The sequence below is a fragment of the Ascaphus truei genome, chromosome 8 (genome assembly GCF_040206685.1).
Source record: "Ascaphus truei isolate aAscTru1 chromosome 8, aAscTru1.hap1, whole genome shotgun sequence".
NCBI lineage: Eukaryota > Metazoa > Chordata > Amphibia > Anura > Ascaphidae > Ascaphus > Ascaphus truei.
Genome location: NC_134490.1, coordinates 71,124,411 through 71,196,499, shown reverse-complemented (window position 1 = coordinate 71,196,499; position 72,089 = coordinate 71,124,411). Strand labels below are relative to the sequence as shown.

At 43.4% G+C, this 72,089-nt stretch overlaps 2 protein-coding genes across 9 annotated transcripts in view; one reads left to right on the top strand and one right to left on the bottom strand.

Moving 5' to 3' along the window:
* Positions 1 to 9,107, top strand: part of CFAP46 (cilia and flagella associated protein 46) — a 134,115-nt gene extending 125,008 nt beyond the window's left edge. For 5 of the 8 annotated variants that reach the window (XM_075612559.1, XM_075612558.1, XM_075612554.1 and 2 more), the window contains 5 exons: positions 3,274 to 3,321; positions 5,821 to 5,902; positions 6,394 to 6,530; positions 6,749 to 6,829; positions 8,922 to 9,107. In XM_075612559.1, the coding sequence (XP_075468674.1) occupies positions 3,274 to 3,321; positions 5,821 to 5,902; positions 6,394 to 6,530; positions 6,749 to 6,829; positions 8,922 to 9,055 (482 nt within the window). In that variant the 3' untranslated portion in view covers positions 9,056 to 9,107. The remainder of the gene's footprint in view (positions 1 to 3,273; positions 3,322 to 5,820; positions 5,903 to 6,393; positions 6,531 to 6,748; positions 6,830 to 8,921) is intronic. The other 3 variants (XM_075612560.1, XM_075612557.1, XM_075612556.1) reach the window with 1 other exon arrangement.
* An 8,950-nt stretch (positions 9,108 to 18,057) lies between these two features.
* On the bottom strand, positions 18,058 to 46,209 carry LOC142501939 (vertebrate ancient opsin-like). The gene is made up of 5 exons (XM_075612552.1): positions 45,492 to 46,209; positions 44,240 to 44,450; positions 39,535 to 39,652; positions 27,762 to 28,001; positions 18,058 to 19,456 (listed from the first exon to the last, which is right to left on the bottom strand). Exons 1-5 carry the CDS (start codon positions 45,835 to 45,837, stop codon positions 19,217 to 19,219), a joined length of 1,155 nt encoding a protein of 384 aa, XP_075468667.1. The 5' UTR covers positions 45,838 to 46,209; the 3' UTR covers positions 18,058 to 19,216.
* Between the last annotated feature and the right edge of the window lie 25,880 nt (positions 46,210 to 72,089).

The following is a 72,089-nucleotide window of genomic DNA, read 5'->3' as shown; positions in this document are numbered from 1 at the left end:
ACAAATATTTACACAATAGTTAGAAAACTTGGGGCCAGCAAGCAGAGCACATTTCCACAGGCTCAGTACCACATGATTGGCATAAAGCAGACGTGGTGCATATATTTAGAAAGAGAGGTTAATGTACAAAATAAAGGAAATTGGTCTTGGTAAAAAATATTTGCACCTGGATTGAAAACTGGATGAAGGTTAGACAACAGAGTTGTCATAAATTGAACCTTTTCAGGTTGGGCTAAAGTTGTAATTGGAGTACCTCAAGTTTCCATATTGGGACTACTGCTTTTTAACTTGTTTATTAATGACCTTGAGGTTGGCATAGAGAAAGGTCTCCATCTTTGCTGGTGACATTAAAATGTGTAAGGTTGTAAAATCTGAGCAGGATGTAATTTTTCTGCAGAAGGACTTGGGTAGACTGGACATTTATGCAGGTAAATGGCAGATGAGGTTTAATACAGATAAATGTAACGTTACGCATTTGTGAAACAAGAATAAACAGTTAACTTACAAATTAAATGGGGCAAAATTAGGTCAATCCTTGATAGAGAAGGATTTAGGAGTGCTTGTAGACAGCAGGCTTGGCAATAGTGCCCAATGTCAAGCATTAGCTGCAAAGGCAAACAGGATCTTATCTTGAATTAAACGGGGTATGAATCGAAGGGAAGAAAACATAATGATGCCACTATATAGAGCATTAGTAAGACCCCACCTTGGATATGGAGTACAGTTTTGGGCACCACTCCATTGAAAAGACATTATGGAGCTAGAAAAAGTGCAGAGCCACCAAATTAATAAAGGGGATGTAAGATCTAATTTATAAGGCGGGGCATGCTAAATTAGATTTATTTACATCAGAACAGAGGCATCTAAGAGGGGATATGATAACTATACACAAAATACCCCAGACAAAGCTCCCACATAAGCGAAATGCATAGGGTGTCATGACGCAGTGACATCATCCAGGAAGTTGAAGATAGGCAGGCAGTGTCATGGGAGATTTCCCCATATCTTCTCCCACACAGTGTCTTTTAGAACTGGACTCCAGACTTGGCACTGGAACTGACACTGGCATAGAACAGCACATAGCCTGAGACATAGTCTACAACAGGGGCCTCCCTACCCACTTTTTATACCCCATGGCACAGCATGGCTACATTTAGGGAGGAACATTGGCAGGCGCTTCCAATATGACCCAGCCCATGATTGGTGGGTTTAACTGCAACATTAGAATAACATAAAAAGAGTTATTTGGAAAGGTCACAGATAACTTTTCAACATTTCTCCTCAACACAAAATTAACCCCTAGCCACTGAAGCGCTGGGACCAGGCCTTAAGGTCGTCTGTTTGCTCAGCGTGCGGACGCCTCCGCGCGGTCTGCAGTATCATGGTCGCAGCCTAAGTGTTTAGATGCAGTACAGAGGTCTCCGCAATTAGTAGCTATTATAGCCAGATATTTGCGATCATATCTCCGCTGCAGTTCTTACTCAATATCCGCAATTCTGTGGTTACCTTTATGATTGCTCTAACATTAGCCACCAGTGCTCCCATTTAGTGAATCGCTCCAGCCAATTAATGGCTTCAGTTACTCGATTATCATATAAGAAAGGGTCTTGCCTCCAGTAGTACAGTAACTCAGAGCAAGACTTCAGTTGCCCCTCCACTATCATTGTTCAGGGTACTCTTTTAGACACCCTATTGCCTGCTCGTCCTGTCTTGTTTTTAGACTGAGCACTAGTGATTGTCAACACGTTTATGTTATTTTATAATTTTCCGCTGTATTTACCTTCATTTTAATAATTTACAATAAATGTAAAGTTTCACTTAGCCCATGGTGTGCTCCATCAGTGCAATCTTTGTTTGTATAAAGTGTTATGACATTGGCTTGAACACCTCCCGGATCGGTATACCTATTGGCTGCTGGTAGTTGCTCTGATTGGTCGGTTTCCGCACATTACCTGTGGTTTGGGTGGGGACAGGGCACCGGTGCGGTCTATAAGCAGTCAATTAGGATCCTATTTAGGAGGAGGACGTTGAACACCTAGTTACTCTTTGATAAAGTGCCTTTCGGCAGGAAACAATACACACAATAATAAGTAATTGGCTAAGTTGCCGACCTATCCGTACACCTTGATTGATCTGCAAAGATTCAGCTCGGGGGTTGACTAAATGGCCGTCAGTGCAGCAGAAGAGGACTAAAGATACAAAGTTCTGTGGGGAAGATCATGTGATCAGGCAGTCACTGGATACAATTGGTGCACTGCTAGAGTGAGGGCAGGGCTCAAAAAGGGATGTGCCAGACGCTTCCAGAAGAGGAAGGGGATGTGAATTTGTAAATGGTTGCTATAGAAACAAAAAAATGCTTGTTACATTATAATACATAAAAAAGAAACAGAGTTCCGTTTATTCAGTGTTTCTAAATCAGGATTACTAAATCACAGCCTGTTGACTGATAAAGTGTATAAACTTGCTTGAAGAGAAGGACTTGTCAATGCATCATAGAGTATAATATCCGGCTCACAATTGAGGGGGGAGGGGAGGGGGTGTATAAACATAAAGTCCTAATGGTAGATAATGCAGTCAGCAACTGTAGACAAACAGTGCTGGCTGGTTCTCCTCCAACGTGGACCCCCACCCTAGAGCTGCACGTATATATGTAATAATATCCAACAGCCTTACTCCCACTGTCTGACGACCATAACATGGAAGAAGGTGAGATTACCCACAGTAAAATGCTGTCCATTCGGTGTGCGTGCCTCACACTGAAGATGTAATACAGGGAATTCAATGAGGTAAAAAAGCGCAGCACAGCAGCAAAAATAGAAGGGCTACAATACGTATACTGGATAAAAAACAATTTAATGAAAAAAGTAACAGCAGAGCACAGTAGAGGTAAGCAGAGGTTTCGCGTATTTTTCGGCGCTTCGTCAAAGAGTGTAATATTCCATTGAAGTTGAGGATTATATGGCTTTCACCCGCCGACCACATGTTTGTCTTCCGACTCCAATCTAGCTGATACCACATACGCCGCGGTACCTGGCGTCACGTCACTTCCGGTTGAGGGTGAAAGCCATATAATCCTCAACTTCAATAGAATATTACACTCTTTGATGAAGCGCCGAAAAATGTGCGAAAAGGATGTTTTACTGGTAAACATTTTTTATCCACCAATATAATATCGTTTTTTGCCTTTTTAAATGCAATTGAATAGTATTTTGATTTCTTATTGCTGATGTGATCAATAATAGTGAAGATGACATATGTTATCTTAATTTACAGGAACACATCAGAAAAACAGTAGGAAGGCAGCTGTTTACAGCGGAGACAGTAAGCAGGATTTAAGAAATAGATACAGTATTGCGTGTATGGGAATTACAACTATCTTTAGTTTAACGCGTTAGAGATTATTCCATATAGACCGCAGCAGGCAAATGCCTGTAATCTTTTTGACTGAAAATCCCCATAGAGTTCAACTGGAATTTTCATCCAAAAAAAAAGTCTTGAGTGTCCGTTTAGACATATATAGAATAAGGCCCTCGGACCTTAATTTAGTTATACTGTAGCAGCAAGAATGAATGGTTTACATGTTAGCAATTTAATGGTATGTGCTTTTCTTAATGAACAAATATTTACACAACAGTTTGAAAGCTTGGGGCCAGCAAGCAGAGCACATTTCCACAGGCTCAGTACCACAAGATTGGCATAAAGCAGACGTGGTGCCTATATTTACAAAGAGAGCTAGATCACAACTGGGGAATTACAGACCTGTAAGCCTGACATCAATAGTGGGGAAGCTACAGTTCTTGAAGGTTTATTACAGGATAATTAGGAATACCTAATGCCTATCAAAATTATTAGTAATATTGAGCATGGATGTATGATGGATAGGTTGTGCCAAACTAACCTCATTATTTTTTTTTACAAGACTTGTAAGGATGTAGGCCAGGGTAATGCTGATGTGATGTACTTCGATTTTAAAAAGGCTTTTGATACAGTGCCACACAAGAGGTTAATGTACAAAATAAAGGAAATTGGTCTTGGTAAAAAATATTTGCACCTGGATTGAAAACTGGATGAAGGTTAGACAACAGAGTTGTCATAAATGGAACCTTTTCAGGTTGGGCTAAGGTTGTAAGTGGAGCACCTCAAGTTTCCATACTGGGACTACTGCTTTTTAACTTGTTTATTAATGACCTTGAGGTTGGCATAGAGAAAGGTCCCCATCTTTGCTGGTGACACTAAAATGTGTAAGGTAGTAAAATCTGAGCAGGATGTCATTTTTCTGCAGAAGTACTTGGGTAGACTGGACATTTATGCAGGTAAATGGCAGATGAGGTTTAATACAGATAAATGTAAGGTTACGCATTTGTGAAACAAGAATAAACATTTAACTTACAAATTAAATGGGGCAAAATTAGGTCAATCCGTGATAGAGAAGGATTTAGGAGTGCTTGTAGACAGCAGGCTTGGCAATAGTGCCCAATGTGAAGCATTAGCTGCAAAGGCAAACAAGATCTTATCTTGCATTAAACGGGGTATGAATCGAAGGGAAGAAAGCAGTGCTCCCATTTAGTGGATCGCTCCAGCCAATTAATGGCTTCAGTTACTCGATTATCATATAAGAAGGGGTCTTGCCTCCAGTAGTACAGTAACTCAGAGCAAGACTTCAGTTGCCCCTCCACTATCATTGTTCAGGGTACTCTTTTAGACACCCTATTGCCTGCTCGTCCTGTCTTGGTTTTTAGACTGAGCACTAGTGATTGTCAACACGTTTATGTTATTTTATAATTTTCCGCTGTATTTACCTTCATTTTAATAATTTACAATAAATGTTAAGTTTCACTTAGCCCATGGTGTGCTCCATCAGTGCAATCTTTGTTTGTATAAAGTGTTATGACATTGGCTTGAACACCTCCCGGATCGGTATACCTATTGGCTGCTGGTAGTTGCTCTGATTGGTCGGTTCCCGCACATTACCTGTGGTTTGGGCGGGGACAGGGCACCGGTGCGGTCTATAAGCAGTCAATTAGGATCCTATTTAGGAGGAGGACGTTGAACACCTAGTTACTCTTTGATAAAGTGCCTTTCGGCAGGAAACGCATCAGAGAACTACCTTCTGTTGTTTGTACTTAGGCGTTATGCCAAATCAATAGCTTATTTTAACCTGCCTCCATCCTGGATTTTTTGCGGTGCTCAACCCGATTCTCTCCTTTTTTTCAATCTTCATTAGAGACCGCTGTGAGTCCCAGTGACTAAGGCAGTATCATTTTCATTGCGCAGGCAGCACCCTAACATAGGGGCCTTTTCTTTCTTCCCTTGTTCTTTCACAAGGTTTAGTTCATATTGAACCCAGCCCCAGCACCCAGTTCTTCTTAGTGATTTCCCTCTCTCCCTTCCCTTTGAACTTACACATGCACCACCCCTTTTTTTGCCACCCACTTGTGACACATGAGAAAATAATTACACCTTTATTACTCTAGTCTAAATCATAAGTCCTGCTGAACAGCGTACTCTCCACTGTCGTAATGTTAAGAGTTTATCATTGAATATGTGTCTGATGAAATGATGTATGCCCACTGAGTATCAACTGAATGGACTATTTGGTATCTTCCGGGACTGGAAGGTGTTTTATAGAAAGCAGTGTTTTGTTAATGTGGCTGTAAATCTTCTAAAAAAATGTGTTTTGTTTGGTATGTGGAAAACGAACTAACAAAATAACTGAGATTAATAAATTAGGCAATAAGGTTTAAAATTGCACATGCTATAGTTCTAATCCAAGCCATGCATGAAATGAATAAAATAAAATCATGTCATATTTGTTTTCAGAGTGCCAGCTGATGATTCTTTTAGATCTGGTTCAGACAAATCGTAGTTTTTTAAGACAAACAAGGGTTGATGTACAAAAGAGGTAAGAGCAAAGAGAACAGGAAACTTGGGAATAATGTGGAGTTCATTTTACATTTAATAAAACTATACCAAAAAGGATCACTACACTTCATACAAATATATGATCACATATTTCCTGGAAAAATAACATTCAGTGTTATATCAAATGTATAACGCTTGAAGAAACTTGTGGGGTTTCAAAAGCTTTATACACTATAATTTGATCTAATATTGATAATTTAAAGGGTATCACAAGCTTTAATTAATCTATATCTCTTGGGAGGGGACAGGGGAAGGGGGGAGGTTAGCCAGGACAGTGTTCCAGACCTAGTGTGAGAAGGAACACTATACATTTAAATTCAGTACTTATCCAGTGGCAAAGTGTTTTACTGTATGCACCCAAAGTTATGCTTCATCCTTCAGAAACTCATTTTCAATTATACTTACACAGAACTACTTTTGTATCTCATAATAATGCTTTGTGGGGACCAATTGCATTTATTTTTCCTTTAGTGAAGCATGCTTGGCACTTGAAAGGCCAGTGGAAACAGCCCTCCTGTTAAGTGTTACAGGTGTTCGTTCTATAATGCTTAATCAGTGGCATACAACTCTGGAACAGAATGCCAAGAGACTCAACTTCTTGGCAGAAAGTAAGTAGATCTTCTGTAATACCAGCAGCTTTTTTTGCTATGACTGGCTAGCTCGAAAAACAACAAGGTTAAATCATTGTTTGAGGTGGCTCTCCTATTTCTCTTGATACCTTCATATTCTGTGCATGCAAACACCTCTATAATGCAGTGAATGAGCAATTCATTAAATACAATTGTATATTCTTTTAGTGACTAGGCGTACTTTTCTTAATGTGTAGATTTATTAGAACTTGGGAAGACAACTGGACAAACAATACATATTCAGCGAAAGATTGAAGCTGAACATATGTCCTCGAAGGGTAAGCATTATTATGTTTTCATGCTGCTTGTCTTCCACCACAGTTTTTGTAGCTTTACTCCGATGTTTAACAATTGAATCAGTTACAAATAAATATGACATTTGAATACCCATGTCACTGTTGTAGTATACATCAGGGGTGGGCAAATCCAGTCCTCAAGGCCCTCCAACAGGTCAAGTTTTCAGGATATCTCTGCTTCAATACAGGTAGCTTAATCAGTGGCTCAGTCAATGAGTCTTGAGGACTGGCGTTGGCCACCAGTGTCATAGATTAATTGATTTAACCCCTTTAATGATGGAGGTGACTGCAATACATCACAAGCTTGTCAAGTGGCGAGAGCAGATTACATTATCCAATAATTACGTTTTATCCAGCCTGCTATAATAATATATTATATATTATAGGCTAAAGCAGTAAAAATTCAGGGCATTATTGAAAACCCTGCCCTCTGATTGGATAATGCCCGGAATTTTAACCAATCAGTAATGCCCTGAATTTCAGCAGCTTGCAAAATGCAGTTTTCAATCTGTTTATTTCCAGCCAATCATCTTTCAGAACAGCTGAGACAGGGCAGGTGAATGCTTTGAATTAAGTAAAAACTCTGAGAAAGGGCAGGGGATTGGTCAAAAAGTATCAGCCACGGTTTGACTCCTCCCCCTCCCGAGCTGACTGAGATTTTCTGAGCAGATTCAGTTGAATTGGGGGAGGAGAGAGACTGCAAATAAGTAAGTGTGTGTGTGTGTGTGTGTGTGTGTGTGTGTGTGTGTGTGTGTGTGTGTGTGTGTGTGTGTGTGTGTGTGTGTGTGTGTGTGTGTGTGCGCTGCACAGCTGCTGTGTTGTGTGTAGAGCTGGGGGGAAGAGTGCAAAGTTTAGTAAGTGGCTGCATTTTTGATTGTTGCTGCAGTGTGTGTGTGTTGTACTGTATGTGTAGCAGCAGTTTGTGTGTGTGTGTGTGTGTGTGTGTGTGTGTGTGTATAGAGCTACTGTGTGTTTGTGTGTGTATAGAGCTCCAGTGTGTGTGTGTGTGTGTGTGTGTGTGTGTCAGTAGCAGTGTTTATGGGTGTAGCATGTGTGTGTAGCAGCAGAGTTTGTGTGTGTGTAGAGCTGCTGTGTGTGTAGAGGTGCTGTGTAGTGAGTGTAGAGGAGGTGCTGTGTTGTGTGTATAGAGCTCCAGTGTGTGTGTAGAGGCACTGTGTTGTGTGTGGTGTGCTGTTTTGTGTGTGTGTAGCAGCAGTTTGTGTGTGAGCTGCTGTTGTGTGTGTGTGTGTGCGTACACAGAGGGGGCGGCAGTGTGTGGATATAGATATCTGCAGTGTAAGCGTATATAGAAGTGGTTTCATGTATTTACCATTTTATTTTAATAAAAAAATCTATTTAACTATACAAAAGTGTCTATTATTTATTAAATAAGCCTACATTTAGCCTATAATAGTAATAATCCCCTCAGAACAGGGCATTACTGGCCAATAATGCCCTGGCTGGGTTAAAGTCCCTTGGCTTCGCCTCGGGCCTTCAACTTTTCCAACTAGCGCATTATTGGCCAGTAATGCCCTGTCCTTCAGGGATTATTACTTAAATCAATTGCTGATTCAGATCTCCCAGTTTCATTTTACTGCCTTGATCACAAGATGGCAAATAACTAAATATCACGTACTGTATACTGTAGCTCTCTCCGTTCCTTCTACAATATTTATGATTTCTATGATTTAAAAAGGACAATAAAAAAAGCTGCTATATAATGATTATTTCGTAATATCCTCTTATTAATGCAACTGAAAACAAATTATGTATGTTAAGGTGATGTTTTTAATGTACTAGTTATGCAATATTCAGGTTTATAAATTAGAATCATGTAAATTTGGCAAACGTTCTAAACAAACTAGTGTTTCGTTAAGAAATGTCTGTAAAACATAAAACGAAATCATGATGTAAAGTCAGACTGAACTAGTCATTTAAGGCAACATCTGACTTCTGCAGTGGAATACCAGGTAGTAATTAGAACAAAGTAGCATCATGGTTTAAGACAAATAGGTTTGCTAAGCTTTTCGAGTTTTACATTTTGTTTGTGAGATGGTGCTCTTGTGTTTTGCAGTGGGAGACCCCAATCACTCTGAGGACGCACATGAAGAAGTGTTTGTGAGCCCTTGCCATTCGAAGGTTTCTGCATGCAATCCATCATTTTTCAACTATGTACTATATGGTTTGCCTAACATGATTGTTATGTGACATGTTTTCTCATAATTGGCAATGACCAAATAAATCTTTAGTTATTATTCAACACTTGAGTCCCCATTCACATTACTCTTACAGTTTGTATTTTTAACTTTATAGTGAATCTTTTCATGTATTCTCAAAGGATCACTACACACAATTTATTTTATTAATACGAGCGTGTAAATTGAGCATGTAAGATCTGTACTTTTATTTTCAGGGTTTCAAGATGTGTTCCTAATAATGCAACAGTACCATTTATGGAATACTAATTGAAATAGAATGGAATGTTCTCAAGCCAAGTGTCTGCTGTGGCTGTTTAACCATAAGAAAAGTTGAAGTCACATACAGTATCACATTAATTTTAAAGAAACCCCATTTGTGTGTGGAGTGTAAATGTATTTGTCTGCTTTATCTCTGCTGAGGTAGTTAAAACCTGAAATATTTTATTTCCTATATGAATACCCACAATATATTAAAATAACTTTCACATTATCGGAAGTGAATAAATTATATTAAACATAACTCCTTTTAATTTCATATTGGACAATTGCCAAATGATTTGCTAATCCAGATTATTTTCTGCACAATTACATTAAAATCAACAAAAAGTTTGTAAAACACTATGTAAAACGTTGAGATGTTACTGCAAATTTGCAATTTATTTTGCATATACAAATATTTTTTCAGGACTAATGTTAGAAAATAATTGTTTTCTAACTGTTCTTTGTCTTGTGTTGTGTTTCTTTGTTTTAACACCGAGCCTGCAATAAATAGGGCATTTTCATTGTGTGAAATATAAATGGAGTAGAAACTAGAGAGAGCGATGGAAATAGGCAAAGGAGAAGGAAGAGTATGTTCTGTCCCAGGCTTACTGTGGCTAATAAGTTGAGACATTCAGTTTACTCAATTCCTTCTACATACAAAATGGAATCGTCTTTATTTCTGAAGTATGTATTATAAGAACAAACAAATAAAATGGGTTACAATGTTTTAGGGGGATAGATAAAAATAGGGAATAGGTAAGAAACAAAGCTCTCTCCCAAGGAGAGCAGTAGGGAGCACCTTAGCAGAGGCAGCAATCTCCAAAAGGAAGGAACTAAAACAAAGTACTAGAATGAAACACTTTAGACTGTACCAAGTGATAGGGAGCAAGGAATGGGCCAAACCTGACGGGTAGAGTGAGGGGGGTTGCTAAGGCAACAGACAGCAAACAGGAAGGGAACTGAACAGGAGACAGAACAGTATGAGTGTCTAGACGTACTGTAGTAGGATAGATGACGTTTCCCTCAATTGGCACAATGCAGTTTAATGAATAACCCCCAAAGTAGGCCAGACAGAGGATTACCAAACACTGTACCCCACAGAGAACCATTGTTTTGCCTTTGGGTCCCCTGTTTGTCACCAAAATACAAAACAATTGAAGAATAAGGATTTTTTTACGTAAGCGTATATATATCATTGCATTATTAATTTGGTGAAACTTTTTTCTGTGTCACTATCACTGTCACGATCTCTGATTCACTCTTTTTTTTTTCCCTTTTAGTCACACTGGGCTATATTTACTAAGCAGTGGTCAGTAAATTATGGACAAAATGGAGACAATGATCCCTGCCTAATTGTTCTCAGTACTGGTATACATAGAATAATGGGTCACTATAAAACATAATCTTTACTCGTGTATACACAATAAAATAAAGTCCCAAGATAGGTAACAATGGAAATACCTATCTGACAAGAACACGACTGGACATACACACATTAAACACACTCAATTAAAAAGAAAGCAGCTACTATATATCAATGGGGGTGACAGACATATTAAACACACACTATGAGGTGTCTAAAGCAAAAGAATATTGCAAGATGGACCCAATAGTGAAAGTGTAAAGAGTGGTCTGTGAAGGACCCAGTGTATCATCACCATATGTAGACTAAAAACAAAATAAGAGGGAGTAACGGTGTAACAGACAATTGGAATACCAAACAGTATGAGGAACCATATGGAAGGTCCTATAAAGTGACTGTAGCGATGGCCGCTGTAACAAAGTGTCAAGTGGTGTCAGTGTAACAAAAATATGTGAGTATCAATTAAAAAGTGAATCTGTGTAAAAAGTAGTGATCGTCCTAAGTGAAGGTAGTCACGGTAACTATAAAAATGGCCGCCGTAGTAGAGCTGTGACTCCGTAATAGGTGTGGAAAAAATAACTCAAAGCATGTATAAAGTTGGATTAGTAGGTGAGTGCTCTGAAAATATTTTAATTCTACTCAAGCCTGTATAATATTTAGCAAAGAGAGTAAACTCAATCCACGTAGGGGCCTATTCACAAAACAGTGATAAGTGGTGTAATGGTCGATCAATGCCATTATTGCGCGATACTGTCTGCTTTGCAATTCACTAAACAGTGATAACAGTGCAGTATCGTGCTATAATAATTGTTAATCCAAATACAAACGATATCTCCTAATACTGAAGTACCTCGTTAGTTTGCACTATTGCAACTGAATGAACAGTTGGGAGCGTGTGGCTAAGTTGCACCAGTTGCCAGTTGCCTGGAGTAGTCATCATTCATTGGTCAAAATACTGTCTGCGTTTAGATAGCTAGGCAACTAACAATAGCATTGTGAGGTCACGTGAGCTCATCAGGACATCATAATGCACTGAAGGTTGATGAGCTATAAATGCTGAAGCCAGGAGGAGTTATTATTGATCATCAGCATGGACCAAAGGAGGAGGAGAAGGGGTTAATAAGCATGGAGACTGCAGATGGGATTCTCAGGAACAAACCAGGGAGGGGGGGAAGCTGACAGGGCCAGCAGGGGGAGGAGGTATGTGCAGAAGGAATCAGAAGTTGGATGCAGACAGTGGGGGGTGGGGTATTGGGGCAGAGCGTGATGGAGAGAGAGAAAGATACATGGTAAATTTAGCAAGATTTATATATTTTATTAATGTTATTATAAATGTTTTTTTCCTCTGGCCAGCACAATAACTATGTAATATTACATTTAGTGCCACATAGAATGCTAACATATTTAAAATACAGGCAACTGACAACAGCATTCTCCTTAAAAGCCGCAATTTCTCTCATAAACAAATAGGTTTCTTTTTGGAGTCAGCCATCTTCCTCCACACACAGTTCACCCCCACCCCCTTCACACACAGCCCCCATTCAAATACCCATGCATATTCCAGCCCCCTACACACACTCCTTTACACCATGTACACCGTGTAAAGACATTAAGCACTGTGCATCTATGAGGATCTAATAGAATCAAATACAGGATATTTGGTAGCTTGTGAAGGGATTAGCTCCAAATTAGAGGTCCATTTGAGAGCATAACTGACTACGATAGCTGATAAGACTTAACCTTTATTGGTCTAATAAAATAAGTCAAACTAATTCAAATAATTCCGTATTCAGAGGCGAGAGTGGTGCGAGTTTCTCAGTTTTATTGTTTTATTCTAAACCACACTGATTGGCTATCACTGGAACCCAAGTTCTTGCCCTCATCTGATACTCTGTTCCCATTGGTACAGTAAGTATTAAGTCCAGTGTTGCTTCCTTGAGAGTGGGCTCTCTCCCCTAATACTTGAGATGAGGAATTCAGGATGTCCCGGCTTCTGGCTGAACCTGCAAAGGACACATGCCAGCCCACACCCGTCAGATTAAAGTCTCCCATAATGATTACCTCTCCTTTAATTGCCATTTTAGTGATGTCTTCTATTAACACCCTATCCAATTCCTCTTTTTTTGTCCTGGAGGTCTATAGCCCACCCCAGTACGAATGACAACCTTTTCAGCAGTTTCTAGGGTTACCTCAATTGCCTGCCTTTTCTACAGAATGGAATTGATTTTCAACCGAGGAGAAATATATTAAGATTTCCTTTCAAGAGAATATGCATGTACTCTCCTTTCATCTGGAGTTTTCTACATTTAAATGTACAATTTCATATTACAAAAATCCAACTGTTAATTGGACTCAGGAGCCATTCTTGATGACTGTAATAATAATGTAAGTTAAAGTAAAATAATAACCCATGCACTATAACTGTCAGATTTAATTGTAAAACATGTTCTTTCAATTTGGTTTCATACCTCATAAAGTTAGTGTGTCCCAAAAAATTGAAAAGCTTTCTGCCTAATTATTAACTTTTAAAAGTCCTTTAAGAATGAAATATATATTTTTAAATTTACATTTATGGATTCGCACTAATGTGAAAATAAAGTATACAGTTAAATGGGTAATTATTTAATCATATGCTTTAATCTGAGCCCGAGAGGCCCATACTTCCGAAGTGATAATATTCGATAGGACGCCTTCCTGCGCCAGATGGTATCTGATAGAATAACACCGCTATATGGTGTGGTGGGTTTGGGATCTGAGCTTGCAGGGATAGTGTGTGTTTGTAGCATCTGGAATGGTATAGATTTGTGATGCACTTTAATAAAGTGACACAATTGCAGTATAAAAAGTTTAATAATAATGTTAAATCTGAAATGTTTTCCTATTCATAGAAATTTTTTTTTTACCACTTCTAACAGTGGTTTTGCAGTGTCATCTTTAACCCACTATTGTATCATTCTCTAATATCAATTAGTAATCAGTAGGAAGTGAAAACTCATGATGAACACAGTATGCATTGTACTGTGTTAATTACAAGCATACCCTGCATTAACATACGTAATGGGTCCAGAGCATGTATGTAAAGCGAAAATGTACTTAAAGTGAAGCACTACCTTTTCCCCACTTATCGATGCATGTACTGTACTGCAATCATCATATACGTTCATAACTGATGTAAATAACGCATTTGTAACAGACTCTATAGTCTCCCCGCTTGCGCACAGCTTCGGTAAAGGTAGGGAGCCGGTATTGCTGTTCAGGACATGCTGACAGGCGCATGCGTGAGCTGCCGTTTGCCTATTGGGTGATATGTCCTTACTCGCGCGTGTACTTAAAGTGAGTGTCCTTAAACCGGGGTATGCCTTTACTGTATCTTTTGGGCAGAGCTTTCAGTCCTTAAAATGGAATATAATGTCTGTTCCTGATCCCTTCATGTTGGGTACATATCTCTTAACAGGAAAGAAAACTGCCTCTTCAAAGGAGCAAGTGAAAAAATTGTGACAGGTACCAGTACAAGCTTTCAAAGGTTCTGAATTAAACATTCATTTCCAAAAAGGGACTTTTTTTTAAATAATGTAGTACGTTGAGGAGATATAAATATATAGCTTTTGAGTTTAAAATCTTCTTGGAAATAAAAGTAGAATCCATTCTTTACTGCCATAGATATCACCCAACATACCAAATACTTTAAAATATTATACTGTAATATGATTGCTTTTTGGTAGGCTAATACATGTAATACACAAATGCACGTCCTAAGGTGTGCCCAATATAGTTTATACAAACGTCTAGACTCTAGATATCTATCATACATCCTGATTGCTTAATGATAACTTTTTACACTGATGTACATTGCAGATACGTTTATAATTATGATTAACTTATAAGGATACTCATTTGGCATATAAAATGTAGAATATAGAAGTGAAGTTCTCACAGGAGTTCTATTCAACCATGGCAACATAGGAAAATTGTATGCGAAATATTTCACTAATCATGAAAAATTAATATATGAAAAAACTCAAAGTGCATTTTTAGGTTTCAAATATGTTCTACTGGTCCAGACACTTTATTTGCTTTCATGTATACCCACAAGGATTAAAATACATGTATGGTGTTCCTTGTGTTATTAAAAGGCAGCTTATATTGTGCAATCGAAAAAATTAATGGTTTTCTAGGTGCGTTCACTATTTCTTGGTTTAAAAATAAATTTTCAAAAGAAAAATATACAAACAATGTCTTAATTTGTAGAAGTAAAATCATAGCAATTGTGAGTAATCTCAAAATATATTCAAGAAAATATACATTTTTTGCAGAGGGTTTAAATCCCGGCTTCACTAAGCTGCGATGCTGGATATCACCCCGATCCAACGGTAATTGTTATTCAAGTCATTGCCAGTTTAATCCAGATCAGGGTGTAATACCCTGCATCATGGCTTAATGAAAACCGCCTATGGCCGCGCTTATAGTGCCAGTAGCGAAAGTAATACTTTAACTTTCAGCTACGTCGCTGGTGACACGGTGATTGATTGGTTCAGAGGCTGTCACATGTGGCGACAGCCTCTGAAAAATCAAATTTAACTCGCTACCAATTTTCCAGATGCTCCATCGCGCTAACTATATGCGCTGGCGACGGAGGCAATTGTTGTTTTCGGTCGCCGTCGCGGGTACTATAAGTGCAGCCTAAGGCTCAGATTCACAGAGCTCCGGTATTGACTTTGCGAGGCATTCATTTAAGTTAAACACATTGTTATGCGCTAACGATATCTTCAAAGCTCACTAATGTGAGTGCTGTTTTCAGCCGTAATGGGCCCTTACATTAGTATAACGGACGCTCATGGTAATGATATGGAAAGAGGGATTTAACAATGCGTTACTTAGGTCAGGGGTGCTCAACTCCAGTCCTCAAGCCCCCCCTCAGCAGTAATTATAGGTTTGTCACAGTAGATTATTACATTGCAGAATTATTTGATAATCTAAGAAATATTCTTTGGAATTAGTGATGGCGTGATGACCTCATTAACTGCAAAGTTACAAAATCGTGTTTAGCAAAGAAGATGCACATTACAAAGTGCTTGAGACAGAGCAGGAATATATGGTCCAAATGCTGACATAAAATGTTTCCTGATAAAGGACAGTCACTAGGGGGGCTGAAAAAAGTAATTTGTAAAACAATGTATCGTTCAGGAGTGGGAGCAGCTGGTTCAACGCATTATTGATGATGCAATCAGACAGCGGCATTCTCGTCTTCGTGCGTTTCACCAAGAGGAGGACATTTTGAACACGCACTTTAAACCATACTTTGAACTCAAACTTTATAGTAATCTTAGTGTTTCAGATTTAGATTACAAAAGTTTAACACATTTACGAGCTATAAAGGAAAAACTTTTGTTTCTCATTTAAGGAACATGAACCTACTGCTGCATAACTGGTACTTGTTGTCAATCAATTTAGTTATCTGTGCTTCTTATATAGTGTTAATCTACACAACAGACCTACAATTGTGCAAATTCTCACGGGGATTGAGTGAGAAATATATGATATGATGGTACATGAAAGTGGTCCTTTTTTTCCTGAACACAATGCACAGTACATACAGTATGTGTGTTAGGCCCAGAACCTCCAACCTCTGCTGCTTAGGGCAGCTGATCTGACAGAGCCAGATCAGCACCTGGACAGTTCCATGGCCTCAGTGTGCTCTTGGTGCTGCTTCACACAGCTGTTCTGGATCAGGCCCCTGGCTTGCTATTTAAACCTGTGCCAGATCAAAGTGTCTTTGAGTCGAGTCGGGTCCTGAGTTATACATCTGACCTGCCTATTGCCCTATGGACCTGAATTCCACACGCCCTGGCCCTGGTTTGTCTGCTGCCTGCCTTGTCCCCGACCTGCTTGATTACGCTTGCTCTCTGTCTGTCTTGGCCACAGCCTGCTTGAGTACGCTTAGGCTGAGTCCATAGAGACTGCAGCCGTGTGGAGGCGCACGGAAGCTGAGGGAAAGTGGGTGCTTTCCCTGGCCTTAGAGCGCACGTCGTCCGGGGGCGTGTCTTTGGGCGGGCCAGTGACGTCACGGAGCTGGTTCGTCCTCATTGGGCGAACCGCTCACGTGACCGGCCCTGCGCTCCCCTCAGTACCAAAACTTAATTTGAAATGTCGCCTGTGGAAATGTGTGAAAGCGCCCCCTAAAGCTGCCCTCATAAAGGGTGCTGGGGGTAAGTCCGCTGCCTCAGCGCGGGTCAGCGGCTAAGCTCTGACGATGCCCGCGGCCTAACTCTCTGCCTGCCTTGGACCCAGCCTGCTTGACTACGCTTGCTTTCTACCTGCCCTGACCCCAGCCTGCCTAACTAACTGCCTGCCTACTCCAGTCATTGGGATTTTCCCTCTGCCTTGAGCCCATCAACACTGCTTTCTAACAACATGCCAAAATATGCCAATTCCAATACATCTCACCACGTTCAAAAACTGTAACAAATTCACAACGAATTTGTGAAATATATCGGCAAAAGTATAAAATATAAAAGTTTTATCCTTGGCAAAAAAAAAACCTTGGTGAAGTAACCTTACATCTTTGGTTCTGACCCCTAAATCTTCTCCAGACACTATCTCATTATTCCATCAATTCCACGTCTTTAGCAGACGCGTACTGGAGTAATAATGTTTATTGCTAAATCACTTTCAAGCTTTATAATATCAATAAGGGTAAAATATACAGTGCTGTGTAAGAAAGCATACATATATAATTTATACCAGTGATTCCCAACAGGTGGTTCGGGAACACCTCTGGGTTCGTGAGGTGTCTACAAGGAGTTTGCCAAAAAAAAAGTAATGGTGGATCCCATGCATTTTTGGGTGTTCTTGAGCCCATGTGGGGACGGCACACTTAGTAAGTTCCAAAACGACACCTTAGCATATGTGGTATAGCTTTCAATTACAGTAGGAGCTTACCAAAGTCATTCCCTACAATGCTTTGCATTCAGAGTTGCAAGGCAGTGTGGGGCGTGACTTTGGAAGCTCCTGCAGTAATCGACAGCTGCACCACCCATGCTGTCTGCACACACTGCAGTTTGGGGCCTTAAGTGTGTGTTCCCTCCATGAGCTTAGGACACTACACAGCCTGGGATCGGTCACACCTGTTCTGTAGCGATAGTCCGATTAGTAGGTAATGAGATTCGTTATTTAGGGTTTCACAGAACAAATATTTTTTAGCAGGGGTGCACAATGTAAAAAAGGTTGGGTACCACTTATCTACACTAATATAGCACAATAAAATACATTCTATCATCAATGACATTTGAAGGTCACTTTACAGAGGCTCTGGTGGATCTGCATTCTCGGTACAAGACAAATTAAAAAATGTATTCATGCAATGGTAATATTTTAAAATATATGTTTATTCCAAATATAGGACAATTATCTTGGTACAGAAAGTTGGAAAAGTTCAGAATGCCAGAGAAGGCTGTTAGCGCTTCACAAACAGTGGGGGTTATACATCAAACTGTGATAGTGCTAATTGGGACACCATTGCACAGAACCTCCCATTGACTTCAGTAGGAATTTCCGTGAGATAGTACCCCAATCGGAACAATTGCAGTTTATTGTATAACCCCCATTGTTGGTATGTGCCTCTAAGGGGGATAATACACTCCAAAGTTGCTGACTGTGGTATATTGAATTACCCCCAAAACCTCTTACCAATTGCACAATATAGTGTATACGTACTGAATGTAGTATTATTTGTGTAGGAATAGTATATGAAATAAATATAATATGCTAATGATGTTAGATCATTAAATAAATAAATTAGAAGTCCATAACTGCAGTTTAAGGTGTGAAAAGGAACAATTGACCCTCTAGCACAGTTCTTTATTAACTCCTTAGTATCTATCAAAACCACTATGTTTTTTTTTTGTTTTTTAAAGGACGCACATTATGAATGATTGAATGATATTTTACTGGCCTATGAAACCAAACATGAAATGTAATACACATTTTATCTCATGCCAACTAAAACTACAGTATGGTTATTTATTTTAACAGTTCGAAGGGCTCAATATTCTTCTGTTGTGTGAACTTTAACATGTAGAAACTGGCTTTTCCCCCTATGTTTGGAAATGAGCCAAAATCTTTTGATCCACAACAATGAAGATGGTTAAAAAGGTATTGCATAAAATAAAGCCTTGTGAGTTCAAGGTACAGTTATGCACTTACTGAGGTAACTATTTCCCATATACGGTTGTCTTTATTGGTGCACAAATAACACAACGGAAACATGGCATGGTGAGATATACAAAAATATATAGCAGCAGGTGTTTGTTATTTCCAGATAATGCATAGCCTAACTTTTATATAAAACACGTTTCTGTTAAGTATTTGTACAATAGCTTCTAGCATTTTACAATGCGAATGACAAATAAGCAAAGCTTAATATCGATGTAGAGGAAAATTACGGGTTTATACCGAGTTAGCTTTCATCACTTAATTACAGTGCTTTACATCCGTTTGCTGTGTGCCAATTAGGATACTGTTTCCTCAAGAACAAAATGAAATGGTGGCTTACATTGGGCAAACTTTGTTGTCAGATATTGGCAGCCGAACAAAAGAATTGCAACTGCTCTGTTCCTCTTCACTCCTCCGATTGTTAGTGTTTGAAGTGGTTATGTGTCCTGCTATAGCGAGCATTTCACCTCCGTGATCGTCCCGGTTTAGCGCCGCCCTCTCTGATGTTGGGTTGATGTTAGACTCCTTACCCTCTTTCTCATTGCAGTGAAACATCTGCAGCAAACACCTCCTGAACTGCATTGAAAAATAAAGACAACAAGTTTCACATTTACATGTTTACAAATCAGTTAAACAATTCACTGTTGGAGGCGCATGCGCGAGGCTGAGGTGGATGGCAGCATAAACTGAATGCTCCGTCCCCCACCTCTTAAAAAGCAATAAAAAAGCTAAAGTCAGGAAAAGATATACAATCACAGTGGCAACCCCAGTGATGGCCCCGACGAACCCCAAAAAGAAAAAGGAGGGGGATCTAAGAAAATATCTGGGCCGACCTGCCTCAAGGAGCGCCGTGGCAGAAATGGCGTCGGAATCGGCAGCAGGCTCCGAATCAGAACGGGAGGATGACCCCCATAGAGAGCCAGCACAACTGCCGGTACGCCGGTGTGATTTTGACTGGCTCTATCAAGATATGAAGGCACTAATCCACCTGGAAATGCAGAATCTGAAAAAGGAGGTGCATGGCCTGTGAGAGCGAACAGGTGACAAAATGGTGACCACAGCGAAACAATTAAAAAAGACTGACATACGAGCAGCATACATGCAGGCACAAATAAATGAGCTTACGGACCGGCAGGAGGACGCGGAAAACAGGGATCGCCGCAACAATATCAGAGTCCGCGGCATCCCTGAGGCCGTCACAGACTTAGAGGGATTTATGACCAGGTGGCTCGAATCGCTGCTCCCGGAGCTGCCCGCAGCTGAACTGAAGATGGACCGGTGCCACAGGGCCCTCAGAAGCCGCCACGCAGCAACAGAGCAGCCGCGCCATGTGATCGCTAGGCTGCACCATTTTAAAACGAGAGATGCGGTTTTCAATAAAACGAAGGCAGAGGGCTCCTGTCGGTTCGAAGGAACGTCTATGCAACTGTTCCAGGACCTCTCTCCGGTGACCCTTGCCAGACGGCGCAAGCTACAACTGATTACCAAGGTGCTACGGGACAGAGAAATCCGCTATAGATGGACCTTCCCGTTTGGCCTACTGGTAATAAAAAACGGGAAAGCAATCTCTATGAAAGAAATAGAAGAAGGCGAGGATTTCCTGAACAAACTAGGGGTGAAAGAAGGCCTGCGAGATGCCCCAGGAACAGCCAGCCAGAGGAACCAGAGTGGAGGACAGCGGGCCCATCCGAACCCAACCGGTACCCGGAGGATCCAGATGGGATCTGATCTGTTCCCTACTCCAGTGCACACGCACGGATAATAAAGTTGTTGAGGTAAAGTTTGCTCAGTTCTGGACTTTGCGATTGACCTGCCCATGACAATCCCCCCCGCACCAAAATCCCCCGCAGCCCCAGGTTCCGAGTTCCCACTTTGAACCCAAGCATGAGCCGCATATCAAAGGTCCACTCGATAAACCTGAAAAGGCAGTGTCAGACCAAAACAAAAATCACCAACATGTAGTTCCTACCTGAAGAAGCAGTGGCGGCCGGCGGTGAAACGCAGGATGGCCAAGATGGCGATGCAGCTCCAGTCAGACCGCATGGCTTCTTCCTGGAAGCAGAGTCTACCTTGGCGGGAGAACTGGTAAGGAGATGTCCTCCTCCGCGGGCTTAACACAGGAAAATGGCGGCCGCCGGAAGGACGTCACAGGAAGCCAAGCGGCCGCCATCTTGTAGGAGAAAAGCTGCGCCAGCATGAAACGTCATCCGGCGGCGACGAGAAGAGCCGAGATCCCACAAGAGGTGGGAAACAAACCTGGAGGCACCCGGACATGAGCCGAAAGCCCGAGCGGCAGGCAGGGGAGACACTGGAGGTCCTGGCCGAATCTCACAGACCGGGACCTGTTTAGACATACCACACTATATTTATTTTTCCTTTGCATATATTTATGGTGACACCTGCGCTCCCCACAAGCTTCTCTTCAACATTGAAGAAAGGAGAAAACTGGAACTTCTCCAAAGAGGGTTGAGCAGCAAAGTTTGCCATTATTATCATATTTGAGCACACATATATATCACATATCTTTATTAATTGATTTATTTATTTATTTTCACCTTCATTAGTAGCGCCTCACAATTTCTGTTTTGCACTTGACAATGCTCTCCGGTCTGCAAAACCCCCTCGATGAAGGTGCGTGAGTCGGGGTGGATTGCATCTTTAATCTCCCGGATCAAACGACGAGGGACATGGGCAGTAAGCATACCCATACGGGGCGCAAGCACCTCTGTGCCTACCCAGTCTCGCCGCTCATAGTCCAGGAGATCCCCGACTCTGGTCACTTGCGCCAGGATTAGCCGGCGGCAAATAGAGGGTGAATCCAACATCCGAGCCCCCACTGCCGGATTATACAGCAGGGGCTCGGAGAGGAAATCAACCCCCACCGCCTGTTCATTCCTGGTCACGGAGACCAGTTTCCAGGCCTTTAATATGTCCCGGTAGTATGCCGGCAGCTCCGAGAGGTTTCTTCCTAAACCCTCGGGCCTGATGATAAACAGTTGCCGGTCATACCTCATACTGCGCAGCTGGCGAAAAAAACTGGTCGCCAGCTGGCACCACTGCGGAGACGGATCCGTGAATAGGTATCTCTGCAGGTATTGGAGGCGGAAAGTGTGTAACTGGGAGCGGACACACACCACTCCCTGTCCACCCTCCTCCAAAGGAAGGCACGCAACCCCCACAGAGACCCAATGCTTCCCTATCCAGAGAAAATCCATCAATCTCCTCTGGATTTTGTTGATAAATTCGGGGGGCGGACCCATGGCTATCAGCCGGTGCCAAAGCTGACTGGCCACCAGCTGGTTGATCACCAGGGTTCTTCCCCTAAGGGAAAGCATTCTCGACAGATACACCCATGACCCCAGATGAGCAATGACTCGTTCTTCAAGTTCACTGAAGTTTTCTGGGGCTGGGTCCTCCGCAGCAGACAGGTAGACTCCCAGATATTTGAGAGTATCGCTCCCCCACGAGATATTACGAAACGCAGGGGGCAAAGAGTCCACCTGTAAGGGACCCACCAAAATGCCGGAGCACTTGGACCAGTTGATCCGAGCAGAAGAGGCCGCGGTGTAGACCTCTTGGCACGCTTGTGCCCGCTCCAGATCATCTAGGTCCTGGGCCACGAGGAGCACGTCATCGGCATAAGCCGACAGGACTACCCGCATGCTGGGCTCCCGCAGCACCAGCCCGGTGAGCCTCCTCCTCAGTAGGCAGAGGAAGGGCTCGATGGCCAGCGCGTATAGTTGCCCAGACAGGGGACACCCCTGACGAACTCCCCGACCAAACACAAAAGGTGCCGTCAGGGACCAATTAATTTTTACCAGACACTCTGCAGAGGCGTACAGCATCCGGAGAAAGCCCACAAATTGTGGGCCAAAGCCAAACTGCCGCAGGGTCTGCATGAGGTAACGGTGATCCACCCTGTCAAACGCCTTCTCCTGATCTAGGGATAGGAGGGCGAGTGACAGACCAGTCCTCTGCGCGTGGTGTAGCAGGTCCCGGACCAGAAAAATGTTGTCATGAATGCTCCGGCCCGGGACAGTATAGGACTGGTCGGGGTGAATCACCTCTACCAGCACGGACTTGAGCCTCAGTGAGAGCGCTTTGGCTACGATCTTATAATCCGTGCTGAGCAGTGAGACCGGTCGCCAGTTAGAGATCTGGCGGAGATCCCCCTTCTTCGGCAGCAGAGACAGTTTTGCCCGCCGACATGAAAGGGGCATCTCACCAGTCTCCAGGGCTTCGGCCAGGACCTCGGTGAAATCAGGTCCCAGCATCTCCCAAAAAAACCGGAAGAACTCCACAGTCAGCCCGTCTATCCCCGGCGCTTTTCCGTGGGAAATGAGATTAAGAGCTTCAGAGAGCTCGGCCAGAGTCAAAGGTAACTCAAGCCGCTCTCTTCCACCCTCGCCAACCGTGGGAAGCCCCTCCCATAAGACCCTGCACGCATCCGGCTGGATGGACTCCGGAGAGAAAAGATCTACGTAAAACCTCCGGGTTCTGTCCCGGATGCTCTCCGGGTCAGTCAGAGGGGTATCGTCCTCTGCTAGCAAGCAGGTGATATGTTTACGGTTTCCCCTCTTTTTCTCCAGCGCGTAGAAGAGGTGCAACCCGCGACCCTCTTCCCGAAGGAAGTGGATGCGGGATCGCACATACGCCCCCCGAGCTCTCCGATCTTCCAAGTCCCGGAGAGCGCACTTCCTCTCCACGTACGCACACTGCAGGAATTGGTCTCCTGCCACAGACAGCCGCCTCTCGAGATCGAGCACCTCTTCCCTAAGGGTCTCGATCTCAGCATCGCGCCGCCTGCTGGCATCTTTAGTGTGCTCTTGACAAACAAGGCACAGATGAACCTTGCCCACGTTCCACCACTGCTCTAACGTGGCAAAGTCTGACCTGCAACCTCTCCAGGCCATCCAAAAGTCTCGGACCGACGTCGCAAACCCCTTGTCCTCCAACAACGTATTGTTGAAATGCCAATAGGCGGCCGAGGGCGCTGCTGGTATTAGCGCCACCGTCACGGACACACAATTGTGGTCCAAAAATGGCGCTAGCCTAATGGTACTGGACTGAGCTCGCGACAGGATGTGGCTGGATATGTACAGCCTATCGATCCGGGACCAGGATATCCGTCCACCTCTAAACACTCTAACATAGGTGAACTCAGTGGATACCCCGGGATGTTGTTCTCGCCAGACGTCTACCAAGGAGTAGCGGGTGATGACCTCCCGCAAGGCCGACGCAGAACTCGGGTGTGGCTCAGGACCATTCCGGTCCCTCAGAGCCTCGAGGGTGCAGTTAAAATCACCCCCGAGCACCACGTGTTCATCTGCGTCGACTGTCTCCAGGTATTCGGACAATCTGATGAAGAACTGCCTTCTCAGGGGTCCGGTGGCAGGAGCATACACGTTCAAGAAATTAAATTAGTCCTCGTGCCGGAACCTGAGATGCAACAGGCGACCTGGAACAACAGTTTTGGCAAACAGCAGCTCAGGTTGAAAGGATTCGAAGAACAGGGTCACCACCCCACAAGATGTCGAAGTGAGGTGGCTGAAAAAGACCTTGCCTCGCCACTCCAGATGCCAGCTGGCTTCAGCCTCTGGAGTGGTATGGGTTTCCTGCAGGAATCTCACAGAATACTTTCCCTTTTGTAAAAAGGAGAGTACCTGGAACCTGCGAAACCCGTCCTTACATCCATTTACGTTTAGCGTACCGATGCTCAAAGCCATTGGTAATCAAGAGTCTTGCTTCCCATAGGCGCTCAGGGTACTATACCCCGAGAAGCCTTTACGTGCTCTCGCAACACTTTGTTAAACTTTAGGACCCGAACATGTTCGATAGTCCCGGAAAGTTTGGCCTTGTGGTTAGCCTTGATATATACTCTGAGAGAGTGGAGAATGACCGAAGCATCCTTCCACCTCTCAAGGGCCAACTGCACCTTTGTATGTCCGTGTCTACAGAGGGTATCATCCAGGAAACTATCTAGCTCCCGGGCAGGGATAACGGGGATCGAGGAGTCCACCGACTCCATGGTGCCAGAGGACTCCCCTCTGAGCCCCAACTCCCCAGGCTCCTCTTGGCTGGAAAATTCAAGACCCCCGTCCTTCTCTACGGGGGCCTCTCTCAGCCCTAGATTGGATCCCCTCCTCGGTGTTTCCACAAGGGGGTCCACTGTGCTCTCCACCTCCATCCCCGAGTCAGGATGTTCAGGGGCAGCTGGTGGCGACATGGCAGAGGCAGTGGTCTCCCGAGAGTCCTCGGGGGCCACAGAAGCACACAATGCGCTACTAGTTTCCTCAAGCAGATGAATGGCATGCCACGGGTGTTCGCATCACCTGCGGGAGGGCACCCACCAACCGCAGGAAGGCCCTCATCATCCACGGGAGGGCCCCCACCATCCGCGGGAGGGCTCTCACCACCCGCGGGAGGGCCTTCACCATCCGCGGGAGGGCCCTCCCCATCCGCGGGAGGGCCCTCACCATCCGCGGGAGGGCACTCACCAACCGTGGGAGGGCACTCACTAGCAAGGACCTCAAAGGGAGGGTCTATCCCAGCATTCACTCCCAATGAAGTGCCTGCCCAAAACTCCGCACTAAGAGGGTTCAGGTCAGACAACTCCCAGATGTAATCGGAAGTGCTCACCAAAACACCCTCCAAACCCCCACCCACGGGGGTCAGCCCTAACCCATCTCCTTCCTCTGGTGACGCAAACCAGGGCCTTTTATCCCTATGTGCGTCACCCAAAGGTGGTACAACCAGAAGGGGATCCCGGTCGACCCCCGGGTCTCCGAAGACAGGTATCTTTTTTGTGTCCGGTGGGGTAAATTCACCGAAACACAAGTCTCCGGGGGATGCTCTCCAACCCAGAGGGGCGTTGGGAGGCTCCCCAATGTCTATCTCTAGGGGTAAGGCCTCATGCTGTTGAGCACTTTGGCCTTCCACACCAGAGATGTCGGGTACCTCCTCTTGCATTCCCTCCAGATCTTCGAGGGGGGGGGGGCTGTTCATTTATGGGATCTGGCTCACACTGATTAATCTCAACCAGTGGGCCGGATGGAGCCACCTCGTGCGGAAACGATGTTGCGTTCCCTTTTGAAGACATCCGCGGGATTGATTCCCCAGGAGAGGGTGCCGCTGCCTCCCCAGCAGGAGCTTCCTCCTGCTCCCCCACACCCTGTACGGTGCTTACAATGGGGGTAAGCTGTTCTTTGGGGGGGACAGCAACAACAGAGGGTGACTGTTGTGGGGTGGCTTTTACATTCTCTCTCTGATCTTTAGGGAGAGGTGCAGATGTCACCGCCCGAGATGGGGCAGCGACATCTTCTGCGGTCCCAGGGGGGACCTGGGCCCTCGAGGGCTTTACCTTCTCCCTCTGTTCTTTTGGGAGAGGTGCAGACGTCACCGCCCAAGATGGGGCAGCGACATCTCCTACGGTCCCAGGGGGGACCTGGGCTCTCGAGGGCCCTGCTGTGGTAGGCACAGCGGTACTGGGTGTCTTGGCAGAGGGAGGGGCGGGTGCAGGAGCTGAGGTGGGATTCCTGTTCCCTTTGGGGCAACTCCTACGAGTGTGCCCCAGCTCCTTGCACAGAACCAATTAACCTCACTGCAAAGGGAGGGGGAAAAAAGACAGCTTTTAAACCCTGCTGTAGTTTTTCTCATTTTCCCCTTATTACTCTCTCTCTGTTGCAATAAGCCACACAATTTATATGTCTTTAAAGAAAAGACACAGAGCTCTTAATTGCAGGTAAGAAAAGAGGAATCAGACTTAAGAAATAAATTGAAAATAGAAGTAAAACAACCAGGGGTGTGTGAGGGGAGAGGAGTTGAAAGCTACAGTACCAGCCAGCCAAAATGCAGCTTTTGCTGGGTTGAAAACCCACTGCAGTCCCTGGGTGAAAAAACAAAAATGGTTTTTAAACCCCAAAAAAACAACCTTTAAACCTCTACAAATCACACAGTCCCCCACAGTTTCACTCCAAAATATAACAATAGGAAATAAAGTGAAATTAGAAGTAAAACAACCAGTGTTTGGGGAGGGGAGAGGGGTTGAAAGCTACAGTTTCCAGCCATAATATATATATGTATTGAGGGAGTTGTGGTCTTTTTAATAGTGAGTGAGACGGAGGGGAGAGTAATACATGTGAAGAGGGTGGTAAACAGAGGGGGCTCATGAGGTGTGAAATGGGGGGGGGCAGCGGGGGGAGGGGCGGTTCGCAATACTTCTGGGTGGGTGGGGGTGGACATAACTAGTCCTGGGCCCCGGGACATCTGTCAGCGGCATTGCCTGTGTTTGAGGAGGTACAGTAGATAAACAGCTTTGGAATAGTAAAAAAAAAAATCTCTACATTTTTATTTGACGAGTTCCTAAATATAAATTAGGATGGATAATTCACCTATCTCTGTTATTTTTGACTATGTTTGGATTTAATCTGTAAAGTGGCTGTTTGCACCAATTTGCCAAGGACCAAAAACATTAATGGACTTTAATGGGAGTTGCCTGAGCTTATAGAGTAAGCCCCTTAGTCTGATCCATTAGTAGTTTGTGCATCAAAGCCTTATATAAGAGTGAGATTTTACAACAATGCTCTTATTTACAATCATGCACAGAATCCCAACTGTATGCAGTTTAAGCAGAATTATGTTTGGGAGAGTATAAGAATCGCAGAGCAATGTAAATCTTTATTGAAGCTACTGCATTAAAAAATATTTTGAACCATATTTATAAAGAAATCGAGGTGATCAATATTAATATATACCAAACACATTCAATCCTATACCTATTTCTATTTGTACCCTACCTTGATTGTATTATTGGAATGTTCAAACTGTAATTCTGCTGCATTTCAAATCGATACAGTCTTATAGCTAAAATGTCATACTGTACCTGTTTGTTCATAAAGACATAGATAACAGGATTATACATTGAAGCAGTTTTTGCAAAGAAAGCAGGAATTGCTGCCAGGCGTGGATCCAGTTCCACTGAAGGACATGTAGTGGCAAGTATTGAAAAAGTGGCATAGGGAGACCAGCAGATGAGAAACGCAACAATCATGATAACAACCATTCGAGTGACTTCCTTTTCAGGTTTTCTTGTCGATCCCGATCTTCCATGAGTATCCGACACCTAAGTAAAGGGAAAGAAACCATTAATTAAAAAAAGCAGCGCGAAGAACATATATATATATATTTTTACTTAAGATATACGATTTTCTTGTAGTCTCGTCATGGTCATGAAGGACCATTATGGGTAGGTCATTCCCAGTTGAAGGTTGGACACAATCATCTGATTAAAAGCAGGTGTGTATAAATGAGACTTCCTTTCTCCTATTCCTTCACTTGAATGTTTAGCCAAACTGTATAATTATTTTAGGAGGGAGAAAGGGAAAAAAGAAAGACTACTACTACTCTGGGCAGGAACCCAAGATTCCTTGGAGAGACACTACATTTTCTTTCAATCGTAAGTAAAACAATTTGTTTTCTCTTGTGTCTCCATGACAGTGAACCCCCCATGGGGAGGTCCCAAAGCAGTTCCAAAACAGAATAGGGAGGGAGATTATTGTATGATTGCGTACAGGACATAACGTCCAAAACTTGTTTCAGCTAAAGCGAGAAGATCTAATTGATGTTTGGGGAACATGTGTAAGGAGTAGCACGTGACCGAAATGGAATATTTGGCCGTGGTTGTTTTGCCGTGACCCACCTCGCTGGTGCAGCCGATTCGCTACTGGAATCCCGACTGCTTCTAAGGTAAGTTTTATTACTGTTTAGGGTATTTTAAGCTCTAGTAATTTGAGCTGTTACTGGGTTTTAGCAGAACTATGACGTGGGCAATAGGGAACTTTTGGCTGTCAAGTTGGCCCTTCAGGAATGGAGGCATCTTCTGGAGGGGTCAAAAGAGCCGTGCACGATTCTCACGGACCATAAAAATCTTTTATACATCGAGAGTGCCCGCCGCTTAGGCCCCCGCCAAGCTCGCTGGTCGTTTTGTCCAGGTTTAATTTTATTTTGTCCTACATTCCCGGCACCAAGAACGTCAAGGTGGATGCCCTCTCTAGACAATATTCTTCTGAAGAGAGACCGGAGAAAACTACCGAATCCATCCTTCCCAAGCAAAAGATCCTCGCGGTCGCTGCATTCAAGAATCTTGAAAAAATCATCAAGTCTCAAAATCACCTTCCTAGTGATCTCAAGATACCGAAGGACACCTTGTACGTAGAGGCCAAGTTTATTCCTGAGATTCTGGATTGGGGGCACGCTTCCCGTTCGGCAGGACATCCGGGATTCATAAAAACATTGGACCTCATCCGTCACACCTTCTGGTGGCCCAATATGGCCAAGACCATCCTTGAATTTACTCGGGCCTGTCTGGTATGTGCACGCAATAAGATTCCTCGTCAGAGACCCCATGGTCTTCTTTTGCCTTTACCCATCCCGGAGCACCCCTGGTCCCACATATCCATGGACTTTATTGTCGAATTGCCTAGGTCGAATGGCATGAACACCATTCTAGTAGTGGTGGATCGTTTTTCCAAGATGGCGCATTTCGTTCCTCTCAAAGGATTGCCCTCCTCATCCGCCCTAGCCAATATTTTCTCCAAAGAGCTTTTCCGGATCCATGGCATTCCCACATCCATCGTATCGGATCGAGGCTCTCAATTTGTTTCCAGATTCTGTACGACCTTCACCAGAAGAATGGGCATTTCTTCTTCTTTTTCCTTGGGATATCACCCTCAATCTAATGGGCAGACCGAGAGGGTTAATCAATCTCTCGAGAAGTATTTAAGGTGCTTCGTCTCTGACTCCCAGGATGACTGGGCGGAAGTACTTCCCTGGGCTGAGTATGCCTTTAATTCCTCCAGGAATGAATCCACTCGTTAGACGCCTTTCTTTATTAATTATGGATTCCACCCAGCTTGCCTGCCTATTTCCAATGTATCCTCTGGAGTACCAGCCGTGGATGAACACATCTCCCTTCTACAGGACTCTTGGGCTAGAATTCAATCGGCACTTCAAAAGGCCTTCCTGACTTCGAAGGTCCAGGCTGACCGTCGTCGCCGACCTGCACCCAATTACAAGCCAGGGGATAAGGTTTGGTTGTCTACCAAGAATATCCACCTCAAAACCCCTTCCCTTAAATTGGAACCTAGGTATCTGGGCCCATTTCCCATCATGGAGCAGGTAAACCCGGTGGCCTTCCGTCTTCAATTACCTCAAAGCATGAGAATTCCTAATGTTTTTCACACATCACTTCTCAAGCCGTTCATCTCCAGTCCCCTCTTTCCAGACCACACTCTTAAACCAGATCCAGTGATCATACAGGGCAGCGAAGAGTACGAAGTCCAAGCTATACTAGATTCCCATCATCTCGAGGGGTAAGGTCCAATTCTTGGTCCATTGGGAGGGTTTTGGACCTGAAGAAAGGTCTTGGGTACCTCTCAAAGACATTCACGCACCAGGACTTCTCAAACGCTTCCGTAAGAGGTTCCCATCCAAACCGTGGGAGGATCGTCCTGAGGCCGACCCTGAAGGGGGTTACTGTGAGGATTCGGGGGTCATGACGGTTGCAGAGTGACCTTCCCTCACCTCTCGTTGCGCCCGCTGCTGCGGGATGTCCCCCTCGCCGGTCCCGTCCGGTCCCCGTGGTTGGGGGACTCCCCCCTCGTCGGCTGTTCCGCGGGCGGCTGGGGCTCTGGCGGCTGCTACCACTCATAGGCGCACACTCCCCCTCGTTACGGAGCGCGCGCGCTGGATCAAGTTAATTTATTCACTGCTCCTGCAGTGAAGCCACGCCCCCAACTCACACACAGGCTGCAATCATGCCCCAAAGCTGCTCACCTACATTCTCCTCAAGGCAGCCTATCCAGGACAGCTCCATGCACTCCTCCAGGTCTGCCTCCTCTTTCTATTCACCAGCCGCACTATATAATGCCTGCCTTGCCATTCCCACATCGCTCGACATAGTCTCTACTAGCGGATGTCTATTCTGGCTCTCTCTCTTGTCTTCGTTTATTCAGGTTGCGACCCGGCTTGGCGGACTCCACTCTCGGGCTCTGGACCCCGGCTCCCACTTGACCTCGCTGCTTCTCACGCCCCTCGACCTCAGCTTGGACCCCGACCTTCCGGATCTCTCCTCTCCCAGACCTTGGCTAACGGCAACGACTACGTCTCTTCTTTCACCAGTACCGGCATATTGCTACAGCTATTTCCACCTGGCAACGCCAAAAACACCACACTCCGGACATGCTCCTTCTGTTGTGGGTGCATGCACATATACGTCCCCACCTCAGTATAAGGGACGGGTCTGGTCTGCAGGCAGCACCGGCGTAACAGTGGTTAATCTTGCTCTCATGTTCTATAAAACATGTTTTGAGCATCCACGTTGTTTTGCCTATGTCACATAAGCCACAAGGGCATTTTATCATGTAAACCACATATGTTGTTACGCAGGTAATCCTGTTTTTCATTTCATACCTTTTCCCACTTCTTGAGTGGAACAATTCAGCTCCCGTATTCAGACTGTTACACATAGAACAGTTGTGACACTTAAAACATCCAGGTTTCTGAATACTCAAGATGTGTGGAGTGGTACACGTATAATACTCCTTTCTATCTGTGTGAAGAAGCATGTCTTTTAGGGTCTCCCCTCATTGATACGCAAATCTGGGAGGATATTTACACACATAATTTATTGTTTCATCACTCTGCAGAACCTTCCAATGTTTATTAATGCAGTTTTTTTTTATAAATGTACTTGCCGTTGTGTATTTTAAGACTATCGTCATTCTATCTGTGTCTTTTGACTGAGAAGTGCATGAGATTGTTTTTGAAAATGCCTTATCTATCACAGTCTAGACAGTGTGCTATTGTATTGAACCTATTGAGCTTACTTCATTCAAGAGCTCTTCATTCCTATTTGAAATTGAATTTAACTTGTCTTAAAATTTTCTGAAACGGTGACGTCACTACTAAGCACCTGCGCTGCGTTTGCTGCATGGATGGAGACAGCTCTATGTACATTTGCCTAGTCGACTGAGGCCTAGGGTGTTTGCATGGGGCATTTGCCCTTGATACCAGGAGTGGGTGCATTCCTCTGCCGTGCGCATTTACTGCAGAGACTAGGAGAGTGTGTGTCGCATCCAGTGGAGCCGGCTTCTTAACCTCTCCTCATACGGGACGATTTTCAACACTATAGCCGGGAGCGGGTGCTTTCCCTACCGGATCCCATGTGTGTTTTAAACCTGAACACTCAAATCTCCTCACTCACCGCCTGGCGGGATTCAACCTGAGACCTCCTGCTAACGCACAAACTCTTGCCAGAGGATGGATGTTATCAAGAGAAGCATTACCCAAGAAATCCAGATACTGACATGATGGAATAATCTTTCAATATTTTCTGTCGAGATGCTCCTGATTGGATGGCTTCCTGGATATTGGAAAACATGGGTTTTATAGTGCGAGCTGAGCATGTAGTTGAAATTACCAGTCTGTACACCATGCCTACTGCAGTGAACATCTTCAGTAGACTATCTTTTTGTCCATAGGGTCTTTGAAGGATAATGCATCTTTTAACAGGATTGTCATTTTTCTTGCCAATCTGGCGATTTCTGCATCGATCTTAGGTGGCGATATCTCTTCAAAAGCATATATCCTTTGGAAACACTTCAGTTTGAATGGGACTGCCAGGGACCCCCGCTGTGTTAATCCGATGGGCCATTAGTCTGTCTGCAGAAATGTCACTGAAATGTTGCAGCATGTACCTGGATCTTGTTGGTGATAGCCCCAGATTTTCCAAGGCAAGTTTTAGAATACTCGTCGGCGCACCTGTACAGGAATTTCCTCAGAAAAAGGTCAACTTGAACTTGCGATCTGTGCTTTTCAGGATAGTAGCTCTGACAGCAAACCAAATTAGGACTCGGACAGTTCCATGAACTCAGTTGTGCCTTTGTGTTTCTGCTACTACTGATACTGCTTCACTCAGCTGTTCCTGGTCAACCCTCATTGATACACCCCTGGCTTGCTATTTAAGCCAGCCAGTTCCTGCTTCCTATTGCTAGATCAATTGTGCCTAGTGTCTTTACGTCCAGCTTTCCACAATCATTCCATCTGACTTTCTTGTTCCTTTTACCTGTGCCTGCCTGACCATTCTCCCCACCTGCTGGTTGCCTTGACCCATGCCTGCCTGATCCTGCATCATCCTGTTACTCCTGACCGTGTACTACCAGGACTGCCAAGCTCCAGCCACTGGAATCTACCTCGCCACATATAACCCGCAGTGACGGGCCTGACAGATACAGAGAGACACACTGTCCGGATCAACTCTGCTTAATGCTTATGGGAATGACCTTTGCAGAAAGTTATATAGGGCTACCTATATAACTTTCCGGGTAAGGCTCCTCAAATATCCAGCTGAAATGAAGGAAGGTTAGCTCCTGTTAACTGCCACCTCCTACTTGGAGGAGTGTCCTCGCCCCCAACTACTTGCTCACAAGGATGCTCAAGCACTTCCGGGATCCCACCACATCACTTTCGGTCATGGTAGGCAGATGAGGTCCCCCCAAACTGGTCTCCTACATGTAGATGGCAGCGGCTGCTGGGGCTACTTTAGTCAAGAAGTCAAGCACCCTTGTCTACTTATTCCCTCAGTAAATTGACCTTGGAAGGGAGCAGACAGGAGGGTCATTGGACGTATGAAGACTAGCAGAAATAAAAATATAATGCCGCGACCTCTCCATCCAGTTCTCCTTCCCAGAAAAGCAAGATAAACTTTACTGCCCTGCATACTTCCCTTCCCCCCCAAAGAAATACTCCAACAGTGGTATATCAGCTTAAGAGGGGAGTCTCGGTACCAGGGTAGGTACAGGGAAGCCCATTTATGAGGCTCATATCATTGGATACTGTGGGCGGCCATCAAGCAGCCCAAGGTGTAAAATAACACATCCTGTTTAAATACATTATTGTGCACATCTAGGGTATCCTCTGCTGGTAGGACACAAAACAACTGAAAGAATAGGAGAGGAAGTCTTTTTTTAGACACTATTTCCAATGAAATGATTGTGTCCTACCTCCAACTGGGAGTGACCTGTTGTCCTATTGTGAAGCACGGTCACGGATACTCAAGAGAAATAATTTTGCATGGGATGTCATGCTGCACAAAAATTATCTTGCATAGATAAAGAATGGGATTTCCCTTCTCCTATGCTCCAGTTGATAAAATATTCGGGACCATGTTTACTAAGTGTCGCTATTCCATGACACCATCGAGCACCGGAAGACACCTTATAGCCCATTCAAGCAAATGTGCACAGTACAAGGATATATTCTGTGTGGTTTATTTAATAGTGTTCTGTCGATAGGATTCCTTCTCTTGAATCCATATTCTTTTGTATTTATCACGAGATATTCAGCCAAAAAAATGTTGCTAAATGTCCTCCTTTGTTTCTCTCTCAGGTTCAGTGCAGGTTTTGAAACCTTTAATGGGCCAACATGATCTTTTTTTCACAGACATTGCTGTACAGTAGCTTTTGAGACACCACAAGTGTCCTCTTCAATTGTGCTGTGGTATCAAAGTGGCAGGAAGCATGTAGGGTAGGGGTGGCCAACTCCATTCTTCAAGGGCCACCGACAGGTCAGCTTTTCAGGATATCCCTGCTTCAGTACAGGGGGCTCAATCATTCTGACTGGACCACTGATTGAGCCACCTGTGCGGAAGCAGGGATATTCTGAAAACCTGACCTGTTGGTGGCCCTTGAGGAGTGGAGTTGCCCACACTTGAGATAAATACACCTTTATTGAAAACAAACACATTTCAGAGCAAAACGCCTTCTACATCTTAGGGAGGCATTAACCTCTCCAGCACTGACTGGGTTAAATAGGACATGGGACTGGGAAATGGAGAGATGAATAGATCATAACCTAATGAACGCCATTAATGAGTCATGCATGAGATTACTGTACATTCATTATGGAAAATGGGCAAAAATCTATATTATTCTTACATGACATCTGTCCATATGTTTCTATGACTTTTTCATTTTATTTTTTCACATTTACCATTAAACTTTCACAGTATTACATAGAAATTTGACAGCTGATAAGAACCACTTGGCCTACCTAGTCTGCACATATCCTTACAGTATCGGTTGTAAACCCTCTGAGCCTCTCTTGAATCCTTGGTTTCTTAAATATTTAGGATAGTCTCATGTCTATCTATCCAAAGCTTTTATGAAATCCCCTACTGTAATGCATGATAATATCACGATAATAGGTATTTTAATCAATCTGGTGCTTCAGGGGTTAATGTGGCTACCGTTTGATTTAAAAAAATACAAAGGAATGTTTTATGGCCTGTTAAACCCTTGGCCAGGCCTAGTTTTAGGACTGATAGAATCTAGAGATAAGAACATATGTTTTGCCAGAGATGGGAGTAAATTATGGTTCTCCGGTCACTACCGCAAACAGAACACCGTTTAAAGGTACTTTCAAAGCATTCGTGGGAGGGTTCTATGGAGTGCCAGGGGGGCTTGACTATCCCATACCATCCAAACGATATGGAATCATGGACTTGACAGCGATGCTGAAATATAACATTTCGATATATCTGCAATCGTGGCAGGGAGACAAATACAATGAGGCCTGACACATGAGGTCTAGCTGGTAATGGGGGACAGATATGCATTTGTCACTCAAATTTAGGGACAAGATGGTCATACTTAGTCTTGTTACGTCCGTCATGACCGCCTGAATCTATTGATGTGACTCACGTGTGTCTAAGTATTAGAGATGGAAAGTAATGGATGTTTATATACTGAGGCAAACCCTAAAAGTTGTTTGGTAGAAGTTTTTTTTTCTCTGTCGTAAAACCGTCAATTTTGCAGCTGATTTACGACAGGGGTGGGCTTATGTTGTTTCAATGGGGAAAAATTGTACATAAGACTTAGCAAGGTATTATGAAGATCCGAGGTGTGTTTTGGACCAAACACGTGAAGTCTCATTTCTGCGCCAGTGTCCTCTGGCAGAAAACCCTGACATATGGTAATGTAATGTATAGGGTTTTCTGTTTTATTCTGTTATTTTACGAAACTATCCTGCATTTACTGTAATTGTATATACAGGGGTCCCCAGCACACAATAAAGGAATAAAGACAAAATCTGTCAACAAGAGGATCAATGTATTGAATGTAATAGCAGCTACAAAATCAGCACTGGCATAGGGTCTGGAGAGTACATCTTGTAGAGAAAAACAGTACAGAGGGAGACGAGGGGAGGAAGTCGAACAAAGGGGATGAAACACAAAAACAAAAAAACAAAGGAAGGTGAACAACGTACAATATACGTAATGTTTAAGGTGATTAAAATGTAGGGGGCGACGTTTCGGAGCCAAATGCCCCTTAATCATGCCCATTCCCATAGACTGAAAACAGACTATGGTACTTCCCTAATTTACACACCTTCGACCTGCTACCTCTCACCAAATGAATAAGGATGAATAAAGAACTGATAAACCAAAATAGTTGGTCTGTCTATTAGCAATAAGTCTATCCTATAGGTACATGAACATCAATAGTGCTAAAAATTAGCTAGACATATAGACTGTCTAAACAGATTAACAATAGTGCACAAATCTGTGAGAGCAACAGTAGAACTTCACAAGTGACTAGGCATATATGTACAGACTGATAATACTGCAAGATCCTGTGCTCAATAGCACCCAACTAATCACTTAAAGCATGGCAAAAAAATGTTTTGCACAGTAAATTGAATAAGCGTAAGACTGAACAAGAGACAGTGATTAGGACACAGGGACAAATGCCAAATCAAAAAGAATGTTAGCAATACGAATCCTCTGCTGTGGTGTGACGTCTGTGGCTCTCTTGGGGTAGTCTGCAGTCAGCACAGCTACTATTACATTCAATACATTGATCCTCTTGTTGACAGATTTTGTCTTTATTGCTTTATTGTGTGCTGGGGACCCCTGTATATATTACTGACTTGCTTAAGGGTTAGAGGTTACTCCTTGTTCCCATGCACCAATTCATTTACTTTCCATACGGATTTGGTTGTGGAGTGCTACCTAGCACACATACTTACTGTACTTGTATGTTCTTGTAATCCTTTTACTGTAATCTAAGCACTGTATTTTTATATACTGTATATTAAATTATTTAATAAGTGATGCTTTGGGGCTCTGAATAAACTGTTGCACGCTCTTGAGAGAGCATTTACATTTTCGGACACATTTTGCTACAACAGATTTTGGTGTGTTAAGTGCATAGTTTTTTTCTATTATAAACAGGGACCTGAGATCCTGGCAGATATTAGTTTTACATATTTAAGGATATCTCTGCTTTAGCATAGGTGGCTCAATCTGTTGCTTTGAGCCACCTGTGCTGAAAAAGGGATACCCTGAAAACATGACCTGTTGGAGGGGGGTGGGGGGTGGGGGAGGGAGCCTTCAGCTGGAGTTGAGGGGCTGGAGTTGAGCACCATGGCTCTAGTACGCAATTAAGTAAAAAAAGCTTCATAGTGCATGTGATGATAGGGGGTAAAAGTAACTGTGTTTAATAAAGGTCAAGCCCTACATTACCCCTACCTGTCAATAATACAGTTATGTGTATGTATATGTATATCTATGTACTATGTCTTAGCCTGGTTCCAGCACCTCAGGGACCAGGGGTTAATTTTGTATGCAGGAGAAATGTTGCAAAAACTGTCTGTGACCTTTCCCTGTAGCATATTTATGTAACTAATGTTATGTTTCATTTCAACCCACCAATCAGAGGCTGGGCACGTTGACAGCACCTGGCCCTGAATGTTGCAATGTTGTGGGTTAGTGCAGCGGTGCGCAAACTGTGGGGCGTGACCCCCAGGGGGGGCGCGACACTGCCGACGGGGGGCGCGGGGTTTACAGAGGCCCCGCGCGCTTCCCGAAGGCACTTAAATTAAGTGCCGGGGGAGCTGCAGGGCCTCTGTAAACCTTACTTACCGTGGCTCCGGCGGCTTCCTCCCTGCGTCGCCATGGCAACGCGGCGTCAAAATGACGCTGCGAGGTCATGTGACGTCACGTTGCTATGGCAACGTGACGTCATTACGCCGGAGCGCGGGTAAGTTGGGGTTGGGGGGGCGCGGGAATGAGGGGACAGCAGGCAGGGGGGCGCAGGGAAAAAAGTTTGCGCCCCCCTGGGTTAGTGTATGAAAAGATGGGGAGGAAGACTCCTAGTTGGACTGAAGTGAGTGGAAGGAGTTGCAGTAGCTGTTAGCTTGAGCCTTTAGCTCCAGCTCTGGTTATGAGTTCCAGTGTAGATTAAGAGCTCCAGTGCTGGTCCCAGGCCTGAAAACCAGTCCCTGTAGGCACCGTGAAGGAAGAAGGACAGGAGAAATCTCCGCAAGGAGGTCCCTGCAACTAGTTCTGCAGGGTATCCCCAATTTTTGCCCGGTTGGGTGTGTGTTATCTGTTTATCTGTATAGTTGTGGATACTCCTATTTCCAATAAATTAATTTAGTAAACTCTGTGTTGCTGTCTGGTGAGTTGATCCCTGGCGAGTTGATCCCTGGCATTAGTCCTGGCCTCCGTGACAGTGCATATGACCCCATTATACATTAATCGTTTCTCCGATTTTTATTTTTTTACTTGCTTATCACAGTATAAACTCTGCAGAACAAATTCAGAATTTAGAAAGGTGGTTTGCTCAGTATTTTGTGCTGCTTTAGAAATGATTGTAATTCTAATTATTGCTCCAATTACTTTTACCTTTATACTGTAGCTGTTGCAGAAATGTTTTTTATCGGGAAACTCTAATGTGCCTGCAAATTTGGTCATACCTTGACGTTGGTATGCAGGCTTATGACGCTTTAGCCAAAGGGTTTAACTAAATAACCAAGAAAATATTATTATTGAAGTATTTAACTTTATACTCATTACCATATATGTTTTGTCAATTGGATGTAGCATTGGGCTCCCCTGTCTTTTGTTGTAACTCTAATGTGCCCTAATATTGATCCAATTCATTTTTACAAATCACATGGAGAAACAGCTTGTATACATATAGGAAGCTTAGATCTATTGACGTGGATTTACACCTTAATAGTTTAGATGGATGTGATTAGTCTATTTATTATACAGTATATTGTTCAAAACAGGAGCAGCATGAGATGTTGCTGTATGCACTGATACTCTGAATGAGGTATATATTAGAACACATTTGTTCACACAATCATAGAGAAAAAAATATAGAGAGCCCTTTGTATCAAACCTTCTGACAAACTATATCAAGGTACTGTAATATGATCTGGTATTTTTCATCTTGAAAAGTGTGCAGTAGATTATATTTGTTGTAAATTGCAATACCTTTATGGACCATGAACAAGAACGTTAGTCGTTGTTGTAATAGAGGGCACAACACTTTCAAAGTCCCACAGGTCTTCTTTGGGGTTTTTAAAAGCTTGGTTTATACGGTTACATCGACGAAGAACTCTTGTTGATCCATTAACGGTTTCTGTGCTGGTGGGACCAAAGGATTTCTATGCATGTCTGGGTTTTCCGGCACTTAAAGGTTTAAAGGCGTCACAATCTATGGCAAATCTAGACTGCTACAGAAATGCTGCGACTTCGCACATCATCTTGGGAGGAGAAAAAAAAAGGTTTTCTATTTTGAACTTACCTTTCTTAGTTTCCTCATCAGTTTTCCATAAGATACAAAAATGAGCAGTAAAGGTAATATGAAACATGTTGTAAAGAATGTAATGATGTAGGAATGGTCTTCAATCTTTCTTGAATACCTGTATCGTAAATAGAAGACATGAAACAATAAGAGTGTCACTTCTCCGTGGGTGAGGGGGGTGTGGGGGGGTGTGTGGTCTCAGTGAAGATAAAATGATAACTGTATCTTATTGATCATTATTCAAGTGATCTACTAGATCTTTATGAATGTTGAGTGTGCACACCTTTTCCGTTTACATTCTAATGTAGGGGTGGGCAACTCCCTTCCTCAAGTGGCACTAACAGGTTAGGTTTTAAGGATATCCCCGCTTCAACACAGGTGGCTCAATCCATGTACTGTATGTGGAATTCCCACCAGGTTTGAGGAAGCATTAACCTCTCTGGATGTTGAGCTGCCACGTGGAACTTGAGCAGCATACGGAAAGTTGCCACAGCTACCAGCAGTAATGTGCAATGAAGAAACAACTACCGTACCAGGGGACACCCTTTGTGCAGGGCATGGCCTCTGCCAACAGGAAACTGACACGAGGGGCATTTCTCCTAACCAATTATTGACATGAGTATTTCAGTGACATAGTGTTCAGATATTTCTCTCATAGTATTGTCGCACGTCATGTTATCCGGTACACTTACCTTCACCAGTATGAGCGCAGGCAGACGAGCAATATGCATTCCTTATAAACTAATAGACTAACAAAAACAATGTATTCAAGAGCCCTCTTGCATAAATAGTAGGAAGGACATTATATATCCCAAAGGATCAATACTAAATCACATAAATGTTGCTACTGTAGTATGATACTTGTGATTATATCACGTGTCAGTGTACATGTTTGAAACTTAATTGGTTATACAAAACTTAATGCATTTATGGTGTACAGTATTAATTCGGCATGCAGCAAACACATTGTTGTGAGCTAACATTATTGGGTAAATATAGGCTATAATTTTATTTTTTTTACCTACAGTGCAATCCCGCTTTAACTCCCATCGACTTGAATGGCAGTTAAGGTGAAACTGTGGTGTAGTAACTGGTACTGTATCAGAGCTTACTGAATCTCCCACAGTCCTTCACTTCTACAGTTCTGTATGTACTTATAATTTCCAGCACTAATGTTCGCTCTTTGGTAACACTGATATAGCCTGATCTTAGTTTTTATATATCTGTGCCTCCATAATGCAGAAACATATTCTACTTTTCTCACACATTATATAAGTTATGGTGGGTAAAAAAATGTGACAAAATCCTCCATTAGTGAGCATATTCACAAGTCTCAGACAAGTCTGCAACCCTGCCTTTCCATATTATCTCTTAGCACACAATGCCTCAATTGCAGCCATGTGACACTGTGCTCATTTGCATGTCATTTCCCAGAATCCGTGGCTGCAATGGAAGCATTGTATGCTAAGAGATAAGGGTGAAAAGCCGGGTTTCAGACTTGTGTGAGACTTATGAATGTGCTCACTAGTGATATTTTTATTTGCTGTCTACTTTTCTCCGTATTCAGTCTTGTTTAGAATGCAAGATTGTGTCACACCACTTTTAAACCTTGCAAAGTGTGTCACTACAAAGATATGGTTTTAGAGATAAATACAATTTAATTACTAGATTTTGAAATCTCTTTAATACTTGTGTATCTAAAATAACCAAAACATAATAGGGGGTTTGAGAAAAAAGAGAACACAAAGTCTTTGGCGCAGGTGAGGAGAATATCTACCACTTCTGAGCTGGTGTGTATAATAGTCCAGTCACAGTAGAAATCTGATTGTGAAACTCCTCTGCGATGTTACAACACTGCAAGTAGAAAGAAGACCATTGCACAGTAACTTCTTATACTCAGGGTGTTGGAATAACCCCCCTAAAATGCCTACTTACAGCAATAATAAAAATACAGTGCTTCAAATGGTATCTTTGTGTCTTAACAAATGTTGCCCCCAGACCAACGTCACCCGACGTCATCGGGGAGGTAACTCACTCTGGTTGCGGCCACAGAGGGAAAGTTTGTTTCAACATACCATGGCAGTCTGTTTAAGATCCCGGACGGCATTCTAATGTCATGGGCCAAGACATGGCACAATGTGAGGGATATATGTCTTGCGTCTGTTTTTTAAATAAATCATTGTTATCTTTAGGTATTGCGCAATGTGTATCTGTCTATTCCATGGGCATTGGTCGAGTTGGAAGATCCATTGAAGCACCTGGTGTGGGGGCAACATTCGATAAGACACAAAGATACCATTTGAAGCACTGTATTTTTATTATTGCTGTAAGTAGGCATTTTAGGGGGGTTATTCCAACATCCTGAGTATAAGAAGGTACTGTGCAATGGTCTTCTTTCTCTCTCTACTTGCAGTGTTGTAACATCGCAGAGGAGTTTAACCATCACCAAGATTTCTACTGTGACTGGACTATTATACACACCAGCTCAGAAGTGGTAGATATTCTCCTCACATGCGCCAAAGACTTTGTGTTCTCTTTTTTCTCATTAAGTTTACAAGTCTTTTCTGGATAGACATGCTGTTTAGTCTTTTGGCTGCCAAGCCTATGTATTGTATGCGATCTGTGGGATTTTTGCAACATATTTATTATTTATTGTATGGTTGTAACACTGTTTTTGTGGCACGGTTTTTAACATCACTTGGTTAGATTTACACACAATTTCGGTTTAAAGGCAATGTGTTTATAAATATTCTAAGATCACTATCTTTGTTTGTATAGGTAGCCCAGTTACTGTAATTCATGCACATATTCTGTATGTGTAGAGACAGGGCGTTGTTTCACTTGGTTCACAAGGTGTAACCATTCAGTGGTTATTCAGTCACTAATAATTGGGTGGAATATCATTAATATTAGAGTTAGTTAGCTTTAATTGCGTTGGTAATTTAATGATTCCAGCATTTTTAGGTTATAGCGCCTTATTGTGTAATTAGTCACTTTTTCTTCATAATAGGGGGTCATTTATAAAAATGTCCCAATAGTAGGGGGGGGGAAAGCATACATTTTTAATCCTGTGCTTTTCTTTTTCTTTTGCTGCTATTATTAGGCAGATAGATAAAAGGGAAGGACTATTAGCACCCGATATGATCAGAATTAACATACATTTCTTACTATAATCAAATAAATATTTTTAACCCCATAAGAGGCTTTTCTTGAAAAAGAGAAAAGTTCATTTCCAAAAACACATCATGAGAACAGATAAAGCTCAGGCAATTTTGCTAATAGATGCCTCCTGTATGGTCTCATTAGAAATGTGTTCTATGTACATATGTGAAGGCAAAGTAGCTGCTTCCACCACCATCATGTTTGTTTTACTCAGGTGTTTAAATTAGGCAATAAATAATAATTATGATAACAATAAAACAGGGAGAGATCAGAATATAAAGTTAAACAGTACCGTTCTAGATGTTGCACATATGATAAGATGCTACAATATCTGGTTCCTTTTTATTAGAAAGTATCATTTCTGGTGACAGATTTTGTAAATGAATAAATGAATGAATGAATAAAGCCTAATTTACAAAGTTGCAGTAGTCACAGAATAACAGCTGCTGCTGCTTCGTTAATAACCTAATTAGCATCCAAGGAAACTTATTTTTTTTTTTACATTTTCTAAAAATTATAATCTGAATATAGTTGGAAGACAAAAATTGCCACATTTAAAAACATTTTTTTTTAAACATGGGATCAGGCTGATTGGTGAAATATATATTTTGTTTATAATCCACTATTTGTCCTTGAATGGCTATTACTGACTAATAATGCCTATTGCTATTTAGTTAATATACTAGTTACACTCCATGGACCATTATCAATGGGATTTGTAAATGCTTTTAAGAGAATATTTAAAAAGCACTAAGGAATTGATAGTACTGTATGTTTATCAGAGTTTTAAATGCTGGCTTAGCTATCTTAATGCATTAAGCAGCATTTCACACCACAATATTGCTATTAATCATTCAATTGATTAGACTGATACATAAAAAAATGAAGAATTTTGTCAAAGTACCTAGAATTTAAAGTACACCTCACACAAACAAAATATGAAGCGCGGACAAAAGAGAGACAAACCTTTTAACACTTTTTCTGCACCTACATTTCTATTATAGAATGATTTATTTGTATTGAGTGATCCTTTTAGCATGTAAATATGTTGTGTTTATAATGGTCCCCATCTAATTTCTACTTTACCTAACCACCTATAAGACGACAAATAATTCATAATCAAATTAATTACAATAATAGAAGACATAAGAAAGTAAATCCTTTAAATTGAATGATCTTAGTTTATGTAATAAGTGCTCTTAAAAATGAATGAATAAATACAATGAACAGGTAACAGGCATGATTTGAGGGAACTGCTGTTTTTGTAGCACATTTTGGGTGACTATTTTACCACAGACTCTTTGGGACTTGTTTTCTAAGGTGTGATAAGTGCAGATGACTGGCTATCAATGGGGCTTTCCCTGCGATAAAACATCATCTGCGCTTATCACACTTATTAGAGAATTAAGGGCCTCTTGTCTTTAATGTTTGGTCACAAATAAGTTACAACTTTCTAAAATAAAACAAATGCAAACTCTAAATAGGAATTACACGTTGGCCAACGAGGAGTTGAAAGTATCCCCATGTAACAAACATCGCTTACCAATTGGGTTCACAAGTAGTGCCAATTTTACTTGTGGTATAGCTGCTCCAACCCATAGTAGGCGGGATTGTCCAGATAAATGAGAAGATCCATACAAACACAATGCCCATGGCCGAATGTTTCCCCCGAATGCGAAGGTTGCCTAGAGGTCGACAGATCACCACATATCTCTCGAAAGCCAAGATTGCCAGAGACCACAGGGCCACAATTCCTTGGAAGTTACAAAGTTATGAAAGGGAAACTATATTAATGCATTCTGCAGCCAACCGTTTACAAAACGCTCATAACTACCGAGGCCATACTGTTCTAGTACTGTAGATTGCGGCCACAATAAACCCAGTAACTCTAAGACATTGTTTATAGAAGATGCACATTTACTATGGAAGTATAATTTGCAACTCTATTAGTTTTAATCTATTTAAAAATGTATATAGAATCTTTCAGGTAACAATCAAGGCTGCTATATTAAACAAAGAAACATAAAGGTACAAGTTAGCTTGTTAATGCATAATTGATTAGTATACACACACACACACATATATATATATATATACATACATACACACTGTAGTTTAGTTCTCCATTATCTTTCCACTGATTTTATGTTCTGCTGTTAAATTCACCCATTAAGTAATGCAAATAAAAATGTATTATGGACCACTTTTGATCATACTGTAGTTACAGTATGTAAATGCAATTAGTTAGTTTGGAGGATTATTATTGATGTATTCATTAATTGTTTACATCTCTTTATTACATGCTTCTGTTTCTTCATTTAGATAAGTCACCAACATGATCAAAACTAAATGGGAAATTGAAAGGATTACATTGTGTGTAATGAGTTTAGGCTGTAAACTCAACAATTGATATAGTTAACTTCCACATGTTAGAAATATGGTTTTACTAAAACCGAAAATGGAAGGAAACAATTGATTATTACTGAAGATCAACAATATCTTCCAAAATACATGAATGTGCATTTCTTTACGCTGATCTCCTCTGGAAATAATGATTTACTTTATAATAAACATAATTGCTACATTGATTTATTTCAATGGCATGCCAATGTTTCCATGTTGTTACAATCACCTACAGATAGACAAGAACAAGTCAATATACTTTAATATACTACAACAAACCGATGATAATACGCTGTCATGGGAAATGTACAGTATAGAGTAGTTCAATAAACACGTGTTAAAAAAAACAATTACTACCACAAATATCACAATGCGAAGGAGATCAAGCTTACCCAAGAAAGTTACTGCAAATCCTTCAAGGACACAAGCTGAGGGTCCCAAGTAAAAATAGCCTTTGCTATTAGTGGCAGTACTTATACTGCCACCAACAATTGACACAAAAAAGTCTGCCACTGACAGGTTTACAATGATGTAGTTTAATGGCTGCCTCAGCTGTTTGAACTTGATTGTAACAAGAATGACAATGAAGTTCTCAAAAATAGACAGTGACGTTACGACGAACATTAGTGCCGCCAATAATTGAAAGTTCCATGGTTCTATGGACTTCAAGGGACCTTGGAAGGGATTCCACTGTGTGGAAGTCTCAGGGCTTGCTTGCAGTGTCTCATTGGTTGGCATAATGGCTGTGTACAGTAGATCTCAGCAAATCCAGGTGAAGAGTAAACCATAAAAACTTGGCAGAGCGCCTAAATTTGGTTGATATCCTTCCAATGCAAATAAGTATTTCACCGTCTTAATGAAAGTTTGAGTTTGCCCATCGTTTTGCTTCTAAATGGTCTGAATATAAGTGTTCTGATCAACAGAAAAGTTAAATCAATAAATTACCAGAACATGTCAATTTATTGCACGTCTCTTTCTTCCAGTGCAACTGCCAATGATCAATGCGTGCATGTCTGTCCAATAGCTTTTGTAACACTGTAGACATTCCCCTACTGTTTTCTCTGTAACTGGCAGCAGCAGTGCAGGAAATATTACCAGGCATTCCTGTTTTGTAGGAGAGCACAAGACTGGGATCCCTCCCTGAACACACAATGTAGCCAAAGAGTTAAGGAAACCCTGCCTTCTTAACAGAAAGGAGGGGATTAGAGAGTGGCTAGTTTCCTCAGTGTCTTGATGTACTGTAACAGTGCAAGAACATAATACGGCTATAGTCATACACCAGAATAAATGTACTTTACAGTACATTTGAAGTCATTGTTTTAGCGAAGGAACTTCATCTATTATTTCAATGGAATACAATGAGAATACACTACCTTAAACGGCAAAAATACATTGTTTTTTTTTCTATACATGACACCCTTTTGCTGCTGCTTCTGCTGCTGAAAATTAGCTATTGATGGAGTGAAATATATTTCAGAAAAGTACATTTAATTAAATTATTTTTCTGTGAATAGATTCTAAATGGACTGAACACGGATTTGTAATGATATTCTTCACAACTACAGTAAGTGACAAGGCCCCTATTGTCGAGCACAATCTACACTATAGATTTGTAGATAAAGAAGCGTAATGGTTCTTAGCGACAACCAAATGATATTATACCTCATCCACTAAATATACAAATTAAGGCTGTGTAACATCAAAAGCGTCACATCATAAGTGTACATCAAAAGTGTCTACAAGAGTTAATTTTGGAGTTCATATCTCCGGATGTTTTATTTCTATCTTTCTATCTTTAATCATGGATGCATTCTGAATATCTGGATTAACATTCTAATTTATCTCTTCAAACAGGTACAGTATGTGTCATTGAACTGCATTCTACCAACCAGAGAAATTAAGATTGAATTGGCTTTTGGGGTATGTATCATTGAGCTGCATTCTACCAACCAGAGAAATTAAGATTTAATTGGCTTTTGGGGTATGTTTGTGAGCTGATTCCTATCAATTGAGAGAGAAATGATAATCTAATTAACTATTTTGTAAGTCTGAGTTGATTACACAAACCCCTCCCTTAAGTGTTAGTCAAGTGCATGTGAATAGGGTACTTAAGTCACTTTAGCATGGCTGTTAGCCATAAGGCTGTGTAACATCAAAAGCGTCACATAAGTGTACATCAAAAGTGTCTACAAGAGTTAATTTTGGAGTTGAAATTGGAGGAAGATCTAGACTCTGCATTACAACTTTGCCACTGTGGGACACTAAGTTTTAACATCTGTGATTTATTTGTACACTTTTATCCTCCAGTACCTTGGAACTCTCTCCTCCTGCATGTCACTATGCCCTCCCTATTTCTTTTTCTGTTTACTGTTTCCTTACTCCTTTGTGAGCATTTCTGTTCTCTACAACATCTCCACTCCCCACTGCACCATTATTTATACACCTCTCTCCCAACAACTTCTTTACCCCTCAATAAAAACACCCACACAAATCCTCTATCTACTCCTTCCTGCTGCTGGGGATATTCCCTAAGCCTGAAGCCAGACATACACACCTGATCTCACTCATGCCTCCCTGCCACCTCTTCCCCTGTAAATGGTGTTAACCTTTTCATTTAACACTGACCTTCCTTAAATTTTACCCCACAAATCAAGCATCCCAATAGCCTGCCCTCATGGCTAATGTCCCACACTCAGTCACTCCTACCACCCATTGTGACCAAGCACTGCCATCTACAGCACTTACTCCCTCACCTGCTGTCTCTGTAAGTTTCCCATTAAACCTCTTCGATTGTCAGCTCTTCGGGGCAGGGATTTCCTTTCCTATTGTCTGATTTTGCTGCACTTATTGTATAATTATAATTCCATGTACTGTATTCTTTGTGAGCGCTGAGTACACATTTGGCGCTATACAAATAGACATACAATACAATAGGCGACACAAAGGGCCCCCACCAATAATGTAGCACAGTGATGTATGGGTCTTGTCTTGTACACAGTCAAATATAAGGTAGGTGCACCCCAAAAGCTCTACTATGAATATAATAAAGTAATCTCCAAACATCACACATAGGATGCAGGCATTCTGAGCTGGTACAACCCATATCATTGTAATATTGGGACAGATTTTAAAAAGCGGCAATCCATGCGCTTTTTATTTTTTGGGGAACTTTTGCATTTTTTTTACACAGGATTGAAGTAGGGGTCTACGGGGAATAACCCCATTAATTTCAGCTCCGGAGACCTTCTGGGGGGGTGGGGGGGAGAAGAGGAGGGGGAAGGGGGGTGCCGGTAGCCACTCTGCTCGGCTACCAGGGCTCAGATTATGGCGGCGTTTCAAAACTCCCGTGCACTGCGGACCAATAGGAAACCATGATGTCATCAGGTTCTGCTTCCTATTGACCCACAAGATGCGGGACCTTTAAACTATATACCCCAGCTAGTATCTGGGTTCAGCTCTGGAGACCCCCTGCTTCAATCCTGTTTTTTTTTTTAAATGTTAAAAAAACGCTTTTATTGCGCCTAAGTGGTTTGCCATTACTTGCTATTTTTATTTTCCGCTTACCTGAAAATGGCTTTCCTTATCCTAAATTCCTTGCAGCCATGTTCAGAATCCGCATTGTGAGACAGTTTGAAATTAACTCCAAGTTCTTGTTCTTGAACTTATTTCCAGCCCAATTTAAAATGCTCCTCAGTGAGGGCTGTATTGTAACTGTGCACATTTCAGAGGTAGTGTGTTGCTACCAAGTGGCAAGAATTTCCAACTCCAGCCCGAAAGAACCCCTAACAGGCCATGTTTTAAGGATAACCCTGCTTCAGCACAGGCGGTTGAGCAAATGATTCCCCAACTTTTAAGAACTGCAGAACCTTTTGGGAAACTATTGTAACTCCATGGAAATATCAGTACATATGTACATAAAACTTGTATTACTGTAATAGCAGTTACTTTTTTAAACAAGCATCTTTTCATATATTTTATAGATTACAACAACAAAAAATGATAACTTACAGGCAGAGAGAAAAAGGTTCCCAGTGCTATGTGAACCAATCAATAAACTTATCCACAAACATATAAATAGTGCTAATAATAAAGTGCAATATCAGTTCTCCTATATAGGAGAAATCAATTCCTATACTATAGATGTCCATATTAAACCCAAATAGTGTACTTATGAATACAAAAAAAAATTCTCTATGGGGAGGAACAAGATTAAAAAAGTGTCCAAATCAAGTTCAATTTTGTTACTGTATTAAATAAAACACAAAGTGAGTGTCGGTGTGAAGTATATTCCTTTTTCACGAGCCTGCCAGTTCAGATGGAGTCTTTCTGTAGATAGAAAGTTCTGCAGCTGTTCTCAGGAGCCTCAATATCTAGATGCAATTATGAGAAAGATGTGACGACTCAGGAGATTCCTTCCCTTCTTGGTCCCTCTCTCTCGTCTCCTCTTGTCCGTTCCACTCCTTCCTAAGCCTCTCCTTTACCCTCCACCTCTCTCCCTTTGCCGCAGCGCGTACCCCGCAGATCCCGCAGACCCACGCGTTCCCTGAGTCCCTCCTATGATCCTCCCCGTGCCCTCTCTCCCGCAGTGCCCACATCACCTCCCCCGGTGGTGGCATCCGTCCCCTTGCCTCCTCCCTGTGTGGTACCTGCGGCACGGCGTTCCGCGCGCCTGGTGACGTGTCCGGCCCGTGCGCTCCCGCGACTCACGGGGGGCGCGCACACATGCTCCTCCGCTGACTCACCTGATCTCTCCGCTCTGCCCTTGCTCGCCATCGCGCGTTCCCCTCCTCGTGGCTTCTTCCCCCTTCTGCGGCCTTCCCTTGCTCCGTGCGGGCCGCTCCTGTGTTGCAACCGGTGCGCGCGCAGTCCCAGCTTACATGGGGCACGCGCACTGACTCCTCTTATCAGGCTTCCCCTGTCTCCGCCTCCCAAGCCTTACAGGCCATTCCTCTCACTGCCCCTTCTGTCTCCTCCTCTTCTCTCCCTGACCTATCTCTAGCTCCTCCCACTTCTCTCTCTACTCCTCCCCTCTCTGTCATTGGTGCACCCTCCTTTATAATCCCTGTCTGTCCACTTCTTCCTCGCTCTGCATAGTTCCTGTTTCCCTGTGTGTACCTGACCTATGCTGTGCTCCCTCTGTGTTCCTGTGGTTTCCTGCTCGTGTGCTATCTTGGATTTCCCTGGCTTTGACCCCTGTTTGTTCCTCAACTACTCTGCTCTCTGGTATCCCTGTTAACCCTGCTACGCATACTACCTCGCTTACCTCTGGCTTCCTAGGACCTGGCTTACCCTCTGACGAGACTACCCTCTGGAATCCTGAACATTGGCAAACGGACACGACTATTCTTATGGACATCCCCAAGCGTTGCAAGTATAACCTAACAACTCTTTCAACAGGCCCAGCAACGCTATACCACACTCCGGGCTTGCTCCCACTGCTGTGGGTGTGTGGTATCATACTTTTCCCACCTCAGTACTGGGGTCTAGCTTGGTCTGCAGGCATACAGGCGTGACATTATGCAGAGCCCAACAAACGCAGACCCCCCTGAGGTGGGTACAGTGGTGGAGATAATTATTCCTCTGGAAACCTTACAATTCGTCAGTACTCAGCTGTCCACTGTCTCCCAACAATTGACTAATGTTTCCCTTCAAGGAAGCTCTCCGGCTCCAACGCCACCAGTGGCTACTTCCTACGCCAGTCCCGGCCCATGGATTCCCTCTCCGAATCGCTATGATGGGGACCCCCTCAACTGCCGTGGTTTCTTAAACCAATGTGAGGTGCAGTTTGAAATGGCCCCCTCCCTGTTTCCTACTGGTCGTGCTAAAATTGCATACATATACGCTCTACTCACCGGAGACGCTCTCGCTTGGGCCTCTCCCCTATGGGAGCGCAAATGCGAGGTAGTTGTTCAGACGTGAATTTCAACTTGTGTTTGATACTCCCGCATGGCGTGAAACAGCCGCCTTCTCCCTTTTTCATATTTCTCAGGGTCAAAGATCAGCTGCCAAATTCGCCATTGAATTCCGTACGCTGACGGCCGAAGTTCAATGGAATGATGAGGCCCTCACCGCTGCATACTGGCACAGACTCTCTGATACACTGAAGGACGATCTGGCTACTCATGCCCGGCCTACGTCCCTGGAGGAACTAATCACCCTGAGCGTACGCATGGATCAGCGTACGCAGGAGCGACGACACGAGAGACACTGTTCCTGTTCTTTTCCCTCTGTTCTTTCTCACAGGTCGCCCACTACTCCTCTCCTGGCTCTGGAGGCACCGGAACCTATGCAGGTTGGCAGTCAACCACTCCCGGCAACCGAGAGAGTGCTGCGACACCAGAACAGGCTGTGTTTCTACTTTGCTTCCTCGGAACATCGTCTCCAGAATTGTCCCTTGAAGCCGGGAAACAGGCACACCCAGTAAAGGTAGAGGGGGTTCTACTGGGTACTGTCTCTCCTAACCCCTCTCCTCCTGAAGCTCTCCCAAAGAAGTTTATGCTACCAGCCACGTTGGAGGGTTCCAACTTTCTTGTAAAAGTTGAAGCATTCATCGATTCCGGATCGGGCGGTAATTTCCTGGACCAGCAGATCGCAGTGGATAATCAGATTCCCATGGTCAGAAGGAAGAGCCCTGTTGGCCTTTAGGCCATCGACGGACGACCACTCCAGCCGGCCTTCATCATTTGGGAGTCGGTACCTCTTACCTTGTCCCTGGCTGATGGTCACAAGGAGGTAATTGTCTTTGACGTTTTCCAATCCCCTTCCGTACAAATTATTTTAGGATTGCCTTGGCTTCAACTCCACAATCTGTGCATTGACTGGTCTGGCACCTTACCCATCCAGTGGCCCTCATCCGCAGAGGTCATTCCTACGGAGTCCCCCGTGGTTGTGCTTGCTGGTCTGGACTCTGTACCCGCCGACCAGTCGCCTCTGCCTGCTGTGGTACACGAGTACTTGGACGTTTTCAACAAGGTACAAGCAGAGGTCCTACCCCCTCACCGTCCGTATGATTGCCCTGTCGATCTCATCCCATGGACTGTCCTGCCGAAGTCTAAGTCTTATCCACTCTTCGTCCCGGAGACCGAGGCCATGACTACTTATTTATATTCAGGAAAATCTGAAAAAGGATTCATCCGCAACTCTACCTCTCCTGCCGGGGCTGGCTTCTTCTTTGTGAAGAAGAAGGATGGATCACTGAGGCCATGCATTGACTTCCGCGGACTCAATAAGATCACGGTGAAAATCAGGTACCCCCTTCCACTCATTTCTGAACTGTTCGACCGTCTTCAAGGGGCCTCCATTTTTTCAAAACTTGACTTAAGGGGCACCTATAATCTCATTCGCATAAGAGAGGGAGACGAGTGGAAAACAGAGTTTAACACACATTCTGGACATTATGAATATCTTGTTATGCCTTTTGGGCTGTGTAACGCCCCGGCTGTGTTTCAGGAATTTATGAACGACATCTTCTGTGATGTATTGGGAACTTTTGTCATTGTCTATCTAGACGACATTCTTATTTTTTCTAAAAATCTGGAGGAACACATTCAACATACCAAACTTGTGCTCTCCAGGCTTCGTTCTAATCATCTATATGCCAAGATAGAGAAGTGTCTGTTTCACCAGGCGTCCACAGCTTTCCTAGGCTACATCATCTCCAGTCAAGGTTTTTCCATGGACCCAGAAAAGCTGAAGGCGGTCCTCGACTGGCCACTCCCTAATTCGCTCAAGGCTGTGCAACGTTTTCTTGGCTTTGCCAATTACTACAGGAAGTTTATAAAAAAAAATTCTTCTATTGCTCTTCCCATCACCGCTTTGACCAAAAAGGGCGCCGACCTCTCATCCTGGTCACCTGAGGCCATTTCAGCCTTTGAGATTCTCAAGAAGGCGTTCGTTTCTGCCCCCATCCTTCGTCATCCGAATACCTCCCTCCCCTTTACTTTGGAGGTTGACGCCTCAGACGTAGGAGCAGGCGCTGTTCTTTCCCAGAGGACTTCCCATCAAGAAAAACTCCATCCTTGTGGTTTTTTTTCACGGAAATTCTCTACAGCAGAAAGGAATTATGATGTCGGTAATCGTGAACTTTTGGCCATCAAGTTTGCTCTCCAGGAATGGAGACATCTTTTGGAGGGTTCCAAAGAACCAATCACTATTCTCACTGACCACAAAAATTTGTTATATATTGAGGGGGCTCGTCGCCTGGGCTCCCGCCAAGCTCGCTGGTCACTCTTTTTCTCCCGCTTCAACTACACCATCTCTTACATTCCTGGGACTAAAAATGTTAAAGCGGATGCCCTTTCTCGTCAGTTCGCCACTGAGGCTGAAGCTAAAGAAATTCCGGAACCTATTCTTCCGGCCAAATGCATAATTTCTGCTAACAACTTTGATGTGTTGGACGAGATAAACAAGGCACAAGCACATATTCCCAGCAGGCTCAGGGTACCAGAAGGACGTCTCTACACAGCTCCACGCTTTCGCCATAAAGTGTTACTTTGGGGACATTCCTCTAAAGCAGTTGGTAATCCAGGCTTCAAAAGGATGGCAGATCTCATTAAACAGACTTTTTGGTGGCCTAAGATGAATCAGGACATTCTTGAATTTACCTCCGCCTGTCCTGTATGTGCCCAGAGTAAAACTCTCCATCATGAGCCTTCTGGACTTCTGTTACCACATCCCATGCCTGAACAACCCTGGAAACACATTTCGATTGACTTTATTGTTGAACTGCCTATTTCCAAGGGGATGAACACTATTTTGGTCGTGGTGGACAGGTTTTCAAAGCAGGCACATTTTATTCCCCTCAAGGGACTTCCCAACTCTGCCACCTTGGCGGACGTGTTCTCCAAAGAGATCTTCAGGTTGCATGGCGTTCCCATCTCTATCGTTTCGGATCGTGGATCTCAGTTCATCTCAAAATTCTGGCGGGCCTTCTCCCAAAGATTGGGTATCTCTCTCTTGTTTTCCTCCGGATACCATCCACAAACCAACGGTCAAACTGAAAGGATGAACCAAACCCTCGAACAGTATCTTAGGTGCTTCATCTCAGACTCACAAGATAACTGGGTGGATCTTCTACCATGGGCCGAATTTGCCATAAATTCGCTGAAGAACGAGTCTACTCAGGAGTCTCCTTTCTTTATCAATTGTGGTTTCCACCCCAGTAGTCTTCCTCTCTCACCGTCTCCTTCTGGTGTTCCTGCAGCCGACTCTCATATCACCAACTTACAAGAATCCTGGAAAAAAATCTTCAACTCCCTTACGGTCCGCGCTAGCCAAACAAAAAACCAAGGCTGATCGCCACCGTCAAAGGGTCCTTCCTTCAATCCTGGTGATCTGGTCTGGCTATCTTCCAAAAATATTAGGCTCAAAACCCCTTCACCCAAGCTGTCCCCTAGATTCTTGGGACTATTCAAAATTCTGGAGAGGGTTAAGCCGGTAGCCTATCGTCTCGATCTTCCCCCCACTATGAAAATTCCATTGGTGTTTCATGTTTCCCTCCTTAAGAAAGTTATCCCCAGTTCTCATTTCCCGGATCCCTCATGGAGACCCAATCCAGTGTCCACCCTGGGCCAACAGGAGTACGAGATATAGTCCCTCATTGACTCTCGTTTTTCTAAAAACAAACTATAGTTTTTGGTACACTGGAAGGGCTACGGGCCTCAGGAATGTTCCTGGGTACCGGCACATCACATACACGCCCCAAGACTTTTGTCCCTTTTCCATCAAAAGTTTCCCCTTAAGCCGTGGTTGGATCACTCAGAGATTGATCCTCAAGGGGGGGTGTGACAGAGTCACTGACTCAGTAGGCTGGAAGAGTGAATGGAGAGACGCTGCAGCCAGTTCACAGACTGAAGGAAGCACACCTGTAGCCTAATTAAGCAGGAGGCCTGAGAGACTGCAGGTTTAAAAGCAGGAAATGACACACACACAGGGAGCTTGTTTTTCCACAGGAAGGTGGAGAGAACTCTCCCGGCTTGGAAGCCGTAGCAGCTGCTGCTGCTCTGGTCCCCAGTCCTGCGAGGAGCTTTGCTGCTGGGACCAGCTGGGACCCCAACCCAGGATAAAGATAAACATTGCTGCGAGGCCGGACACAGCCTGCTCCCCGGAACCGTGTTCCTGTTTGCTGTTTGGAGCTGAAACAGATAAGACTTTATTCTTATTATGCTTATTGGTTATCGTTTGTGTAGCATGTTTTGGGCATGACCAGATTAGCTGGCTGTCCTGTTAGTAAGGGCTCAAGAAGTGAGTTAGTGTCCCTAACGGGACTAGGATTTAATTTGCAAGAAAGTAGTTTCTTAAAGGGACAGTGCACCCGTACTTATTTTGGTTGTGGCTAATAAACCACTAGTGTTGAAAGTTTCCCATCGTGTCAAGCGTCTTACTGATCCCGCCGCGAGGCCGTCCTGCCACAGGGGGATACTGTGATGACTCAGGAGATTCCTTCCCTTCCTGGTCCCTCTCTCCCGTCTCCTCTTGTCCGTTCCACTCCTTCCCAAGCCTCTCCTTTACCCTCCACCTCTCTCCTTTTGCCTCAGCGTGTACCCCACAGATCCCACAGACCCACGCGTTCCCTGAGTCCCTCCTATGATCCTCCCCGCGCCCTCTCTCCCGCAGTGCCCACATCACCTCCCCGGTGGTGATATCCGTCCCGTTGCCTCCTCCCTGTGTGGTACCTGCGGCGCGGCGTTCCGCGCGCCTGGTGACGCGTCCGACCCGTGCGCTCCCATGACCCATGGAGGGCACGCCCACATGCTCCTCCGCTGACTCACCTGATCTCTCCGCTCTGCCCTTGTTCACCATCGCGTGGGTGCGGGCCCCTCCTCGTGGCTTCCTCCCCCTTCTGCGGCCTTCCCTTGCTCCGTGGGGGCTTCTCCTGTGTTGCAACCCATGCGCGCGCAGTCCCACCTTACAGGGGGCGCGTGCACTGACTCCTCTTATCAGGCTTCCCCTGTCTCCGCCTCCCAAGCCTTACAGGCCATTCCTCTCACTGCCCCTTCTGTCTCCTCCTCTTCTCTCCCTGACCTATCTCTAGCTCCTCCCACTTCTCTCTCTACTCTTCCCCTCTCTGTCATTGGTGCACCCTCCTTTATAATCCCTGTCTGTCCACTTCTTCCTTGCTCTGCATAGTTCCTGTTTCCCTGTGTACCTGACCTATGCTGTGCTCCTTCTGTGTTCCTGTGGTTTCCTGCTCGTGTGCTATCTTGGATTTCCCTGGCTTTGACCCCTAATTGTTCCTCAACTACTCTGCTCTCTGGTATCCCTGTAAACCCTGCTACGCATACTACCTCGCTTACCTCTGGCTTCCTAGGACCTGGATTACCCTCTGACGACTCTACCCTCTGGAATCCTGAACATTGGCAAACGGACACGACTATTCTTACGGACATCCCCAAGCGTTGCAAGTATAACCTAACAACTCTTTCAACAGGCCCAGCAACGCTATACCACACTCTGGCTCGCTCCCACTGCTGTGGGTGTGTGGTATCATACCGTTCCCACCTCAGTACTGGGGTCTAGCTTGGTCTGCAGGCATACAGGCGTGACAAAAGAGAAGAGAAGTGCAGGGACAACAGTGTATTAAAGTTTACTAATAAAAACAAAATCATTGAACAGTAATGCCCTTACAGGAAAAAAAAGATATTTTAAGCAGTATCACCCAAATCTCAGGATTCCGGTGCTGATCGAAATCCCTCAGCTTGGCGTTTGTGTGCAGGGGGCTGTTTTGAATTTTCCACTCGGGAAAAAAAAAGAAAAAAAGATGGTCGCCGTATAGACTGTCCGCACTTCGCATCTCGTTTGGCAAAGGCTCACGATGGGGACAATAAAAAAAACCTCCCAAATCACTTGAGAGTAATCCTTCTCTCACGCTAAGGCTGCATCAATAGCGATGGGAGCAGTGCTGAACCGCGCTGACGCTCACCTGCTGAAGCCTGTGCGATTTCATGCACATTTAGGCGAGCCAGCGGGCGCGATCGGGAGGCGGAAGGAGGCGGGGCAGTGATGTCGCTGGCCAATCGCCCGCGACGCACCGATGTCAACGGCACGGCGCCAACGTCACGGCGCTGTGAAGTTGACGCTGCTTCGTGCTGATTGGATGTTTTCAGCCGACAGCGCGCTGAAAAACAGCTTGGCTGTCGGCTGAAAAATCCAACTCCTCAGCACGCCTGCGGACGCTCGCGTGAGCCCCCTATAAAGACATCCTCATTGAGGATGCCGGGGCTCAGCGCGGAGCGTCCGCACGGCTCAGCGCTGCTTGTCCTTCTATGGACGCAGCCTAAGGCAGCCAGCTCAAGACGGAGCTGCACGGAACTCACTTTTAAACTCCTCACGGTCCACTGCGACGACTCCCGCTAGGCGCGCTCCCAGGCTTGAATTGATGAAGGGTACGATCCAAATAGAAATAGCCAGTGCACAGCCAAAATAGCCATGCTAGGACCGGGTGACCAAAAAGTTTTTATTGGATAAAAAACAAAGTAGTAGTCCTGGTAATCCTCTAACGTCTCACACTGGAAGTGCTTTATCAAAGAGTGACCAGATTGCAACAGGGTGTGTCCAGATATAGGGCCTCCTAACTAAGTGATTTGGCTGCCGGGCAAATCAAAACCGAGCAATCAGTTGTTACATAGATGGATCTATGTAAATACCTGGACACACCCTGTAAAAACTAACATGTATACACCGTATATGGATAATTCGTATCATGACATAACAAAACAAAACATAAAAGTAATATGTGAATTAAAGACATTAAAAAAATAAAGAAATAAGAAAAAACAGAAAACTAAATTGCATACGACTAAAAATAAAAATAATAAGGTTAGTCACACACCAGAATAAATGTACTTAACATTTGAAGTCATTGTTTTAGCGAAGGAACTCCATCTATTATATCAATGGAATACAATGTGAATGCACTACCTTAAATGGCAAAAATACATTGTTTTTTTTTTCTATACATGAACCCTTTTGCTGCTGTTGCTGCTGCTGCTGCTGCTGAAAATTAGCTATTGATGGAGTAAAATATATTTTAGAAAAGTACATTTAATTAAATTATTTTTCTGTGAATAGATTCTAAATGGACTGAACACGGATTTGTAATGATATTCTTCACAACTACAGTAAGTGACAAGGCCCCTATTGTCGAGCACAATCTACACTATAGATTTGTAGATAAAGAAGCGTAATAGTTCTTAGCGACAACCAAATGTTATTATACCTCGTCCACTAAATATACAAATCAGTGACACACAAGGCCCCCACCAATAATGCAGCACAGTGATGCGTGGGTCTTGTACACAGTCAAATATAAGGTAGGTGCACCCCAAAAGCTCAACTATGAATATAATAAAGTAATCTCCAAACATCACACATAGGATGCAGGCATTCTGAGCTGGTACAACCCATAATATCATTGTAATATTGGGACAGATTTTAAAAAGCGGCAATCCATGCGCTTTTGATTTTTTTTTGGAACATTTGCATTTTTTTACACAAGATTGAAGTAGGGGTCTACGGAGATTAACCCCATTAATTTCAGCTCCGGAGACCTTCTGCTTCCGGAGATACTTACCTCAGTAGGGGGGTCCCGGTAGCCACTCTGCTCGGCTACGACGGTTCAGATTATGGAGACATTTCAAAACTCCCATGCCCTGCGAGCCAATAGGAAACCAAGATGTCATCAGGTTCGGCTTCCTATTGGCCCACGAGATGCAGGACATTTAAACTTTATAACCAAGCTAGTGTCTACTGGCACCACTTACGGAGGAAAGTACTGTATATCTGGAAGCAGGGGGTCCCGTAGCTGAAATTAATGCGGTTCAGCTCTGGAGACCCCCTCCTTCAATCCTGTATATAAACAAAAAAAAACATGTTAAAAAAGCGCTTCTAAGTGGTTTGCCAATACATGGTATTTTTATTTTCTGTTTACCTGAAAATGGCTTTCCTTATTATAAATTCCTTGCAGCCAATGTTCAGAAACCGCATTGTGAGCCAGTTTGAAATTAACGTATGTTTCTGTCCGTTAGCAATAAAGCATTGAATGTTATAATAAAAAAACCTTGGAGATGTTTTTAAATCGGGAGCCACGCTCAGACCACGTAATAAGCGGATCCGCGTTGTAGCGGATCGCGATATAACTTGGTTGAGCTGTGTTTTAAAAAAAACGCAGCTTGGACTGCTGCTTTAAGGCTGCGGTCCCAGTCACTGCTACAGCGCACACCTCAGCGTGTGCTGTGCGTGTAAGCACCGCCCCTCAATGGGGCTGATCCCAGTACTCACCTTCCCGCTGAAGGTGTAGCTGCGCTGTACTCGCAGTTTTTTTTAACTCAATGCAATTGAGTTGAGAACTGGCGACGGAGGCGTGGCCACGCCCCCGCTGGCGGTTCACCCAATGAGGGCGAACCAGCCGTGTGAGGTCATAACCACGCCCCCGCAAAACCCCGACCACGCCCCCTCCTGTCGCAATCTCCCTCTCTCCCTAAAGACCGTAGATCGCGGGTAGCGCTGTGCACGCGCCGCCCCCCAGCCGGGCGCGCTCGTCACAGTGATCACTGGGACTGCAGCCTAACATAGCTGTTTAAACAGGAGTACTACAGCCCTAAAAAAGGAACTCCATATCTTTCAACAGAATATACATTTTTCACTAAATATTTATTGACAGTTCCTTGATGTTATTGCATATCCTTGGTTTAAAGGCAAATACGATTTCAAAGAGGATACTTTATTCATTTTTTACCTCTGAAGTTTTCCCATCATATTTCATCAATTCAGCTGCAAGTTATTCTAATCTTGTGCATGTTTACAGAATACAATATTTTAGTACCAGTTTAATAGATACGGTGTATCAAGCATACTATTATTGCCATGTCGTTCCTTTAGTCCTTAAATCAGTATTTTGAAACCTTTTTTTGGTAAAATTGTGAAATTCTGAGGAACCCCAACTCCCTCTAATAGCACATCTGAGATCAGATGCATTGTAAGGAACCCCAACCCTCTCTAATAGCGCGTCTGAGATCAGATGCATTGTGAGAAACCCCAACCCTCTCTAATAGCGCGTCTGAGATCAGATGCATTGTAAGAAACCCCAACCCTCTCTAATAGTGTGTCTGAGATCAGATGCATTGTAAGGAACCCCAACCCTCTCTAATAGCGCGTCTGAGATCAGATGCATTGTAAGGAACCCCAACCCTCTCTAATAGTGTGTCTGAGATCAGATGCATTGTAAGGAACCCCAATCCTCTCTAATAGCGCGTCTGAGATCAGATGCATTGTAAGAAACCCCAACCCTCTCTAATAGCGCGTCTGAGATCAGATGCATTGTAAGGAACCCCGACCCTCTCTAATAGCGCATCTGAGATCAGATGCATTGTAAGGAACCCCGACCCTCTCTAATAGCGCGTCTGAGATCAGATGCATTGTGAAAAACCCCAACCCTCTCTAATAACGCGCCTGAGATCAAAAGCATTGTAAGGAACCCCAACCCTCTCTAATAGCGCGTCTGAGATAAGATGCATTTTAAGTAACCCCAACCCTCTCTAATCGTAAACTTCAGAGCCTTTTAACGCGGGACAAATGCTTTGCGTAATGAATACATACTGATTTAGCTAGGCAGATGGTGCTTTTAGTGGCCCCTGTGATGAACCTAAATTAACTGAGGTTAAGAAAGGGTGGTAAACCCAAAGAACATGGCGGCCAGGAATAGTGGAAAGTGATCAGAAGAAAGAAGCACTCAAAGTAAAAAGGGGAGATATACCATAGATTTTCTTAACACTAATATGTTAGGCTTAATGATACCTTATTCTTCAATGTGCACTGGATATTGGGTTGAGGAAACCCTTTCACTTTTGCCATGTCAGCCATACTGGGATATATTTTTTCAGCAAAATCTCTAAATTGTGACAGATTAAAAAATATATATTTGCATCTGCTACGCAGGTAACTGATTAATAGACATATTTAATGATGGTGACTCAATCACAATTTACAAGAAACAGATCCAGTGCCAGCAGTTATAAGGCAATGTAAAGTAATGAAGATGGTGCTAAAGTTTTACAAACACAACTGAATGACACTTGGTCCAGCTGGGCCAGTGATTTAGAAAAGAACTCCTAATGGTATGCACTCAATATCACTCTGTGAGGAAGGGGGTAAATGTGCACAAGTGGTAAAAATAAGTAATGGCCACTAAAGGATTCACCATATAGCTAGCCCAATGATAAGATGTACTAATGTTAAAAATATTTTATTAAGTCAAAATGGTATAATACAGGGTATTAAAAGAAGTCCCAAGTGCAACAGCAGTGCTGCTCAGTATACATCGTAATGATAGATAATGGAATTTGAGCCTACTAAGAGGAAGGGAGTTTCTAAACCAACTCCCCCCTCCCACGACCATTCTACTATCCAAATTAGATAGTGTATACTGGACCAAGTACAGAAGACACCTGAAGAGATGGGCGCTCTCTTAAGTACTCTCAGTTCGAGTGGACCGAATCGACGCCGCCGTGGTGTTGACGGTTAACTGGACCGAGGTTAGTGGATCACGGTGTGTTCTAGGTATAGTACAGAAGATACCTCAGAAGTTTGGTACTCTCCTAAGTACTAGAAGTCTAACCGTAGTGGAAGCGATTAGCTCGAACAAGATAAATAGATCACAGAGTATAGTCTGTACTGGATCAGGTACAAAAGACACCTATGAAGATAGGTGCTCTCCTAAGTACTTTCAATTCGAGAGGACCGAATCGACCTCACTGTGATGGTAACCATTAACTGGATCAAGGTAAGTAGATCACAGTGTATGTTGGGTCTAGTACAGAGGACACCTGTGGAGACAGGTGTACCTCTAAGTACTAATACTCTGACCGTGATGGGAACTGTTATCTGGACCCAAGTGAATACCGAATCGATCTCACCATAATGGTGACCGTTAGCTGGACTGAGGTAAGTAGATCACAGTGTATGCTGGGTCTGGTACCGAGGACAACTGTGAAGGCAAGGGGTACCCCTAGGTACAAATGCTCTGACCGTGATGGGTTCGGTTATCTGGGCCCAGGTGAATAAAGGGTCTAGTACAGAAGACACCTAGGGAAGCTGGTGCTCTCCTAAGTACTAACTTGTGAGTGGAGTTAATAACCAGCGCCAAAGTCTGTTGGGTGCTGTCACCGAGTCTGTGCCATGTAAATAGCTGTAATTGGATGGCAATGTCAGCAGGGTATCTGATCTATCTGCTGAACCCGTTAATTAATAATAGGAGCAATTAATGTGCCAAACGTATAGAAGACACTGTCCTTATATTCTTGGGTCTTTTATGCCCCAATATTGAAAACTCCCAAAACAGAGGACTTATTGAGGGATCCTTTTGCAAAAAAATTCAAATTTTGGATACAATTTTTTTCATTTGTCTAGATGCTAGAGACTACGTTATGTAACATTGTTATCTATTGTACAAAAAAAAACAAAACATCTATTGGCACATTTACGTGGAGGAGTTGCAGTCAATGTAATGGAGTGATTAGAAGAGAATGCTTCTCTCACCCCCACACAGGTAAACACCATAAAACAAATGGCTACTATGCTCGGCAACTTAAGTACATATGAATAAACCTCAGAGCCTGGCGCTACTAGCCCTAAAGAGAGCAGGCATCACGCGGAGGCTTGTAAATAAAAAATAACCCTATACATACCGGAGACTGAACCTATAATACAGGTACATATGTTGTTTGCATCTTCAAATGCCTATTTGGTCTTTTATACAGTATGTAGACAAGACTATGAATAGCCTTAAAGAAAGGTTAGCTCAACGTAATGGTAACATTAAAAATGCTATGTCTGATACATCTGTAGCTCCACATTTCAGGAAAATGAGGAACAACTCATCACAGTTAAGGTATCAGCTCATGGACCACATTAAGCCATTGCTTAGAGGTGGAGACAGAGAGAAACTATTATTAAAAAGAAGCAAAATAGACCTTCTGTACACATTAGACACAGTCGCGCTGAGGGGTGGTTTGAATGAAAGAAAAGGGACACAGGGAGATCCAAAGGTGAAGATAAAGATGTATTAAACAGACAAAATAAAGCAAGTAAAAACTTAAATATGTGAAGCCTGTAGTTCAGTGGTGATGGGAATTGGGAAAGTGATGGAACCCTTAGGGGAATGGGAATGTTTAGTTTGCTTTGATACAGTAAGATAACGGGTGTTAGGTCTGAGGACAAGGCATTGTGCCCTGAAACGTCACCATGATTGGTCCTGCTCTGATAATGGATTAAACACAGAGTAAGCTTTTTTTACATGCCTGATTACTGTGTGCTTCCTTCAATCTTCTGCTCACTACCATATTTGTATAAAGTTACCATATCCCCTCTTAGATGCCTCTTTTCTAATGTAAATAAATCTAATTTAGCTATCCTCTCCTCATAAATTAGATTGTCCATCCCCTTTATTAATTTGGTGGCTCTTCTCTGCATTCTCTCTAGTTCCATAATGTCTTTTCTTAGGATTGGTGCCCAAAATTGTACTCCATATTCAAGGTGTGGTCTTACTAATGCTTTGTAAAGGGGCATAAGATCTTGTTTACCTGTGCAGCGACTGCATGACTTTGGGCAATATTGCTAATCCTGCTGTCTACAAGCACTCCTAAATCCTTCTCCATCAAGGTTTCCCCCAATTTATCCACATTTAATTTGTAAGTCGCCTGGTTATTTTTGTTTCCCAAATGCATAACCTTACATTTATCTGTATTAAACCTCATCTGCCATTTACCTGCCCAAGTTTTCAGTCTATCCAAGTCCTTCTGGAGAGAAATTACATCCTGCTCCGATTCTACTACCTTACACAATTTAATGTCATCATCAAAAATGGACACTTTGCTCTTTATGCCAACCTCAAGGTTATTAATAAACAAGTTAAAAGGCAGGGGTCCTAGTACCGATCCTTCAGGGACTCCACTTACAACTTTAGCCCAACTTGAAAAGGTTCCATTCATGACCACTCTCTGTTGTCTATCCTTCAACCAGTTTTCAATCCAGATGCAAATATTTTTTACTGAATCCAATTTACTTTATTTTGTACACTAGCCATGGGATGCACAAACTGGGGGAGGGGTAGGGGAGGGGTGCTAGATTTTTTTTTGGGGTGGGGGGGTGCAGCGCTTACAGTGGTCCTGCGTCATTCCCCAAGGCATTTAAACTAAATGCCGGCCGATCATGCAAAGCCTCTGTAAGGCCTCGGCCATGTTTACCGCTTGCTGGCGGAAGCGTGCTGAGGCGCGCTCCCGCTCAGCACTGAGCCCCTACAGCCGCAATTAGAGCGGCTTTAGTAGGGCTCACCTGCGCTTCTGCGCGCTTGTGGAAGTGCAGGTCTTAGGGGAATTTAAAATTCCTCCGCTTGCCGGCGCAACAGGCCGGTCATGTGAGCGGTTCGCCCAATGAGGGCAACCCAACTCCGTGATGTCCCAACTCCGTGACGCGCCCGCCCCCGGCCCGCCCCCTGACAGCCCGCTGGGAAAGCACTCGCTTTCCCTGCGCCTCAGCGCGCCTCAGCACGCCAGCAGGGAGCATGGCCGAGGCCTAAGTCTGTCTTACCTTGACTCAGACAGCTTCACGACGCATCGCCATGGAAAAGCGGCATCAAATGACACCATACCGTGGCGTCGTTACAAACTTAAATATACTTTGGCCAAAGAATCAAACCAAAATGACCCTTACTTATGAGAAAGAAAACAGATAATCAATTAACTATATAAATTTGTCATATCAGATGTAGCCCTGAGGCTTCTTGTCTCTTGTTGTATACCCGCACACGAGACAGGGAAAACTAGTTCTTTTAGAATGAAGGTTAATTCCTTCGTTGCTCTACTTTAACCTGTTCAGGGCTCTATTGAGACATTCGTCAAATGTCCTACACCCTCTTTGCCCTAAATTGCAGGGGAGGTCTGCTACCAGCTCTGAGGGCACACTTGTTGTACAGATACGTGTTTTGGAAGGCATGTTAGTCAAAGGATACTGTACAATATACATCACTCTCGCCCATCATTTATTGTGTGACTGAAAAGGAGCAAATTCCACCCAGTTCACAACCCGGGGCAAACGTTCCACACAACTTTTTATAATATTAGTTTGTCATCCTGCATCAGCAAGACTATGGCATTGTCATCATTCCCCTGTGCCATTCGCAGTTATGTTGCAAATCTTTGATGTTTTAGAGACATAGATAATTAACCAGGATCAAGCCAAGAATCACATGTTCAGTCATATGTTTTACAACGTGCCCATAAAAAAATAAAAACACATTAACACAATGACGGTTTAAAGGACAAAGATTTGATTTATTTCTGTCTGGCACAGAACACGACAATGTAAGGGTGCTAACGGATTTAGACATTGGCCATGCACTCTCTCTAAAGGCTGCGCCCTTCTGACAGGCAAATAACAATGTTATTCCAAGGGTGTCAAGTATCACATCTCCAGGATTGTGACTACATATTTAATAAGTAACATGCTCATTAGTTGATACTTTCCATGCTCTCTCAGTGCATTTAATAACTTTTATTTAGGTGACATCATACAAATATGTATGTTTTGATGTAGGGGTGGGTGGCCCGGAACGTTGTTACGCTTATCTGATTTTATTGCAATATGTGAGATTAAAATAAAAAATGTTAAGCAGACCTTGCTCTAGGACAGGGGTGTGCAAACTTCTTGAGCTGCGCCCCCTTACCCGGGAACTGCAGCGTTTGCGCCCCCCCCTCTCCCAATGAATCGGCATCAAATGACATCGCGGGTCATGTGACATCACGTGACCCCGCCGCGTCATTTGACGCCGCGTTGCCATGGCAATGCGTCGCCTAAGACCCACAGAGAGCAGGTATGTGAGTTACAGAGAACTCACGCCTCCCCCGGCATTTCATTTAAATGCCGTGGGGAAGAGTGCGGAGCCTCTGTAACTGCCCACGCCCACCCCCTAGAAATTCTCCCGCCCCCCTTGGGAGCGCGCCCCCCAGTTTGCGCACCGCTGCTCTAGGATACTGTGTGCTACACCTCTCCTGTTCCTAATTTATTCACCCAGTTGAATCAACTCATGGATCTTAGCACCAGAGAAGACTTTGACTGTGTGTTGGGTGTAACTCATTGATGTTCACGACTGCAGATCGGGCACCCTTTATTTTTAATGTAGTGAACAGCAATGCTTGTTTTTGTATGATACAAATAGAGCAAGCAAACTGGAGCTGTCTATGTGCTGGTTGCTGGTTTTGATTTGCATTAGAGAATACAGTGCACATTGAGTCTGCAGCAAATTGCACTTGCCTAGAACTGTTTGGCCCTTGGAATGCTGTGAGGGAGTTTATAGGACAGGGACGGCCAACTTCAGTCCTCAAGGGCCACCAACAGGTCAGAATTTCAGGATATCCCTGCTTCAGCACAGGTGGCTCAGTCAAAGACTGAGCCACTGATTGAGCCACGTGCTGAAGCAGAGATATCCTGGAAACCTGACCTATTCGTGGCCCTTAAGGACTGGAGTTGGCCACCTATGGAATAGGGCATATAGGAAGATAGGGAGTGAAAGAGTTAAGGTCAATCAATGTTCTCAGCCCAGGGGACCACACCCTAGCTTCCATGTCTGCCTAAAGTGCAGGGATTGTTCCCAAACATCTCCTGATTGGCTCTGGAGGTTGAAAGGGAAACTCCCTGAGGTCAGTCTTTTCACAACCTTTGAAGGAACAGGCTCCCAGAGGGCTTGTCTGGGGAAGAGCTCAGATTCCCACCCTGCACCAGACAGAACTACGCTTTGTTTGTATGGCAGATCTGTGCTCTCTTTGTTTTGCGGTTTTGACACTGCTCATATACAGTAAGGGTATTGCAACCTGGATCTCCCTGCCTGGGAAATAAAGGACTTTTCTTTGAACAGAAGTTGGTGTAAACTCCTTTCTGACCCTAACTAGGAGGCCAATCCGTCACAAGTGTTCATTTGCTTGTGCCCTATGGCATTTTTATACCTGGCCTGTATAATTTAAAGGAGTATTGAACAATCCAGGGAAATGTGTGCGATGTGAATGCCTTTTGGAGTTTTTGCTTTTAAGCAGTGTTAAATGTTAAAGATTAATGGATACAGCCAGAATCATGAATACATTCTTATGTAAATTATGGACACGGTGGATTTGATGATAGTTTATACATTACAACTGATCTGGTGTTCGTGCATAAACTGTGACTGAATCAAGCAATTTCTGGTTGTCATAGAATTGTGTGTGGACCATGCTCCATTTACTTGGCTTCACATATTATTTTTCCCATATTTCACATCGGATGCTGAGTTTCTTTGTCATTTTGGTATAATTGTTAGTTACAAGGCGCTGTGTTCCTATAAATTACCTAGGCTTGTTATCTTGTATATGTTGTAAAAATAGAAGAAAATCCACTGAACCATGTTGGCTTTTACGAAGCTACAATGCTGGTAATCAATGTATAACACTTACCACAATGAGAATACACACCGATATACAGTGTTTGTACTTTCAAAGTTAGGAGTTTGTGGTCCAAATCCTAAATTTCCTGGTCACAAATCCCTATTATATGAGTGAGGTGACTCACGTGCATCAAACACACACACAATTCTTCTCCTCACTTTTAAAGCTTTACACTCTTCTGCCCCTCCTCACATCTCAGCCCTAATTTCTCGCTATACACCATCCCGACTCTTGCGTTCTGCTCAAGGATGCCTTCTCTCTACCCCTATTTTTATCTAAGCCCTCTCCTGCCTTAAACCTTTCTCACTGACTGCCCCGCACCTCTGGAATGCCCTTCCCCTCAATACCCGACTAGCACCCTCTCTATCCACCTTTAAGACCCACCTTAAGACCCACTTGCTTAAAGAAGCATATGGGTAACTCTGTGGCTCAGGGGTGAGCAAACTGGGGGTGCGAGATTTTTTTGGGGTGTACGCGGGCGGTTGCAGAGGTCCCGCGCTCTTCCCCAAGGCATTTAAATGAAATGCTGGGGGACCGCACGAGGCCTCTGCAACCTCTACTTACCGGGATCCAGCCGGCTCACGACGTGTCCCCATGGCAACGTGGCGTCAAATGACATCATGTTGTTTGAAGGATAATGCTGCACTCCCCCCAAAAAAGGAATAACAATCAATAAATACCAGTGCTCCTGGTTCAGGAATCTATGCTAGGCACTCCCAATATCCTATGAAAGGAAAAAACCTGAGCACTGAGGATTGCTGCTTAGAAAATTTATTCAGCCAATGATCTGACGTTTTGGCCACAAGGGCTTTTCTCAAAGGTAAATGGCAAATTACATCATGCCACATGACTGACAGCTTTTCCATGGGAACGCGACGTCAAATGACGCCGGATGAGGGAGAGAAGTATGGGCCTGGGAAGGAGATATGGGCCTGGGAAGAAGGGGGTGGGGGGAGGGAGAAGGAGGTATGGGCCTGGGATGGAGATATGGGCCTGGGAAGGAGAAGTTGGGGGGGGAGGGAGAAGGAGGTATGGGCCTGGGATGGAGATATGGGCCTTGGAAGTAGGGGTGGGGGAAGAAGGAGGTATGGGCCTGGGAAGGAGGGTGTGGGGGGGTGGGGGGAAGAAGGAGGTATGGGCCTGGGAAGAGTAAAGTAGTTATGGGCCTGGGAGAAGGAGGGGGTGTAAAGGATGGTGGTATGGACATGGGGAGGAGGTATGGGTCTGGGGAATAAGGGGGATGGGATGTGGGGAGGTATGGGTCTTGGGAAGTATGGGACCACATTGGCCGACCTGAAGCCTCAGAGCAGAGGGGCATGCTGTGCATGTTGCTATAGGCCCTAGGAGGAGCCCATGTCCCCGCAGATATGCCTGGAAGAGTGGGGCATCTGTCATCAGAGGAGAGGGTTCCCAATACTCCGGTTATTAAAACTTGATCCCGGTCAGGGTAAGAGGAAACACTGCTGATATAGAATTTCTTTTTTACAGAGTCTGAGAGCTGTTCAAAAGTTTGTGAATTGTAGATTTAGACTCAATTATTTGAGGACTTCACAATGAAGCATATGATATGGGCAAAAATACAAAGTATAGCAAGTGCTTACACCATTATCCTAAATGTTCCTGAAATGAAGTATGTCCTTGATGTTCAACAGAAGCATCATGTGCTTTAACTAAAAGCTTCACAAAGGGTATTAGTGTTTATTTGACTGTTAGTTATATAACTGAACATCTGATTACTTTGTATTTAATGAGAGTAGATATTAATGTTTCAGAATGATGTCACCTCAGTTGCAAAGCTAGTGCAAAGTTGTAGAAGCTATTTTGGTCCTTAAATTCATTGGGGCCTATTCATTAAACTGAGAGAGTGCTGATTAGCACCTCCATCCCAAAGAAACTCCCATTGACTTCAGTGGGAGTTTCCATGTGATCGTGCCCTGGTGAGCACTATCGCCATTTAATGAATAACCCCACCTTGTGATATCTTTTAATGGGTCATCAAGGTGTAGATTATGTAACGGTATGTATGTAAGAGGGTGTATCAAAGCCTCAACAATCTCTTCTTTATTTGTTATGAACAAGTAACCTGTTCGGCCAACATATAAAGATTTACACAGAAACACACCAAATTATTAGTAAGATGAAGCCCCAGATTGTAAAAATGAGTCAATCGTAAGATTTGTTGGACAACCACATACCTAAGCACTAAGCAGACGCAGGAAATAGGGTTGTATGAAATCTTACAGCTGTAAAAAGGTTTTTCTTGTAGCTTCATCATATGGCTACTAATATGCATGGAGTGCATTTAGTGGATGATACCCAATAGCGTCTTTTATCCATTAGGGGTATTAACCCCTTGTGTAGCAACAGTAATTACCTGCTACTCAGAAGTTGTGTAACTCGTCACACGGATGTATACAAAGTTTGTGAGAGTTATATTTGTATCAGTCCTATTATTTTCGGTCATAGCATTACAACACAGTGCTGTGTAACCTATGGCTCACTGATACATTGGAGCAAGCGCTATTTAAGAAAGACACTGTGTGTGTATATATGTTTTGGTGTATACACTCTATACAACAATAATATAGGGCTATCCATGTGTATATACTACAGATAATTGCAACTACAATATATCCTGAGCTACAACCAATAGGCGTATGGCGACTAAGTGCCCCTGAATAAGCATAGATCAATACTATATGCACTTAATAGATGTCTAGAAGGAATTTTGACACTAGCGACACTCTACTATCATATAATGTGCTATAGTGTATGACTATGCATATATCTGAATAACTATACCTACATATACACAACATATATGAGGTTAATTGTTTAAGGCATATTTTAGTGGTTTTATTTGATTTTAACATTTTATTGCACTTAGAAGAGTTAAAAAGTATATAATACAATGTTATTGTTTTTGGGTTTTACCCCTCCTGGTTGTTGCATCATGTGTATGCTGGGACTAATTAGTTCCCTACTATTGTTTGTTTTACTATAGGCTGAGTGCAAATCAGTGGGTTTCTTTGTGTGACCACTTCTTGGTCATTTGGTAAATATATACATTATTCCCCATGCACCGCCAATATGTTCATACTATGTGAATATTAAGGTAGAGTTATGATTATATTCCTATAATCCAACCACATTCCTGGCCAGAAAATGTGGCTGTGGCATTTAGGGGAAAATCTGTAGGTTACGAACACCTATAGTATATCAGGAGTGACCAGCTCAATTATACAGCCACTAAATGAGCCAACTATGCTGAAGCAGGGATATCCTTAAAAACTGACTTGGTAGACCTTGAGGACTGGATTTGGTCACCTTGGACCTAAATCATCTCCTGGGCACAGAATGATGGGAGATTCCACTGAATTATACAATATGTTTAGGGTAGCTTTCTGTTAGTTTCCTCCTACAGGGCTACTATTATGACACAGAAAAAAGTGCCTGAGTACTGTAGGTTACATGCTACTTTAATTTATATCCAATTAAGACCTGAAGTATTAGAATATCCAGTTGTTGAAACAACAAGGCTTGGACACAAATTGGGGAAAGTATGCTTCAGCACTGGCCCCTGAGCATGTTAAAGCTCAGTTAACAATGTGACAATATACTGTAGGTAGTATATGTGTAATTGTATTTATAAAGCACCAACAGTGTACAACACTTTACAAATTTACAATACATGGGGGATAAAGAACGAACAATGGGGATACGAGCAGAAAGTAAATGACAAAATAAGGCAATGGGAAAGCTTGCTCCAAAGAGCTTACAACCTAAGTGGTATATTTGGAGACTTCAAGACTGTAGGTGTAGTGCATTTATTTGGTCAAGTGCATCTGTAGTCAGTAGTGGATGCATAAAGCATTTGATGAGAGGCTTATTTTATTTGGTCACATTTCAGCCGGGATTTAAAAATGGAAAGTGAAGGTGCATGGCAGATATTCAGTGGAAGAGAGTCTCATACTGTCGATATGGAGAGATTAGTGAAAAGGTTTAGACGTGAGAGGGCAGCAGAGGTAAAAGATCCAATATATATATATATAAACAAACATCACAGCTTGCACTCAATTTACTGGTTCATATAGACAGGTGCTAGTCGCAAATAATAGAAAAACAACATTAAAGATCCTATTCCAGGACCGAAACGTCGGATTGGGTGACTTATCTTTTCTATTCAAATGCCCAATACAGTTTTTCATGATTACTGAACCGAGTGCAGTCTTTCTTTACCGGACGAGAGAATGGTAATGTTGTATATATATATATATATATATATATATATATATATATATATATATATATATATGCAAATATAGCTGTATGCTCATCTGCATGTCTTAGGCAGGTCTGCAACCCCGCCTTTCCCCATTATCACCCAGCATACAGCACTTCCACTGCAGCAAGGGATTCTGGGAAATGACATGCAAATGAGCACACAGTGTCACTTTTTGCCTCAATAACCATTTTTAACATGGTTCCCTATAGGCTTAAGCTTGCTGCATGGTCACAGCTTCGAGC

What these genes read in the sequence shown, in the direction of transcription:
- LOC142501939 (XM_075612552.1), bottom strand. Translation starts at nt 45,837, where the DNA reads ATGCCAACCAATGAGACACTGCAAGCAAGCCCTGAGACTTCCACACAG. An exon ending in ATTTGCAGTAACTTTCTTGG is followed by an intron (nt 44,451 to 45,491) that starts GTAAGCTTGATC and finishes GTAACTTCCAAG; the next exon opens with GAATTGTGGCCCTGTGGTCT. An exon ending in ACTACTTGTGAACCCAATTG is followed by an intron (nt 39,653 to 44,239) that starts GTAAGCGATGTT and finishes TTTACGATACAG; the next exon opens with GTATTCAAGAAAGATTGAAG.